This window comes from Juglans regia, chromosome 10, assembly GCF_001411555.2.
Source record: "Juglans regia cultivar Chandler chromosome 10, Walnut 2.0, whole genome shotgun sequence".
Classification (NCBI taxonomy): Eukaryota; Viridiplantae; Streptophyta; class Magnoliopsida; order Fagales; family Juglandaceae; genus Juglans; species Juglans regia.
Window position 1 is genome coordinate 15,394,830 of NC_049910.1, and position 72,089 is coordinate 15,466,918.

Here is a 72,089-nt window from a genome sequence, read left to right on the forward strand (position 1 = left end):
CGAAAGAAGCGAGCCTTATTTGGACTAAGGTCATGGTTATGGGTATTATTCACTGTTGTCAACCGGAACTTTCCATCAACTTTTAAGGCATTAATCTTTGCCTTACATTCTGTCTTTCCTATTGGACGTGGTCTAGCGACATTCAATGTCCTATTCCGAGCCTTCCCACCACGGGCACAACCAAGAGTGACATATCAGACAGTTCCATCATCTCCTTTATCAGTCCTTCTTATCATTACCCCAAACTCATTTTTCTTACCATACTGCTTATAATAGACCATTAATTCTTCAAAAGTATTAAACTCCATTCCCGAACTTGGCTCTTGAATCGGATCACCACCAACTTCATCCGACAAATGTGGTGTCCCGGCAATCCCATCCTCAGTTTCTTCTGAATTTAGTCTATCTTCTTTGCTTTCTTCAACTCTTTCAGAGGTACATGGAATATCAGTTTCTCTATATTTAGGTGGTTCCTCTATATCAACTCTTTCACTCGTGGCGGAATATGTAGTCATGAGAGGAGTCGGGTCACTAACATTCTGCCATGTGAAATTGACAAATCAATGACATTAAACTAAAAAAAAGGGCCAACTTATACAAACAAAAAAATAATAAGCCAATTTAATCACCACTTGAATGTTTCTTGGATATTGCCCGCCATCAGGATATGGCGGAAAAGACATTGCCCACGCAGGAAGTGGTCCGTAGTAATCGGGACTGGTGTAATCTACAAAGTACCGGTTACTTGATGGTATATCCGAACATAATTACACAAGTTATTTATGTATTTTGAAAATAAATATAAACTCAACACAGAAATAAAGCAACATTGTAAAAAATATAACATACAGCGGTTGGGGGATTTGAGCTAGATGGTATTTGAGGAGATGGGTATTCTTCCCCTTTTCCCATGCCGAGAAGAGATGAACTGCATAATTCCACAATCAATTACTTCATAAAAAAAATACATAGCCACAAAACTTCAAAGTTTTATCTTCTCATTATCATTATGACTTGCATATATGCAGAACAGAACAAATAAAACTTCAAATTTCCGCATGCTAAGCTGGACCATCTAGACAGCTAAGCTTGCCATTATTTGCAAGTAAGCGTTTTACTCACTTATTGATGATTTCATTAGAGAAAATCAAAAGTGTCAGGCCCAAATCATTCTCTCACATACGAAAGGCACCTTGGTAGTATCAATCTTACACGCAGAGTATCTTTTGTGTGATTTTCTGGTATTTAACTGCACATACTTCCTTGCACTTCTACTCGGGAGTGAATACAATTTGAACTTGGAACTCTTAACCGGACCTCGGTTAGGGAAGGTAACTCTTGTAGTCCTAGTCCCACTTAAGAATTCTCATAATCCTTTTTAGTATGAAATAATGCAAATACATCCATTCTCTAAGATTTTCTTAAAAATAATAAAAAAAGGGATTTTGCAAGAGGAGAAAGCAAATTGCAATTAGGCTTGTATTCTTGTCCATTGTGGTCAAATATAGAAATATTTAGAGGATTGCATTAATGTAGTCTAATACTAAAGTTAGCGACATTCAATGTCTTATTAGGAATTTGCCCAAACAATATATGCTAATAACAAATTTTCACTGTGCATAAGAAGGTAATTACAGTAGAGGTGTGCATTATGACTTGCATGCATAAGAGGTGTGCCATGTTTTTGGGTGAGTGTTGCAAGTGTTAGGGCATGGGCTCGAGTCTTGTGATGAAATATTAAGCTTCAATCATGTGAAATTGACATATTTTCCATCCAACCAATCAAAAACAATTGAGATATTTTTCTGATTATTGAATTAGATAATTAAAAATGATTTCTTTTAACAATCCCAAAAGCAAACATGCATTAGCAATTCTTACAAAACCATATTGCAAATTAAAGCTTCAAAATACAGGTCCCTTGAAATTCTCCACTCTTGCAAATTCTACCATATTTCATCAACATGGCCAAGCTGGCCAATACAATATGAGCTAAGGACCAATAATCATGTTCTAGGCAAAAGGAAGAAGTTAATGGTTGTGCGTCCATAAGCGTGGCATAACAACAAACACATCTACTACAAAAAAAAAACAATGAATATGAAAACCACCAACAGGAATGTGACAAAAAAATTTATAACAAAGAAAACATTACATTCAATCTCCGTAGGTGTTCTATTTATTTATGATAAAGAAGAAAGAAGAAGATCGGCTGCTATTCAGACTAGCATTTCTTGAGACAGAGCAAGCCCATATCCACTGTGCATCATTGGGTGTCGTTTCTTCAGACACCCAAGAGGAATACCAGTACCAGTAGACGGTGATGGAGCCGGTGATGCCAAAGATGAAGAAAAAAAAAAAAAACCATAAACCAGAGGTCCAACACCACGAAGAAGACGAACCTGCTTTTCTTTTTCTCAAAGCCCAAAATGGTTTCTGGGTCCGACGGCACTCACTTGAACGCGATGAAGATCGACAAACGGATTTTTCTTTTCAGTGCAAAATGGTTTCGGAACAATCTGGAGAACGATGAACCCACAACATTTGGCTCGGCAAAAATGGTTTCTGAAATCAAATTGGCACTCTCAAATTGCCAGCACCCTTTTCTTTTTTTTTTCTTTTTTCTTTTTTAATATAATAATCGCAGACGTGGCATTAGCCACATCAGCGATTCCGCTGTAGCACCCGTCTTATTCCGCAACGGGTACCCGAAGACGGGTACCTGTAGCAGAACTGAAATAAGACAAGGATATTTACAATCATAAATGGAACATCGTGTAATCATTTTAAAAAAATAAAAAAATATAAAATTTACATAAAAAATTTAATTTTTTAATAATACATCATATCTTTTTAAAGATATTTATACACGTCGTCGGTAGAGTTACTCTTAAAGATATTTATACACTTCACAGTACGTCGTCGGTAGAGTTACTCTTAAAAGAGAGAGAGGTACATGAAAACGGCAAGAGTCTCCCGCTGAAAATTCTAGGCAAGAAGGTAGATCGATCTCGGACAAAAACTAGGCCAAACCATCTCATTTTCTCTATCCCTTCCGCGATCTCTACGTATCTCATTACCAAATGGCGGACCTGGTGAACAAGGCCAAGAACTTCGCGGCAGAGAAGTTGGTCAACATCAAGAAGCCAGAGGCCAGCATCACCGACGTTGATTTCAAGCACCTTAGCCATGATTCTGTCGAGTACCTCACTAAGGTCTCCGTCGACAACCCCTACAGCCATGACCTCCCCATCTGCGAGATCTCTTACACCCTCAAGAGTGCTGGCAGGTTTGATTATCTCCTCATCATCATTATCATCCCTTTTTAAACCATTGATCTATTCGTTTTATTTCTTTTTACTTTCTGGTACTCCGATTCAGTATTAATGGTGTTTTTCAAGAGATCAAACATTAACTCCTGCGAGCGCGTTCATGCCATTTGAGTTTTGGCCCGTTTGGATGGAGGAACCGCTATCCAAACGGGGCCTTGATCTGAAACGAGTAGTACCTCTGTTTTAAGTAGAGTTCTTTGGGGTTGATTTTGGATTTAGTCTAATGGATTTAATATTAATCAAAGTGAACGAAATCTTACTGCAAAACTCATATACAGATGAACTTTTCGTGCCATCTGCGAGGGCGCTTATGCCATGGTTCAGTTTTGATCTGAAACGAGTCCTGCTTTGAGTGGGATTTTTCCCCTTGCTTTTCATTTGCTTGAATTTCACATAAAGTTTCACGTGAGCATTTTTACGTCAACCCAACTTCGATATATATGATCTTGATTTACGATCTGTTTCTCAATATAATAATGATGTTTGTTTTTTCATAAATATACGATCTAATGAATTCAATACAAGCTTAGAAAAAAAAAAAGAAAAGAATTCAGTACAAGCAAAATCATGAACAAAACTTTGCTGCAAGACACACACTTGATGAAACATTCTTGGCATCTTTTTACGTGTTTGTGGTGGTGGATCAGGGTGATTGCATCGGGGAAGATGCCGGACCCAGGGTCCCTGAAGGCTAGCGACACGACGTTGCTGGAGGTTCCGGTGAGGGTGCCGCACAGCATATTGGTGAGCTTGGCAAGGGACGTTGGTGCAGATGGGGACATAAGCTATGAGTTGGAAGTGGGTCTCACCCTCGATCTTCCCATCATTGGAAACTTCACCATTCCTCTCTCTACCAAGGGAGAGATCAAGCTCCCCACCATCTCTGACATCTTCTAAGTCTCCCGTTTAAGTTTCATATGTATTTCTCTTACCAGCTTGGTTTTGGTCTAGCCTCTGGATGTAATGGTAGTGGAATATAAAACTTCAGTCTAATGGTTCCCCCCCCTATATTTCAGTTGAATATCCTAATGAACTAAGTAATCCATAAATTCCTTTTCAATTTTGTCTCATTTTTATGTATGGGGATATAATCATGACCAAAATCTCAAATGGTTTACATTAAATAGATATCGTCCATTTCAAATGAAATGAAGAGGATTTTCGAGCATAAAAAACCTCACTAGAGGTTCATTAGCTCTCTTGGTAAAATCCTAGTGGGGGATATAGGATAAGAAATGGATCAGTTTAGCTCTCTTATGGAAAGAATACGAAACTTTGAATATCCAAAATTTTTCCACACGGCACATTCATTCATGGATAGAGGATAGAGGGGGACAATGGGGATAGATGTGAACTTCTATGGGAATCTCGTTGTTCGATAACAACTAGAAGGTTGAAACATTATGAGATGTCTTAACCATACTAAACCAAAGATGTTGCTATGTCTTGGAGATTTTAACAAGATATTGTATTGTTATGAGAAAATCGGTGGGGCAACATGAGGTAATAAAAGACAAATGCAAGAGTTCATAGATGTGTCAGATGAATGTAATACGAGTGACTTCGACAGCAAAGGATCAAAGCATACACGTGGCATAAGATTAATAATAAAAAGCATGCACCACATAGCAAAAATAGTGAGTGGAGTCAATGGTTTGGCAATGGAGAGATGACTGCCAACTCTTCCGATCATTATCTTCTCTTACTTACCCCTAATAATAGAGATTTTGATCAAAGGTTGCCAAGCAAATATTCAGATATGTGTGAATTTGGTTTATATAGAAAGAATGTTGGGGAAGTGATTACAAATGAATAGAAACAAACTAGAATAAACTAAATGGTTGTCAAAAACAACTCGAGGCATGGAACAAAAATAATAAGGAGATTTCTAAATAATATAAATTCATTAATTATTTTACAAAAAAATATATTTAAAACATATTTAGTGAAATTGTTTTAAAAACTAGAAAATGACACGTGACATCTTTGATGGGGGGGGCTATGTGTTCTTGTTAACGGTGATGGGCAAATATAGTAATAGAAATGACTATTGTTAAAAATTCTAAATCACAAGAGAGATATTGCTAAAAAACGCATAGGATCCTATCACTACAAGATCAATAGCTATCTTCAACCACTGACATAACACCATGGGGACGGCTTTTAGATGAAAATGTTGTAATATTCCATATTAACTGCAGCAATTTCCATGTAATTCATAATCTCTTTTGCAGCAATGTAAATGTAGACCTCTGAAATACCACTAATAGAACATATCAATTACAATGACAGCTTCTCAAAGTAAACCCTTCAATACAAAATACAAACCTCTGAAATACAATTGGTACATCATATAAAGTACAAAATGCCGCTGGTCTAGACCCTTCAAACCAAAATACATAGCAAAGACCTTGTAAGATAGCATCACACGAGGTCAGCATTCAATAGATCAAAAACTTGCATGAAATTGATTACATTTTCCTTACAACCTACCACTCCATTGTCGTTTACCCCCGAAAGGTGTAGGCTGGCCATTTGTAATCAACAAAAGAAAATGGCAAACATCTTCCAAAATAATGCAGAACCTCCATTGTTGCAGGGCATAGTATGAGACATTCTGTAGTAAAATTTAATTGATTAGTCTCTTTTCATCTCTTCATCTTCAGAAGCAGGAAAGATAAACCACTCCTCTTTTATTTTTTTGTTAAGTTTGGTAAAAGAATAAAAGGGTTTTTGTATTATTTGATAACAGATATGAACTTTAAATTTATTGACCTATAGAAACTGTTAAATGTAAACAAGAAAACATGCCCACAATAAAACCAAGAATATTACCTGAAGAGTACATTTTTGTTCTCCCGACTACATGAAGAAACACTTTCAAACCTCCAGATAATTTAATAACATGTAAGCGACATACCTATCATAAAGCACAATGTTAAGAAGTATATATACATATATCAGTAACAAGCCACAAAAGTAAACTTTTCTTTGCAAGAGAATGATTTATCATGCTTTGGAAATTTCATAGATCAGGTATAAATTACTCAAAGAATCTGCTCCCAACATAAATCATTCGATAATATAACTGGCAGCCCACTCAACAATAGGCAATACACCAGCAGACTCTTTATCTATATCCACCAACGAAAGGCAGCCTACTCTCTATCGGCAATGCAATTAAGGAAAGTCGTTACCATCTTCGAAATTAATATATATTGTATCAAGCGAACACCCATTCGTTATACGAAATATGGAACTAAAGATATTGAGTTTTCATGAAAGAAAAGGACAACATACTTGAGCGGTTGCAGTGGAAATTCATGTTTGAAAATATCTCGTAACCACAATGTTATAAATTCAAACATCTAATAAGGGGCACATGCTCAAGTATGCATAATACAAGCTAAAATACTTGGGATATTTTGAGAGTGTGGTGTACAACCTAGATGCATAATCAACTTGAAGTTGTATTAAAAATAAAGAAAGTGTAATGATACCAAAAACATCCTCGGTCTCTGCATCAGTGTCTTCATTTGGGTCTTCATCCGTGGAAGCAATGGACATGGTATCAGAGTTTTCATCTGCAGAATCCTCCAATATGTCGTTGATAAATTCTTGGTCGTCAAGAAAGTCATTATTTCCTACGATTAATTTAGCAGCAGTAATGGTTTGTGGAAGAACATTTGGCCTTAGATATGAGGACTGAAGACCATTCTGGTCAAACTCAAAATCTCTGTAAACGTCAGACTGGTGTTCTTCTTGATATACATCACCCTCGCTAGATAATCTCCTTCATCATTTAATTCCAACTGGGGAACGTCATAGACCTTCCTATATGTGATCTTCTGCATGACACCAAGACTAACATAAGTTTGTATCTCTTATGTAAAAAACTTGTGACACTTGGCATGCCAGTACAAAAGGATCATCCCTATACCAAGTTCGAGATATATTGACAATTGTAACATGCTCACTAACATGTATCCCTCGAATGGTATCACCAGCATCAAATCAATCGCAATTAAACAACTTGACACATTGTCATCCCATATACCGCAACTCCAATATGTTATTGAGAACACATAAATATACCATAGTTGATTGGTGTTTACTTGTAACTAGCACACCACTATTTTGTGTCCTACGGTTTATACCATTCATTATACAACCAGCATATCATGCTACCCAAGGGTCAAGACCACAATCTAGTGCATAAAGATCATCAGATACTTTGTTAGAGTCTCCAACATTCCTATATGTGATCTTCTGCACGACGTGCCAAGACCCACATAAGTTTGTGTCTCTTATGTAAAAAACTTGTGACACTTGGCATGCCAGTACAAAGGGATCATCCCTATACCAAGTTCGGGACATATTGACAATTGTAACATGCTCACTAACATGTATCCCTCGAATGGTATCGCCAACATCAAATCAATCGCAATTAAACAACTAGACACGTTGCCATCCCATATACCGCAACTCCAATATGTCATTGAGAACACATAGAAATATACCATAGTTGATTGGAGTTTACTTGTAACTAGCACACCACTATTTTGTGTCCTACGATTTATTTCACGATGCTTTGTATGAAACCTTATACCATTCATTATACAACCAGCATATGATGCCACCCAAGGGTCAGGACCACAAGCTATTGCATAAAGATCATTAGATACTTCGTCAGAGTCCCTAGCACGAAGCGCTTGAATTTAAAATATTAACTAGAAGAGAATATGAAAAAATGCAAATGAGTATGGGATGAATTGAGAAAAATAATGTCGAGTAGATATAATAAAATCTTACACGTTTTCTGAACCACGAAGAAAATTCAGCTTCATGCCTCCTTTCAATGTTAGTTATGCTCTGGTCCTTCAGAATATTGTAGTGCTCCCTAGAGGAAAAATATTAAAATATTTTTGTTAAAAGCCATTTAATCATAATGACTATGCATTCCAAATGACATAAGAAATTGATGAGTATGGTTACAGGTTTTTACTCCAAGTATTGCTCAATTTCTGCGAAATTATTGAGGATGCACCATCTGGCAGTCTTAAATAATTTCTTCTCTAATTGTGTAGGAATTGAAGTCCCAAGTGGGCATACTTTTTGTGAAAAAACTAACAAGATAGGTATTTCGGCTGTTTGCACACCAATATCAATATTTCGATCCTGTCTCATGAACCTAGTTGGTACATCATGCAGATACATCGAGACAAATGTCCATCATTTTACATGAATATATGCCTTCGCAATGGAACCTTCTGGGCGGTCTTTGTTTTTTACATACCTCTAAATCTACCCAAATAATTGGTGGTCCCTAGACTCGACCACAAGTGCATGGGTCGTGACAAGTAGAACAGGGCAAAAAGAATATTGTTTCCACAAGGAGGAGATTCAAGTACCCATTTATAAAATTTCCTATATTATTTAGATGATCCCAAATTGTGTGACTGACTGCAAATTCTTAACCTGAATTCCTCCAATGAGTTTAAACCTGGTTGCTTGCATTAATGTTTTGCTAATTACAATAACTCATTTTTTTATTTTATTTTATTTTATGTGATATCCTCTTTCAATGTATAACACCTATACTTATATTAATCCTATGTCTACTGTCGTGATGAAATTAAAATAAATTCATTATGCTCTGTGGCATTCTTGAATGTAGGTCACAAGGGTGTGTATTTATTTCTAAACTACACCACCAATGTTTGATGAATTCATGAACTAATATTGAACTTCAACTTTCGTTACTTCAATCAACATTTTAAGCATGCAATTCATAGCCATTAAATTGCAAAAATGAAAAATGAAAATGAAATAATCCAATCGTAATTAACAAAGGGTATTCAATACAACTATACTCAAATCATATCCAAAATTCAATGACTATATCCTAGCCATAGAATAGGAAAACTAGCAAATCATAACTAATAAAACAAACAAATTATTTCTCAAACATAAATTTGAATTTAACATCCTTAATAACAATTCAACAACTAAAAATTAGAGAAAGAAAAAAGAACTCTGTAATTGCAGAAATCGTGAGCTTCATTCTTCCTCTCCCAGTTACAGCTCTTCCTTCAATCCTTTTTTTTTTCATTAATTCCTCTGGTTTTTAACGTCAACTTCGGCTTTTTCATTCAGTTTCAACATCTTTGAAAAGTAATATCTGTGGGCTATCCAATCAATTCAAAATCGATTATCCTTTCAAATTTTTTTTTTAAAAAATTCTCCCATATCTACTTTTGAAATCCGGAATTCTTGGCTGATTTTATTACCCAAATTCTAGCTAAATTTAGAGCATCAAAATGACACAGTTTGGAGTTGGGTTTGTCATGAAAGTTTTAGATCTCGTTCCCAGCTTTCCAACACACCTAAACTTGCTTTATTCTGACATCTAGAACTCTAGATACAGGCTGAAAACTGAAGCAGGGTCTAGGCTGCAGTAAACTTCTGGATAGATTCAAACTTCTCCGTTTGTGCTAAGTTTTGAACTTCAAAATGGCAGAACTGGATTTTGGTTTTACTAGACCAGTCCAACTATGAATTATGCCTCTTCACATCAACCAAATTTCAACCAAATTCAATAATTAAACACCTGTAAAATACCAAGAATTCCAAAGAATTAAATAAATGTAAAAGACCTAAAATTCTAGATGAACGAGCTAAGAAACATACAAAACACTCCAAATCAAAATAATTAGGACTAAGAAAATGTGTGAAATAAATTTCCACATTAAATACCCCAAACTTAAATGTTTGCTTGTCCCCAAGTAAAAGGAAAACCTTAAAAACAAAGAACAATAATCATAGTTAGGCTCAACTCACCACACCCAAAGTACCTATCATGCAAATATCAAATCTTCAACTTAGTACATAAACAATAGCAAATAAGAAAAACTAAGTATACTCACATTCTCCAGTTCAAATATCCATTAATAATTCCAAACTCGATCATATTTATCACGTAACCAACACAATTGAATCATGTAACAACTCAACCTGCAATCACCCATTCTCACTACTTCAAACAAGTTAGCAAACTAGATATATATATATATTATTATTTTTATTATTTTTTTCCATTAATATTTATTCTTTGTTTTTAAGTTGTCTCTCGCCTTTTGACTCGAATACAAGTATTTGTGATGGATGCACCCAGTTACTCAACAAGTCACACACTTAAAGTGCTTTGGCATACTCATATTTTAAGTTGCCGTTTGACGTAAAAGTAAACATTGGTAATGAATACCCCTAGTTACTAAGCAACTTAAAACATTGGAGTAGATAGAACTTCGTACACATTTATTTATTCAACTGTCTAATTATTATCACTCTATTTACTTAAACCATGTTTAGGACTAGATTAGAGGGGATAATCACAAGAAAAGCATCACACTCATCATTTATGCATAGTCACAAAACTCACACAAATTTGCAAGGAAATTTGTACTTCAATAATCCTAAAGAAAACAAGTATGCTTAATCTTGGTTTATAAGATATCACTTGTCCTAAATAAAAAATGCAATGCTTAACACAATAAAGAACCCAAAAGTGTAATGTTGATCCTAAATAAGTCTCACACAAGTGCAAATGCAGGTTCATTTCTTCAAATCTTTCACATAAAAATTTGGTTTGGAAGACATGGATATCTTCACCAATTAACTTGCATGAATGTGAACAAACCCGAATTTCGAAGAAAAAAAAATTCTTTCCCAAATAAACATAGCCAGCACCAGCATTCAGCATAATCAAATATCCACTCCCCCAAACTTAATTTTCAAATTGTCCTCAATGTGAAAGGAAAGAAAAATGTAAGACTAATACTCTCCTTTTAGCAAGGCTGAACACAACGAATGTCCGATTGAATTGAACATGAACTAGCTTCTTGCTTGATTTTTCCGAACCTACACAACAAAACCAAAAGAAGGGGTGTCACAACCTTCATTATTCAAAAAACAAACTTAAATAAAAACAACAACTAAAATAAAAGAAGCATTTGTTTATAGTCATTAGCTTGACTTCTACACCATTAACCATAGATAGGATTCTTCAAAGAGTAAGTAACTCCTTTAGGAACCACATTACCAGCAAAATAAGGTTTTAAACGCTGCCCATTAACCTTGAATGCACTAGTGACCTCACTATGCACCTCAACAGCATCATATGGATACACTTTTGTTACCGTGAATGGCCAGACCACCTAGGCCAAAGCTTGCCTAGGAATAGCTTAAGTCTTGAGTTGAAAAGTAACACCTAGTGCCCAATTTCAAAATTTTTAACCTGAAGATGCTTGTCATGCCAATGCTTGGTCTTTTCCTTATAAATCCAAGCATTTTCATAAGCATCCAACCTAAACTCCTCCAACTCACTCAACTGTAACAATTTCTTTTCTCTTGCAGGTTTCAAGTCCATGTTCAACTCCTTAAATGCCCAATAGGCCATTGTTCCAATTCAACCAGTAAGTGACAAGACTTTCCAAAGACAAGTTTGTAAGGAGACATCCCCAAGGTGACATGAAAGCTGTCCTATAGGCCCAAAGTGCATCATCTAACTTATTTGCCCAATCTTTCCTTGAACTGCTCACAGTTTTCTCCAAAATTTGCTTCAATTTCCTATTTGCAAGTTCCACTTGCCCATTTGTTTGGGGATGATAGGCAAGTGCTACCTTATGAGTAACCCTATATTTCTTCAACAAAGTCTCAAATGACTGGTTACAAAAATGGGAGCCTTTATCACTAATAATGGTTCTCGGCACACCAAATGTTGAAAAAATATTTTTCTTCACAAATCTCATCATCAACCGAGAATCATTAGTCTGAGTTGCAGTAGCTTGAACCCATTTAGACACATAATCCACTGCTACCAAAATGTACTGATTGTTGAAGGAAAAAGGAAATGGGCCCATGAAATCAATTCCCTACAAATCAAACAGTTCAACCTCCAGGATATTGGTCAAGGGCATCTCATTCATTTTCGAAATGTTGCCAACCCTCTGACATCTATCACACATGCTCACATACTGTCAAGCATCTTGATACATAGTCGGCCAGTAAAAACCAAACTGCCATACCATTGCAACCGTCTTGGAGGTACTGAAATGTCCACCACACTCCAAGGAATGGCAACGGTCAAGGATATCCTGCCTCTCATCTTAGGGGACACATCTTCTAGTCATCCCATATGCACAATATTTATAGAGTAGCGGTTCTTCCCAAAAATAATACTTCACATCCCACAAAAAATTTTTCTTCTGATGATAGCTCAAATCAAGGGGAACAATGCCACTCACCAAATAGTTCACCAAGTTAGTATACCAGGGGATGACTGAAACTACCAACAACTGCTCATCTGGAAAGCTTTCATTAATGGGTACCTCATTTGCTCTTGATTGCCCCTCTAATCTAGACAAGTGATATGCCACCGCATTCTCCATGCCTCTCTTGTCTCGAATCTCAAGATCAAATTCTTGAAGCAACAGTACCCACCGAATCAAGCGCGGTTTGTCATCTTTCTTTTTCAGCACATACTTGATTGATGAATGGTCCGTACATACAATCACCTTGGAACCTACAAGATAAGATCAAAACTTGTCAAAAGTAAACACAACATCAAGCAATTCTTTTTCAGTAGTTGCATAATTCAATTGTGCATTATTTAAAACTCTACTATCATAATATATAACATGCAACTTCCTATCTTTTCTCTAGCAGAGAACAACAACCAAAGCGAAATCACTAGCATCACAAATTAGCTCAAAAGGCAAACTCCAATTTGGGACTGCCATAATTGGTGTTGATACCAACTCTTGCTTCAACCTGTTAAAAACATTCAAACAGTCATTATCAAAATCAAATACAACATCCTTATTCAATAGATTACAAAGAGGTTTAGAAGTTTTAGAAAAGTCCTTAATAAAACGTCGATAAAATCCTGCGTGACCAAGGAAACTTCTAACTCCCTTAACATTGGTAGGTGATGACAATTTTTCAATAATTCCTATTTTTGCTCTGTCCATCTCAATACCTCTTACTGAAATTTTGTGGCCTAAAATAATACCTTCCTGCACCATAAAATGACATTTTTCCCAATTCAAGACTAAATTGGTTTCCTCACACTGCTGCAAAACTCGAGACAAGTTATCTAAACAACTATCAAAAGAAGATCCAAAAATAGAAAAATCATCCATGAAAACCTCCGTGATTTTTTCAACAGAATTAGAGAAAATAACCATCATGCAACGTTGGAATATAGCAGGTGCATTACACAAACCAAAAGGCATCTTATGGAATGCAAAAGTACCATAAGGACAAGTGAAGGTGGTATTTTCTTGGTCTTCGGAGGATATAAGAATCTGGTTATATCCTTAATAACCATCTAGAAAATAGTAATATGCATACCCAACAAGTCTCTCAAGCACCTGATTAAGAAAAGGTAAAGGAAAGGTATCCTTACGGGTAACACTATTAAGTTTCCTATTATCTATGCAGACTCTCCACCCAGTTACTGTCCTAGTGGGAATTAATTCATTATTTTCATTATGCACCACAATCATCCCACCCTTTTTAGGTACTATCTGCACTGGATTAATCCATGAACTATCAGATATAGGATAAATAATCCCTACATCTATCCATTTAAGAACTTTAGCCCTAACTACTTCTTTCATGTTAGGATTTAACCGTCTCTGATTTTCAACAACAGATTTATGGTTATCCTCCATGAAAATTCTATGCATACACAATGAAGGGCTAATTCCTTTAAGGTCTAATATAGTCCATCCTATGGCTTTTTTATTATTTATTATTTATTTTATTTTTTTTCCTCAATCTCAAAATACGCATCAATTTTTCAAGTTGATCATCAGACAAAGAAGCACTCACAATCATAGGCAAAGTATTATTCTCACTTAAAAAGGCATACATGAGATGTGAGGGTAAAGACTTCAACTCCAGAACTGGTACTTGCACATTAGAAGGGGGAGGGAGTGGCTTACCTTTGCCTAGATCGTCAAAATGAATACCTCTATGCTTCCACTTGGGACATGTAGCCTCTAATGCACACGCCATTTCTACAATCTTCAAATTATCATCCTTACTTGTCCCTGCACTCACTAAACAAGTCTCGAGAGGTTCTTTAGTATTTTCAGCTCTAAAAGCCTCTCTGGTCGACTCATCTACAACATTAACTCAAAAAACATGATAATTAAAAGAAGAATATTTAGTAGCTTCAAATAAATTAAACCCTACCTCTTCTTCACCAACCTTCAAAGTCAGCCTACCATTCTTAACATCTATGATAGCTCCAGCTGTAGTTAGAAAAGGTTGGCCTAAAATGATAGGGATCTCAGTGTCTTCTTCCATCTCCAAGACAATAAAATCAACTGGAATGATATACTTCTTTACCTTAATCAGCACATTCTCAAGAACACCCAAAGGATATTTCACCAATTAGTCAGCTAGCTGCAAAGAGACAATAGTAGGCTTCAACTCCTTTAATCTAAGCTTCCTAGACACAGATAAAGGCATTAGTGAAACACTAGCACCTAAATCACATAAAACTTTAGAAAAATTAACATCATCTATAGTACAAGGGATAGAAAAACTCTCTGGATCTCTTAGTTTTGATGGAAGCTTATTATGGATAATGACACTGCATTCCTTTATCAAGACAATGGTCTCAAAATCCTCCAATTTTCTCTTCTTAGACATGATCTCCTTTAGGAACTTTGTATAGGCAGGAATTCGTGCTAAGGCATCTGCATTATATTCCGCATACAAATCTCTCGATACATTTTTCACACTTGACATCAACTCCTCAGCACGAAACTCATCATGAACTTTCTTCAAGTGGAAAGTAAGAAGTCCTAACTTGTTTCGTGGATCAAGCACAATTGCAATTAACATGAACAAGTTCAGCTTGTCTAATGACCCCCAATACTTATCATATTTTGTTTTCATATTTATGGCCATACTCCTCAAGCAATTATTAGGACTCTCGCTCAACTCCATCAACTCATTTTGGAGATCACAAATTTTCAAAAAACTGGTGTTGGCTGTCACATATAAAGACCCAAAAAATCTGTTAGTGGCATCATAAAACATTCCAAAAAACTTAACAACAACCCGCACTGTCTCCCACTCCCTAGCTTTAGGAGGCTCCATGTGCCCAGACCCAGGGCCATCATCAAAGTAAAAGAGGTAATTATAATTCTCACTCTCCATCAGCCTAAAAGCCTTCTCAAACTTCTCAGCCGCCTCTAACATCATATAAGTTGAGTTCCATCATGTCTGTACATTAAGACACAATATTTTCTTACAATCAATTTTTTCTTTTTCTGCACATTTCTTAAACTTGTCTAATCTTGCGAGAGATGAACGCATATATCTAACTGCGTTTCTAACCATTGTGATGGCTTCATTGCACTCCTTCAAACCCTAATTCACAATAAGATTCAATATATGAGCACAACATCTCATGTGCATATACTTACCCTCCAACAAATTACCACTCAAAAACTGTTTCAAATATGAAATTGCAGTATCATTTGAACTTGCATTATCAATAGTCACAGTAAATATTTTATCAATGTCCCAATCAAGCAAGCATGTCTCAACATATCTCCCAACAGTTTTCCCTCGATGATTAGGGATTAAACAAAAGTCAATGATTTTTTTTTTCTGCAATTTCCAATCTGTATCAAAGAAGTGTGCAGTTAGACACATATAATTCAAATTCTGTACTGATGTCCATGTATCAGTCGTCAACGAAATCCTCATGCCACCATTTTTTAACACTTTTTTAAGTTTTCCCTTTTCACATTCATACAATTTTATACAATCTCTTGTAACTGTGACACGACATGACACTTTAAACCGAGGTTCAAGACACAACACACTTTCCTAAATCCTTGTCTTTCAACAACTCTTAATGGCAACTCATCGATAATTACCATCTCTGCAATTGCCAACCTCACAACATCTTCACTATATTTGTGCGTTACAAGACTCCTTAACATACCATAACTCTCTCCAACCCCCTCCTCAAGTGTTGCCTCACATGTTTAATTTTTTTGGTACCTATACAAAAGCCCACGTTTATGAGAATTTTTAGGACATGAAGGTAAATGGTTTTGCATTGTTGAAGTCCCATTTCTCTTTGAGTGGCAAGCATATGTCTTGTCACAATAATTACATTTAGCCTTCAGATCATCTATAGGACAACCCTCCACCTTCGTAAAATGGTCCCAAACAATCGATGTATCCTTCCATTTTCGTTTCTTAGGTAATGGACAAGTGGTACTAGTAGGGGCACTAGGGGGCTTTGATGACTGGGTCTCCCTCAAATCATCTCTCAAGTTAATGGTTGGACTTGATACATCAACATCAATCGGAGACGACGAAGAATCCATCTAATTTATAAAACAAAACATAAATGTTACACGTTGTCATGTATATTATAAAACAAAACAGTGATTAGTATTACACAGCAGCTAATTAACAACATGACAAACATCACAAGTCTAAAACTCTAATCTAAGTTTAGTTCACTTATCTTTCCTAAATGTGGTGTTTTGGCATAAATTTCCAATCACAGCCCACAACTTCAAAGACTGCTAAGAAAATAATTTCAAAGACAGTCCTGAATATTTATGCAAGCCACAAGTCTATCACACACACACAAATTATCACACACGACACAATGTCACAAACCACAATATTTAGGACAATAAACATTGCTCATTTCAGCATAAACCAGTAAACCACAATATTTTTATTTTTTACTGTAATAACCATTGCTCATTAGTCATCACAAACGACACAAACCAGTAACCACAATATTTTTACTAAACAAGGCAAAAATAGAGATCTGAGATACATTGCAAAAAATTTCGGCATTTCCTCTTCCTCCCAAAAAATTTCTCTGATAAATTAACAACTAACAAAGAAATGGAACCCAACAAAAATGAAATACAAAGAAAAACTTACAGTGGGAATGTGGGCCGTGTGGTTCGTCGGCGATGAGAGAGAAGAGTCTGAGAGGGTCAGAGGGAGAGGGAGTCTGAGAAGGCGAAGAATGTGTGGAAAGTGGAAGGGAAGGAAGGAGAACCAGGGGGGGTTCAAAACTCCTAACCCGACCCAAAATCGACGCCGTTTGGTTTAAAACAAATGGCATCATTTTCGTTCTTATTTTTTTTAATGGGTTAAGAACCATGAAACGATGTGAAACGGCGTCGTTTTGTATAAGAAATATATTAAAAAAATATACTTATATACGTCGGTCAGTTCTTCGGTTTAGACTGGGCCTGAATCGTAGACCAAATCGGCCGACATCGATTTTGTTAAATTGCTACTGTTGGCCGATTGGTTCTCTGCTGGTTTTGGCTGGTTTATGTACACCCCTAAGGTAAACTGCCCTATCCACGAGAATTGATGGAATTGGCTAACTGCCCCAATTGCACCTCTACATTTCTGTTAGAACTCGTCAACTAGTCAACTTTTGCTTCCTGTCTCTCAAATCTCTCTAAACTGGCATTGGTTAACTTCTCAATAGATATCTCTCAAGGCTGTTTACTTTCTTGTCGGGATGGTCTTGGTTGTAAACCAGGAGGATGGAAAGGTCTAGAATTGGTACTTTGGTTACCTTGATTTTTCTATGAAAAGTTGGGATGAATCCTCTAGCTTGGGTTGTATGTGTTGGAATAAGGGTTGTTCTGCTGCTACTGCCTGTTAAAATTAGACACAAATTGGGCTTGCTCTACCTGCATACAATTAAAACTCATGTGAGCTCCTCCACAACAATCACAACTCAATACAGGACTAGAAATAGAATTCACATTACCCAGCTTACCGAACATTTTTACTAGAGAATCAACCTTGGCATTCAACATGTTTTGCCATCTACGTCATACATACCTGAAACTTTCTTAAGCATACCTCTTTCATTAGATCATTGATAATTGTTAGAGGCCATTTCTTCTAACAACTCATATGCCTCTTCTGTTGACTTATTAAATTACCTCCTGCAGCTGCGTCTATGGTAATCCTGGCTGAATGTGTTAATCCATTATATAAAGTCTGTACAATTAGCCAATCAAGAAGACCATGATGTGGACACTTCCTCTACAATTCTTTAAACCTCTCCTACACTTTATAGATATTCATAATGAAACTGAACAAAACTGGTAATATCATTTCTAAGTTTGGCAGTCTTAGTCTTACCTGGGGGAAAATACTTACCCAGAAAAGATTGTGACAAGGCATTCTAGGTGGTGAAAGAGTTAGGCGCTTTGGAATTCAACCAGGCCTTGGCTTTATCATTCAGAGGAAATGGAAAAGGTCAGAGCCGAATAGCATCAACACTAACTCCATTCATCTTAATTGTATCACAAATATCTAAGAAATTGGCAAGGTATGCATGTGGATCCTCAGCAGGTCCTCCACCAAACTGCTCTTGCTGCACCATTGAGCTGAGACCAGGCTTAATCTCAAAGTTATTAGCATTGATTGTAGGTCTCACAATGCTGGGTTGAGCACCATTGACATTCTGCACGGCATAATCACGCAACACCCTCTGATTCTGGTTATCTGCCATGGCTACTGCTTGTTCTTGCTCTAGCTCTAATCTTTGTTTTCTTCTTAGTGCACTTAGGGTTCTCTCAATTTATGGATCAAAAAGCTAAATTAGCTCACAGTTACGTGGCATACACTAAATGCAGAAGACGTAAATTGACAAAAAAAAAACACAAAACAACCTAAAAACCCTAGAAAAAGATGGAATTTCGCCTCGAGAGAGTGGGGCTAGTCTAAATGAATAAATGAATAACAAAACAAAACAATACACTCTAAATTAATATTGGAATTTATTTATATTAATATTGATAACAATCCTCTCCAATAACGATGCCAAAAACTTGGTGGTCCTTAAACTCTACCACAAGTGCATGGGTCGTGACAAGTAGAATAGGCTAAAAAAATATCGTTTTCACAAAGAGGAGATTCAAGTACCAATTTATAAAATTTTCTATATTATTTAGACAATCTCAAATTGATGTGACTAACTGCAAATTCTTAATCGGAAAAATCAAATATGAAACGTTCATAGGGCTTGGATTTTATCAATTGAATTCATTCAATGAGTTTAAACCTGGTTGCTTGCATTAATGTTTTGCTAATTACAATGACCAATTTTTTTTTTTTTTTGTTTTTTATGTGATATCCTCTTTCAAGTTATAACACCTATACCTATATTAATCCTATGTCTACTATCATGATCACATAAATTAATATAAATTCATTATGTTTTGTGAAATTCTTGAATATAGGTCACAAGGGTGTGTATTTATTTCTAAACAGTACTGCCAAGGTTTGATGAATTCACGAACTAATATTGAACTTCAATTTTCATTACTCCAATCAAAATCTTAAGCATGCAATTCATAGCCAGTAAATTGCAAGAATGAAAACCGAAATCATCCAATTGTAATTAACAAAGGGTATTCAATACAATCATACTCAAATCATATCCAAAATTCAATGACTACATCCAAGCCCTAGAATAAGAAAACTAGCAAATCATAACTAATCAAACAATCCAAATATTTTTCAAACATAAATTTGAATTCAACATTCTTAATAACAATTCAGAAACTAAAAATTAGAGAAAGAAAAAAGAACTATATAATTGCAGAAATCGTGAGCTTCGTTCTTCCTCTGCGAATTATAACTCCTCCTTCAATACCTTTTTTTCATTAATTCCTCTGGTTTTTAACGTCAACTTCAGCTTCTTTTTTTCTTTTTCTTTTTTTCAATTTCAGCATCTTTGACAAGTAATATCTGTAGGCCATCCAATCAATTCAAAAGCGATTCTCCATTCAGTTTTTTTTTTTTTCAAAAAATTCCCCCATATCTGCTTCTGAAATCCGAAATTCTTGGCTGATTTTATTACCCGACTTCTAGCTGGATTTAGAGAATCAAAATGACACATTTTGGAGTTGTGCCCTTCATGAAAGTTTTAGAACCCATTTGGATTCAGAGATGAGTTGAGATAGTTTTAGATGAGTTGAATAAAATATTGTTAGAATATTAGTTTTTAATATTATTATTGTTTTGGAATTTTTTAATATTTTGTGTGGAAATTTGAAAAAGTTGTGATGATGAGATGAGTTGAGTTTCCAATCCAAACCGGGACTTAGATCTCATTCTCAGCTTTCCAACTCACTTGGGCTTGCTTTATTCTGACGTCTAAAACTCTAGATGCAGACTGAAAACCAAAATAGGGTCTAGGCTGCAGTAAACTTCTAGACAGATTCGAACTTCTCCGTTTTTGCTAAGTTTTGAACTTCAAAACGGCAGAACTAGGTTTTGTTTTGACTAGACCAGCCCAACTAGGTTTTGCTCTCTTGGCCTAGCCCGAATTCTGCCTCTTCACATCAGCCCAATTTCAACCTAATTCAATAATTAAACATGTGCAGAATACCAAGAATTTTTAAGAATTAAATAAATGTAAAAGACACTTAAAATTCTAGATGAACGAGCTAAGAAACATACAAAACACTCTAAATCAAAACAATTTGGACTAAGAAAATTTGTGAAATAAATTCCCACATCAATAACTCTCGAACAGATACATCCACCTGCATTGAACTGGTCCTGCAAGCAACAACTCATGAGGCAAATGGACAACTAGGTAGACCTTTATGTCAAAGAAGTTTGGTGGAAACATATTTCCATCTTGCAAAGAATGAGGACAATGTCAGTCTCAAGATGCTTCACTATTACACGTTTGTGGACATAATTCTCTAAGAAAGTGAAAAGTTCTATTAATGCCAAACGTATATCATGTCTTAAGTACCCACCAATTGCTGCTGGCAGCAGCCATTGCATGAATATGTGGGCATCATGATTTTTCATACTAGATATTTTACAATTACTAACATTAACACATCTAGAAATATTAGATGCAAAACCATCAGGGAGTTTAACTCCATTCAACCATACACAAATATCTTTTTGTTCATCTCCATGTAGCATGAAATAGGCATGAGGGATTACAACTTTATCCTCATCTTCTTTCAAATGTAATTCTTTTCTTATACCAAGTTCACCCAAGTCCTGTCTGACATTGATATTATCTTTTATTTTACTTTGAGTATTCATCAATGTACCTAACACATTGTCAAAAATGTTCTTTTCAATGTGCATCACGTCAAGATTATGCCTAAGTTTCAGAGATGCCCAATATGGCAGTTCAAAAAACATAGTCCGTTTTGTCTAATTTACTCCTCAGGGGTGCGTTTTCTCCTTTTAGAACCTTTGCCAAAATGCAACTGAGCCATGTTATTTAATTGATGCATTATATTTTCTCCAAACAGGTGTATAGGTGGCATTCGGTGATCTTCTTTGCCATTAAAAATCATCTTCTTTGTTCTCCAGATGTTACCTGAAGGTACGAAGCAGCGATGACCCATGTAACAATTCTTCCGACCATGTTGCAACCACAGGCTATCCATATCCAAGTTGCAACAAAGACATGCCAGCTTTCCCTTAGTGCTCCACCCAGAAAGATTATCGTATGTAGGAAAATCATTAATAGTACACAGTAAAGCTGCATGTAATTAGAATCGTTGGCCAACCATTACATCATACATATCTACCCCATTTTCCCACAGATCAATTAGGTGGCATCAATTTCATTCCCAGGTGATTTAGGCCCATGAATTAGTGTAGACAGAATGAAGAACGAGTCTTTCATACATAACCATGGAGGCAAGTTATATGGAACCAGAGTTGCTGGCCATATGCTGTATAGTTTACACATATTATTGAATGGGTTGAATCCATCACTAGCAAGACCGAGCTTGGCATTATGAGCTTTTTCAGCAAACCAACGATGCTTTCTATCAAATGTGGTCCACAACTCAGAGTCCCCAGGATGCCTCAAAGTGTTTTCATCCCCCACCCTTTGTGGTCGATGCCACCTCATGGATATAACAGTTTTCTTGGACATAAATAGTCTCTACAACCTTGGTTTAAGTGGGAAATACTGCATTACCTTTTGGGGTACTGGTTGTTGCTGAGGTGCGGTAGACAACCACTTGGATGCCTTGCACTTCGGGCACTTGCTTGTTGGAATTTTCCTTCCAATATAATATGCACTCATTTGGACATGCATGTATTTTTAAGTATCTAAATTCGAGGCCTCGCTCTAACGATCGTGCCTTATCGAAAGAGTCTGGCAAGAGTGATTCGAGAAAAGTAATTTTCAATAGTTTAAGCAGCATGTCAAAGGATTTTACACTCCACCCGCCAACTATTTTGATGTGGAGCAACTTCACAATGAATGATAGTTTAGAAAATATTGTGCATCCATCGTAAAGTGGACGATGAGCATCTTCCAACAGTTTCTGAAAACTAGTTGGTTTGGGTTCAACAGAAGAGGGACCCACTATATGTGCAGCCATGTCTTCATCAACATTGACAATGGTAGTAGCACGAATGTCACTTAACATATCGTCTATGTCATCGATGTAAGAATCGTCAACATTATTATTATCATTTTTATCATCGCTATTGATGTTCAGAGGTTATTTCTTCTCATGAAAGATCCAATCAGTGTAATCTTGATCTATCCCAGTAATAAATAGATGTCGTTCGACCTCACTTATAGGTAGGAACAAATTGTTACAACATCTACGACATGGACGCTTGATACGATTGTTTCCGTGAATATGAGCTCGAGCCATTGTGAGAACTGCCTAACTCTTTCGGCATATTCCCTTGACCTAAACCTATTGGTGAGATGCATCCAACTTTTGTCTACCTGTAAAAAATGAGTCATGATTAGAAATTGGAATGTCATCTAGTACTAACTTGTAAAAAAATTTCAGAAATCTAATTCCAACTATGTACCATGTTTCTTAACCTCACTTTCTAGTTCTTGATCATTAAGGAGGCTTACAGCTGAATAAGGAAGTTGTGTTCTGAGGCTTCCCGCCTAGCTTGGTTCTAATGGAAGTTTCTGACACAATCTGTGTATCGTAGGACTACTCAAAAAAGCATCGAGAGATTTTGACCCCACTAAGAGTAAGAATACTACAAGGAAAAAATAAAAAAAAATATGTTAATATGGTATTACTGACTTCACTAGAAGTATTAAAGAAGGTTACACTTTAGCCTGAAATTATGCACGTCTAGTGCAAGTGATCTTTCAGCCTAGATCATGTACATGAGGTAACTTTTGCTAACCAAAACTTTGAACATTGACGGATAGTCAATTTCAAGTTAAATGTTGTGTTTGTTATTTTAAAGTTATATTTTTAACTTTATATACTAGCCAAAGAGGTAAAATATGTTTTATTAACAAACACCATTTATACTATCTTTTGTCTAAGAATAGTCCATGCCAAATAGTGTATAAGGATGTGGTAAATTGGAATTTGGTACCAAGTTTCTAGCTTCATTGAGTAGATAAACAACATCAATTTGGGTTGAGATTGGTGAATGAAGTCCAGATATCAGTTTGTAAAAACAATTTTCTAGAATTTCCCATGACTCTTCAGACTATATTGCTGAAGTTGGAAAATGAACACAAGGTTCTTGTGGAGCAATGGACATGATCTATTACTCATTCAATACAAGAGAACTCATATTATTAATGTTGTCAATGTATAGAAAGTGGACAAGTTCTCCATCAAATTCACTATATGAGTCGAATTCTATCCTATACAATGTGCCCCTAGATGACTATGTATAAACATTCAACAATCATTAACTGGGCATAATGACCAAGTACTGAACAATAGCTCTAAAGATTGCATAAAATACAGATTTGAAAGTCTCATTATGTAAGAAAAAGAATAATAAATAGCCTTTTGTGATTGAGAATCAAAGCGTACTTTTATAATGCCATGGGAGATGCCAATATAATACTCCAACACACGTGTGTGTGTGTATATATATATATATATATTGACTATTAACAACGATAGTAATAATAAGAAAGTACAGTAAAATTCTCCATTACAGCCAACAAAATTAATGTAAACTCTTATTTGGCATAGAACAGCAAAGGTGAACAACTCACATTTGGGGTAGTTCTTACTGTAGACACATCCCATATCCCTATTGTAGATGGACTAGCGTAGCCAGTGTAACGTTCAGGATTTAGTTGAAGATAGACACACAAAATTCCTCATTTCGCACACATCGACTCTGGAATGGATCAATAGGGTAGATTATTATGACACGACTATAAACTTGGATGCTAGGAAATCAGTTACAAACCAACAAAACAACGATAGCCAAGAGTAAAATAAAAACTTAGATAAAAGTAAAAAGGGCAGCCCAACTGTTTGTAATCTACTTACTAAAACAGAAAAGCCAAAATGCATCCAACTAACTTCATCATTTCTACAACTTGCAGGGTTGTTTGACATGCATTTCCATGGCAGGAACCACATTGGCAGCTAACTTAGCTCAACTAACCAGCGATGCAAGACCAGCACATTGCACACGAGCCACCTCTGGAACAAGTATGAGAGTTTGAAAACCATACAAGTGGTAGTATAAGGTTACATCTTCGATCCTTCATCTACAAATCAAGATATTTTAATTGTCAAGATGGTCCAAGGGAGAATTTCCCAACTTATTATGAACCAAAAATGGGAAAAGCAAAGATGTGATTTAATCACAGAGTGCAAATAAAGCTAGGGAGATCAATTCTAGCAATCAAACTAAACCAACCAAAGTAGAAATAGAGGCTAAATTCACAGAGTACATGTCGATTCACGAATTCATTACTCATGCACCATTAATCACCAAAAAAGAAGAGAACTGAAGTTGATCGCATGGGCCTACCTGTAATCATTTCAATAGGCTTGTGATCAACAATCCTCCAAACCATTAATGAGGACGTGCCATGTCTGTGATCCTTCTTCTCAAAATAAAATCAACTATGGAATGATTTGGAGAAAATATTGGAATGATGTGAAGAGATGGAATGAACCAATCGAAATGATGTGAAGAAATTGGAAAGGATAGACTCTTTTGGTACAATAGATTTGAGGCTAAGAAAAAATTTGGGAAAAAAATTTGGGGGATTCGCTGCTGGCAACTGGCCCAACCAAAGGCCACCTGCCCAAGCTCGTGTGTACACTATCACCCTTAGAGAGATTAGCGAGGAAATCTCCGGTGATGAAGAAGCATGAGTCATTACTGGTTTTTTTTTCCTTAAGTGCCCCTCTTTAGTAGGTAGTTGCTTGTTATAACTGTATGTAGTTAATGATTACGCATTGGGTAAAGTCGCGCTATACGAGTATACAATCTATGCTTTGTTTGACTTCGGCGCTACTAGGCCTTTTGTGTCTACGACATTTATACGCATGTGTAACTTGCCGACCCAAATGTTACCTCAAGCTATAGTAGTGTCATTTCCCGATGGATGCTCGATCGCTTGTAACCGCGTGATGAGAAGTTGGCCTCTGAAATTAGAAGGAGTACTGATGGAAGCCAACTTGACCGTCTTCGACGTATTAGGATTCGATGTTATTCTAGGACTGGACTGGTTGTCAAAGCATCTTGCTAGGATAGATTGTAGGAATAAAGAGATCACCTTTGAATCACCCGTAGATAGGTAGATCTGTTAAACATGAGGGTTAGTAAAAGTTACCCCCTTGTTAATTTCGGCTTTGCAAGCTAGGAGGTGCATCGCCGATGTTGCCATTACCTATTTAGCCTTTTTACTAGACAAAAGTAGTAGTAGTAGTAGTAGTAAGGAGATTCAGGAGATACCTATAGTTGAAGAGTATTTAGAGGTTTTCACAGACGATTTACCTGGATTCCCCTAATAGAGAGATAGAATTCGTTTTAGAATTAGAACCTGCTACTACCCCTATCCATAAGGCACCCTATCGTATGGCCTCTTTAGAGCTGAAGGAGTTGAAGGAGCAGATAGAAGAACTATTGATGAAGGGATTCATTCGACCTAGTTCATCACCTTGGGGTGTGTCTGTCCTATTTGTGAAGAAGAATGATGGATCTTTAAGGATGTGCATTGATTATAGGGAATTAAACAAAGTAACGGTGAAAAAGAAGTACCTGTTACCATGAACTGATGACCTATTAGATCAATTACAAGGAGCATCTGTGTTCTCAAAGATAGACTTAAGGTCGAGTATCATCAACTTAAGATTAAGGATTAGGATATTCCTAAAACAACATTTTGGATTAGTTAAGGGCACTATGAATTTTTGGTTATGCGTTTTGGATTGACGAATGCCCTTGCCGTATTTATGGATATGATGAACCGAGAATTCAGACCCTAACTAGATGGCTTTGTAGTCATATTCATTGATGATATATTGATCTAATCTAGAAGCGAAAGAGAGCATAGGCAGTGTCTCCATTTGGCTTTGGAAAGGCTAAGAGAAGACAAGTTGTATGCCAAGTTCAGTAGGTGTGAATTTTGGCTTAAGGTGGTGATATTTTTAGGGCATGTGATCTCTAGTGAAGGAGTGTCAGTAGATCCTAATAAGGTGGAAGCTGTGGTAGATTGGAAACGTCTGACTAGTGTGTATGAGATTAGGAGCTTCCTAGGTTTAGCTGGACATTATCAGCGTTTCATTCAAGGGTTTTCTAAGTTATCAGGACCTCTTACTGCCCTGACTAGGAAGAACGTTAAGTACGTTTAGTTGGAGGAATGTGAGCATAGCTTTGTGGAGCTGAAGGAAAGGCTCATGACCACATTAGTACTAGCTTTACCTGAACCCACATGTTATATAGTAATGCATCTAAGTTAGGACTTGGATGCGTACTTATGCAAGATGAGCGAGTGGTCGCCTATGCCTCACGACAACTAAAGAATCACGAGCAAAATTACCCCACTCATGACTTGGAGCTAGTTGCTAGAATCTTTGCCTTGAAGATTTGGAGGCTTTATTTGTATGGAGCAATGTGTAAGGTCTACCTGGATCATAAGAGTCTTGTTTAGTGAGCAAAACTTGAATATGAGGTAGAGGAGGTGGTTAGAAACTATTAGCGACTATCAGTGTGAGATCAAGTATCACCCTGGTAAGGCTAACGTAGTAGCTGATGCTTTAAGTCGGAAGTCTTGTAGTGATCTGGAAGAAGGATCACTTCAGCACAACATGAGGAACTTGCTGATTAAGGATTTTCCTTAGGACATATCTCTCGCTGCAATACAAGAAATTGTACCTTCTATGTGGGATGAAGTAAGGAAGCACCAGATGGAAGATCCTAAGTGGGCAGAAGTTAGGCATAAAGTAGAAAGGAATGAATGGCCAAAAGGTTTTGCCCTTAGGGAAGATGGGTTGCTAGATTATCGTAACAGAAAGGTAATTCCAGTAGACCAAGAGATTAAGGATCGGATTTTAAGAGCCCATCAGACCCCGTATACGGCTCATCCCGGAAGTACATGGATGTATCAACATTTGAAGCAACATTTATGGTGGGAAGGTTTGAAAAAGGACGTAGTTGATTTTGTTAATAAATGCTCTGTTTGTAGAATAGTCAAAGCTGAGCATAAGAGACTTGCTTGTTAATTGTAGGCACTTCTGATCCCAGAATGGAAATGAGAGGATATATCTATGGACTTCGTTGCTGGATTTCCAAGGACCTTGGCAGGAAATAATTCCATTTGGGTTATAGTCGATCGCCTGACTAAGAGTGCTCGTTTTCTGCCGATAAAGAATACCAACACGTTAGAACGACTAACTCGGTTGTTTGTATCGGAAATAGTGTGTTTGCATGGAGTACCAAAAACGATAGTATCATATAGAGATTCTCGTTTTACCTCTCGTTTTTTACAGAGTCTTCAAGACGCACTGGGCACTAAGTTGAAGTTCAGTAGTGCTTATCACCCTCAGACTGATGGACAATTTGAGCGAACTATACAAACTTTGGAAGACATGTTGAGGGCGTGTGTTCTGTAGGAGAAGGGCAATTGGGAAAAGCTCTTGCCATTGATCGAGTTTGCGTACAATAATGGCTTTCAGGCCACTATTCAAATGGCACCTTACGAAGCTTTGTATGGAAGGAAATGTAGGTCTCCTTTATTTTGGGACGAAGTAGGAGAATGAAAGATTCTTGGTGTAGAGATTTTCCAAGAAATGAAGAACTAGATTCTAGTAATAAGGGAAAAGATGAAAGCTGCCCATGATAGGCAGAAGAGCTATGCGGAACGTAGACGTAGGAGCCTTGAGTTTGAAGTTGGCGATTAGGTGTATCTCAAGGTATCGCCCATGAAAGGAGTTGTTTGGTTTGGTAAGAAAGTGAAGCTAAGTTCGCCTATGTTATATTAGAAAAAATAGGAGCGGTAGATTATAGGCTAGATCTTCATGCGGAATTATGAGGAATTCATAACGTATTTCACAACTCTTCTCTTAAGAAGAGTTTTGAGAAACTGACGACTGTGATTGTGGATAAGAAGGAGATTTCGCTACAACCCGACTTGACCTACGAAGAAATTCCTATTCAGATCATCGATTGGAAAGATAAGGAACTTCAAAATAGGAAAATTCCGTTAGTTAAGGTTCTTTGGAGAAATCATGATATTGAGGAAGCTACATGGGAAAATGAGGAGGACATGAGAAACAAATACCCTTACTTGTTTGGCATGTGAATTGCATTGCATTGCATCATTCGCATCCATTCATGCACGCATGGCATCCATATCATTTTCAGCCTATGACCCACAATTTCTCTCATCATTTACTGCTACACCATGGCCGAACGAGACAGAGTCGCAAGACGAGCATATATGACCCCCAGTAGACTCTGAAGGCTTATGGCTGAGAGGCGACGTAGACAACTAGAGCACATGAGAGAGACACTGGAGAGATTGGAGTATCATAGAACTCACATTCTTAATCATGACAGGAAAGGCAACATTCGTTCTAGGAGAGCCCTACCCCACGAGGAGTGGCAGCCCCTCGATCCCATTAGATATATGGATGTGTCGACCGTAGCTTGGTTTAGGAGACACCTTAGAATTTCCCCTCTAGCTGTGCTAGATCAGCCAGAGTGGAGTCATGCTACTGAGCAGCTTCAGGCTGAGCAGGAGCCACCAGTTCCTGAGCCTCTAGTTGGTGACTCTTCTGACCTTTCCGACTCTTCGGTGGATCGTATACGATTCCTCGAAGAGGGTGAGCCCTGGTTAGAGAGTGACGAGGTTCGCCAGTGGAGGTTTCATGAAGAGCATGTCAATGCTTTTTATGATTCAGATGATGACGAGTACTATTATCATTCCCAGGACGAGGTGTCTGATGAGGATCCTGATAGACCCCCATTAGGCCACACGTCTTAGTACACTTGGTGAGTCTTGTTTGAGTTTGTGTTTGATGCTTGTTCGTTTTGTTTTACTAAGACTCTGATTTCAAGGACGAAATCTTGTTTTAAGGGGGGAGGATGTAACACCCCACTTCCTTACCCCATTAGGTTAACTCTTAGGTTAACCCTAGACTTTAGAAGGGTAGCTCGCTTACTTAGAAGAATATTGACTTTCGTTAGGCAAGCGTAGTTCGATCTTTCTTCGAGCTTTGATTCTAATTTTCCTTCTTTGATCATCCATTTCTAGCATTTAGCCATACTTGCATTTTTATTAAGCCTTAGTACATGTCATTTTGTGTGGTGACATATCAAACCCTAAAACTGTTTCACTTGGCAACCCTATGTATTTTATGGACCAAAATAACCTTAGCCCAGATTATTTTCAAGGATGATTCTATCTTTAGTTCCATGAATTATCTGTGAAAAATCCTTACGGTTGATTGTGGAAAAACCCTAGCCGAAACCCTAAATATTTTCAAAATGCCAGTTTTTCCCTTGGGAATTTCAACCCTTTTGTATTTTATTTTTCTATTTATTTTACTTTCTTTTTCTATTCTAGGCCACATCTCAACCACCCAATCACCACCGTTTGAGCCACCAAAGAGGGCACTTGATTACACTTTGCCTAGCCACTAGAAACCAAGGGAGTAAGACAAGAGAATAAGAAAAAATTGCTAACCCTTGCCCAAACCCTAACTGCCGGTCATTTAGGGCTTAAACCCTAGTATTAATTACACCACATTTTCTCTCTCCACCACCCACACGGCAACTCTCTCTCTCTCTTTCTCTTCCCCTTTGGTTGATTCTCTTACAACCTAGACACTATCATGCTAACCTACATGGAGGAGCTAAGCTTGAGAGGCATCATGAGCCACCACCCAAACCGCCCAATGAGGAGGCACCCATGCCCAATGCCACCTTCAATTCTTGGGCTATATAATCCCCTCTTCACCTCACTTCTTCCTCACTTCACTTCACTTCCTCCCTTCTCTCTAAGTGTTCTTGAGAGTTCTTAGAGTTTGAGTGGGAAGCTTTAAGGGCTCCAATCTTTGTGAGTATTCTCTCTCTTGATCTTGGTTTCTTGTTATTTTTATATTTAAGGTGTTAGTAGTCATTTTAGTATGAGGATCCTTAGTAGCCGAATTGCATATTTAGGATAGGGTTTAGATTAAATGCATTGTTGAGGAAATTAGCTATGGCATGATTAATTATGGTATGGTTTGATCATAGGATTTTTATGAAGGTTTAGATTAAGATGAAAAACATGCCATGACTAGTTTTAAGTTCTATCTTGTTTTGATCATCAAAGCATTATATGGTTCGACTTTTAATCATGCTTCATTTGAGGAAATTAGCTTATTTTACTTAGGCTTGAAATGCGAGCACTTAGAAAGCCTTCTGATTGGGATAAAAAGAAAGCATGATAATTAGCAAGTTAGTGATAGGATCATACCATGCATCATTGAGGTTTAGTTAGCATTTGTGGATTTCATTTAGGCATGAGCTTGCTCAAAGTTAGGTTTTTAGCATGTCATTGAGGATTTTAGTGAGCATGCTCCTTTTAGGTTTTTTGCTTCACATGCATTCATAAGAATCATTAGTGAGTTTATTTAGGCATCGACTAGAGTGCACGCCATGCATTTCATGAGATAGGTTATCGAAGTTTCAAAGGTTTAGATAGCATGCATCACTTAGACGTCTAAGGGCATTTTCACAATTTTTCTTTTCATGTCACTATTTATTTTCCTTAAGTTAGTTAGATTCTAACTTAGCATAATTTATTTCATAGCCAGTACTTCACTTACAGCTCCAGTAGTCTGTAAGTTGGCCTCTAACTTACTCATTGATTGATTATTTATGAATTATTGATAAATGTCATTTTTATAACTGTCATTTTTACGTGAACTGTCATATCCTTGTTTGCATTCAAACATCATTTTTGTGCCACTCATATGCATTTCATGAAAATCATTTTTTTTCGAAAGCGTTTGCATGAAAATTATTTTATCACGACCCCAAAGGCTAGGATGAGAAAGTATCCTAGTGGAACTCCTCTGTCCACTCTGGAGTGATTAAATATGAAGTGGTAACCTCTAGATTGACGAAAAATAGTTAACAGACTTCGAATGGGTTCTTTTTAAAAAAGGTCGGAGCGAAATCATACATTACGACACCTAATACTGGTGGGTGTACATGTTATGATCTTTATCATGTTATGTTATGTTATATTACCAATTGAGAACAAGTCTATAGATAATGTAGTTTCAACGTAAGTTATACTACGATCACCGGTAGGTACTCATAGTGCATATGGGAAACTGTGACGATACCATACGTTATGTTAATTCCATAATTTTATAAGGAAAGGCTAAGTTTTTATGACAAAAGTGAAGTTATGTTCTCTATAAGAAAATGTGCATAAAAAATCTATTTTTCTTGAAAAACATGAATGGGAGACAAAATACAATTTTTCTGCATTTGCATGCATTTCATGTTTATCATTCTTCATGCATAGTCTATCTTTGTGCACGTTGGTTGTCTAACTTAATGAAATTTCAAGTAAATCTCATCCCTTATAGATCCACTATGAAATGATAGAAATTGTAGATACAAATGGACCCAATGGACCATTGGATCAAGAGGATTGAGGAGGAACCAGACGTCGATAAGAGACTTGATCTTTTTCTGATATTTCTAAGCGTAATCCTTCGTGCTATAGAACGCATGAAACAACTGGTTTAGATCCTTGTGGAGAACTTGATATTTTGTACTAAGATTAAGCTACCTGATGTTTTGAAACTAATGATTCAATCTATATTATTGGGATGATTTAGTTATTTTGGCATAAGTTCATTATCACCCTTACTTTCTGCTGCGATCATTGCTTACTGCTAGTTGCATTTCTAGGATGGCATTGCATATTAGCTATTACATACGGGGGTATGTAATCTTGTGTTGCATGCCCTGACGTTCTAAATCTCTGTTACATCCCAAGCGGAGGTTGAGGGTGTCACACCAAATCGGTGGGTTTGGTTCGGTCCGGTATCGATTTCATTTTTCTCAAAACTGGTCAAAATCGGTCCAGTTTCGGTTTTCCTTTTTCTAACATTGAACCTGACCAGTTCATATATATATATATATTTTAATTTTTTATATTGTAGAAAATATTTTTAATATTATATATAATTATATAGAAAATAATTTTGTATTATATGATAAATTACTAATTAATATAATATTAAATTTTAAAATCCTATATAAATAACTATATATTATCATTGTAGTCTACTGTATTAATAGTTATACTAATACCATATTACTATATATTATAATATACTATAATATATCACTATAGTCTACAATACAATTATAATATATATTATAATATACTAAAGTATATTTTATCTATATTATTATATACTATAATATATATACTATGTTATATATATATATATTATATAATATACTGAAAAAATCAGAAAAACCAGACTGAACCGGACTTGAACTAGTAAAATCAGAAATATCGATTTAGGGGTGTGACAAGTGTGGTATCGGTTCTTCAAATCTCAAAACCGGTATATAACATTTTGGTTCTAAAATATGTCCAAAACCGGACCGGACCGAACTGGACCTGTTACACCCCTAGTTGTGAGAGGAATGCCCATGGCAGCAGCCCATTCCCACTCACTATTTGTACTTTTTTGTGACCTAATCACAATCCATCAAGGTGTCACTCAGCCCATACTTCACTTTTCATAAATTTATTAGGCATGCAAGTCATCCTGTCACTCATTTCACCCATTTTCATTTTCGTTCTTGGAGATAACACTTAGAAACTCACTCGGGCAGTTTTTTGAACCTTTTTGCATGCTATGTTTGAAACTTTTGTAGGTATTTTCTCACTATGATTCCTCATAAAATTTGTTCAACTTTGAGTCTAGTTTCCGTGGGTAACTTTCTTATTTGATTTTATAGTCATTTGATCAATCAAAAGTTATTTTGACCATGGAAATGTCAATTTGGGCGATAATCTTGATAGTGTGTTGTATTTTAGAGTTTTTGACCATCCTAATGGATAGATCTTGGTCCGCAACGTTTATGGAGTGTTTTCAACATGTTTATATGAATTTTTGTTAGAGACTCATTGCATGATTAAAGTTTTTGATGAAATATTTTTTTAGATCTAAAAGGTTAGAAACTTGAAGAGGAAATATAGTTTCTGTTTTAAGAAAGTTTGGATCTTCTGTGGTTTATTCTTACTCCAATGACTTTGATAAATTTATTTGATGATACTACACCTTTGATCTGCATGTTAGGATGTTAGTTTGAAGAGTTTTGGTGTTAGTTTCAATGATATGAATTTTTATGCAAGGGAATACTCGGTTAAGTCAAAAGTTTGATGTTTTCGACTAGATCCATGTTTTGGTTTATTTTTAGCCATGTGATTTTAAGTTTAATATTTGGATCTACTTTAGGAAACATTTTTAAACCATATGATGTTTTGGTTTGAAGCACTCATCATGGTATGCCTCGGATCCAGTGTTTGATCGAAGCAAAGTTGAGAAAAATTCTATTTTTTACTAAGTGTTGGAGTAGAGTACTTTAAGTGAGGTTTTGTGATTTTTGGTGACTTCAATGTGTTGATTAAAAGCATGTTAGTTCTTAGGAATGTGTTATGAACATGTTAGAAGAAAGTTTTGAATTTTTGGAGCTATTGGAGATGTTTTGAAAAAGGTCAAAACCTTGTGATTCAAGGGTTTGTATTTTATTTAAAAAGTTTGGATCTTTTTACTAAAACGTTTTGTGTTTATGAGAAGTAGATTTTTCTTAGATGTTTAAAGCATTTTTTTAAGCTTAATATAGGAGGATCTTTATTGCAATATTTCGGTTTGATCATGAGTTTTAAAGTTGGATGAAATTGCAACAAAAATTAAGAGATATATGGCCTTTGGAAGTTTCGGCCCTATGATGTTCTGATAGTAGTGTTTGGTTTTAATTTTTTCTAAGTTGATATTTGAGTTTAGGACAAAGATTTTGGTGATTTTTGGAGTTAAGATGTGAAATCCTTAAGTTAGAGGTAAAATTGTCATTTTTTTTGCATGTAGAGAGTCAAATGGTAATTTTACTCGAAATTAGCATTTTTCATGTTTCTAAGTCATTAGTGATAAAGTTTCTAACATTTAGAATTCCTACTTATAGTTTCTTGTATTTTGTGCTTTACCTTGTAAAACGAAACGATCACATTAAGTTAGATCTTAATTTACTATCATATTGTTGTACATGTGTGATGGGTAAGAGAACTACCATTTATGTCTTTCTGTTATCCAATATGTCATGTTATGCCATCTCACCTTATGTATGTCTGTTACATATTACATTCTGTCATGAAATACTTATCTATTATACAATTTATTATGTCTCGTAATGCTATCTGTCACACGTATGTCATGTCACGTAATGCTTTCTGTCACATGTATGTCATGTCACGTAATGCTATCTGCTACACGTATGTCATGTCATGTAATGCTATCTATTACACTATGTCATGTCAATAAATATTTTCTGTTATATGTTATGTTATGTTACAAATTTTTTATGTTACATGTTATGCCATGATACGAAATATTATCTGTTTCATGTTTAACCATGCTACAAAATATTTTGTCTTATAGTATGTCATGTCTTTAATCTCACGTTCATGTCATGTTACGTTACGTCAGGACTCTGTCCTTTCGTTTCACGTCACGTTTTGTCTCAAGTACAGTTTGTGTATCTCGAGAACAGCCTTTCAGGTCATGTAAAGTCTATTTACGTCTATCATGACTCTAAGTGCTAGGATGGGATAATATCTTAATGTAATTCCTTTGTTCATACTGGAGTGTCAAAACTAGTGTGAAATTCTCTGGATCGACAAGGTAAAGATCAACAGGTTTCGAATGTGGCCTAATTAACTAGTCACCGGAGCAAAGTCAAGCACTAACGCCGATGGTGCCACCTACATTTCAATTTCACGTTGTACATACTCGTGCGGGTGCAGATACTTGACACAAGATACGTACAGTACGTGTGTCCACAGCAGGTGCAGATACTTGTGAACTAGCACGTACAATACGTGTGTCCACAGTAGGTGCAGATACCTGTGAACTGGCAAGTATGTTAATGCACTCACAGCTGGTGCATATACTCAAGGGGACCCATGTAGCACCTATATAATCACTTTTGTTTATCATGCTTATTGAACAAAATTTCAAGTTCATGTATTTCACGTTCACGTTCATGCTATGTTCAGTTCATGTCTTTCAAGTTCATGTTATTCAATTCATGTTCATCTATTTCACGTTCAGTCATATTTCAAATTCAAGTTCAATCATGTTTTAAGTTCACGTTCAGTCATGTTTCAGTTCAAGCTCATGTTATCTAGATTAAGTTCATGTCATGCTAAATTTTAAGTTCAGTTCACGTTTTAGTTCAAGTCATGTAAGTTTATGCCATATTACACGTCAAGTTATTTTATGCTTGCTTATGACTTTGATTATGCATTCATGTCTTTACTGCATGTATGCATCATTAACCTGTGTGGAAGTATTCTGTTAACTTTCTAAGATTTGTATTCAAATCTCACCGTGTTAGTTTCAACTACCATTCCTCCCGAATGGTAGAAGATGTGTCAAGACTAGGAGTGGGAACAGAGCCTGGCAGACTCGAGGAGGTTGAATAGGTGGCGCCGACGTGACACAGAGCTTATGACCTCCTTAGTTAGATTTTTGGACAGTATTATGGCATCGTTGGTCGAGTTACGTGAGTTGCTCGATAAACTAGCCCAGTAATTATATTTTTAGTGATGTAATTATGGAGCTCGGTCTCCCATGCTTTTGGGATTACAATCTTTTGATACCCGTACTGTAATCATGGATGTTTATATTTTCAGTATGCATGGATTATGTTTTAAGTAATTGAGATATCTTTAGTTTGGTGTATTGTATTGCTCAAAAGGAAAAAAAAAAAAATTATCCGCTACGAATATTACATATTGTTAGATGCATGTTAGGTGCATTCTATCTTTATTTGTCATGAACGGGGTGCAGGTAAGCTTGTGTTGCATGTCTCGATGCTTCATATGTTCGTCCAATCCCAAGTGAAATCTGTGGACGTCACACTTTGAGGGTTGCATCTTTGCTATTCTAAATTGTACCTGAATACATATCATATATCCCTATTTATAGGGGAATGATGATAGAGAAATAATGAAAATATAATAAAATCAATGACACCAATTGATACTGATTGGTTTATACAATAAACTAAATATAGTAGATAATAAATCATATTACCATACGTACAAGAATATTATGAATATGTTATAAGTATGGCAATATTGTAACAACTTTATAGAATATTTTAGGCGTGTAGTCGGTTTCATCAAACAGCTAAAATACTTTTAAGTTAGTAGAGCTTTTAGCAAAGCTCAATATACAAAAGCTAGATAGCCAAATCCCCTATCACCCATAGCAATCCTTGAGAAGTTTGATCAGGATTTTGAAAAATACGGGACTCGGGTTGAAGTAGTAGATAATGACAATGATCTGGATATCAGTTCTAGAGCTGACATGTGGTGTTTGTAGGTTCATTTATTACTGTTATTGATATTGAAGAAACAAACAGTAATTACAACAAATTTTATGGAACAAAACCATACCGAACGTTATCAGCAATGGACAATGGCAAACTATTGCATTGTTTTTGCTCTAAAGTTTTACTGAACAGGCCAGTACTTTAGCTATCATGTTTTATTGTTTTTTCGTTGCTTTGTTATTTACTTCTCCAATGATCTATCTTATTTCAAAATTTCAAGTGTTATTCTTGTCCTTGATCTTATGATCGTATTTTTATTTGAAAAAATCTATTTAAGAGATTTGCTATATGTAAGCCGAAGTGTTAACGCAACGTTTATAGTCAGACTCATTTTAACATTAAAAAATCTATTCAACACACATTTTCTTTAATACACCCAACACAGCGTTGATGTGGAAACTTCTCGGATCATTTATGCTAAAAAATCATTGGTGTTTTAGTTTTTTTAAAATTAAAATAGCTAGGTTTCATTGTAAGCAGTGTGTTAACACAATAGAAAAGCCAGGTTCGATTGCTCCCTCCTATACATCCATTTTATTCAACAAGAAATAATATTAGTATTAATATTAATAGGTTCAAAAGCTTTAGAGGACTGCTATAGTTACAAAAAGATTACATAAAAATAATTTCACAAACTGACGTGGTTTCATGTAATCTGTTCGATCTACTTTATAATAGAAGTAACTTTATAATTTGACAAACCACATAAAATCACTTCAATTTGTGAGATTACTTTTATGTAATTTATCTGTGGCTAAAGTATATCTCAAAGCTTTAACACCATGTTGTCTTGCTCGTTAACACCATGTTGATGCTTGTTTGGATTGTTGGCCACCGGCCGGTTTGTTAAAGAGACTACATCAGGAGTACTTGTAGGCTTCTTGTACTTGTGGAAGTATTTTTAAATCCTATTTTTCAATTGTGTGGCTTTTTGAGCCATTCCCTTGAATTACATCTAAACTATCAATGCCATATACAAGTATATATTGTTTTCTTCTGCTGTGAAATTATCACGCCTTTGAGAATTGAGATTTCCTACTAGTACTGCATCATATTTGTGTTTGGAGTTGTGTATCACAGGTATCGGTAATTTCATCGCTAACCCCATGCATGTTCGTTCTCTTGCAAGAGAGTGGCAAAGAAGGATCGGCACCCATCTATATATGCATTAATCCTCAAATAAATAGTAACAGAACAAATCGTTATCGAAAAGGAAATAGAAATTAACTATAACAAAGAGCAGTTAGTGTAGATCGACAATAATATAACAAATTGCAGGTGAAATAGCATGGTAAAAGCCCGAAGTCTCCTACTTAATGCTCAGTGCTCTGACATATCAAGGAGTCTCACTGGGAGGTGAGGAGAGTCTTTGGCTTCCAAAAAGTTTCAGTCTTCTGGACACGGTCCAGAGAGTTTCTTTTTTTGTTAGTTCATTATGGATGAGGTACTGCAGAAGAAATGGGAAGGTCTCTCTCTAACAGAACAAGAGTATGACACCATGAGAGTGGGGAGTGAAGTGCTGGAGCCACTAAAAGCAAAAGGTAAAAGATGTTTACTCATAATGATCAATGCAGACAGAGTGGTAAACCGTCAGGCTTTCAGGACTACCATGTCCAAGGTTTGGAGATCTGAGGGGTGGTTTCAGTTCAAAGACGTGGGAGAAAATAGGATGCTTGTAGAATTCCAGCACGAACGGGATAAAGACAAGGTTCTACAGGGGAGGCCATGGTCCTTCGACAGAAACCTCATTTGCATACAAGAGCTTGACGGGCAAGTCCCATTAAAAGAGATAACTTTCAATAGAGAGCTCTTCTGGGTACAGGCCCACGACTTGCCTCTGGCATGCATGACTAGAGAGATTGGAATGAAGCCGTTTTCTGGGATGGAGAAAGTAGAAGAGGTTGAAACCGATGAAGCAGGATGCGGATGGGGAAGCACATTAAGAGCCAGAGTAGAGGTTGACATATCAAAGCCTTTAATTCGAGGGAGGTTTATAGAGTTGGAAGGGATGCAGCTGTGGCTCCCTTTCAAATATGAAAGGCTACCAGCTTTTTGTTTTGAATGTGGAACCATCAAACATTCCAGGCTTTGCCCTGGGGCTAGTCGGATGGTTAACAAGGACGCAGGCCACCAATATGGCCCTTGGCTTAGGGCTGTCCCCCCTAGAGCAGGGGCTGCTGATACACAGCGGTATGGTGGCAACATGGTTCAACCTCCTCACCATGGAAACCAGGAAGGAAGCTTGGGGAGGTCTCCAAACACTCACGATCAAGGAGGTAGGCCTGTTGACCATAAAAAGGCTATGACAGGGACAGCACAAAAAGATGTGGAAGACCAAAGTATAAAGGTGGAAAATCCTACTGTTAAGGAAACGAAGGCCCCCCACGTGCCTCAAGATCTTCCTGACGGGGTTGATGGGATTTTGCCATTCCAGGAAGAGCAACCCGTAGAGAATGGGGCCCAGGTGTAAAAAGAAAAAGTGAAGGAAGGTTTGTGTTTCCCCAAGCAAAATAGAGAGGCTGGCGAGGCATCCATTCCTGCTGACTATTCCCTGGCCAACCATATTAGCTCACTAGACAACTTCTTGGACCAACAGATCAAAGAGCTGGCAGAAGCCAGAAATAGAGCCACTTGGAAGAGGAGGGCTCGGGATAAGTCTTACTCCACGGCTGAACTAGTCCCCTCAACTAATACATATCAGCATGGAGTAAAAAGAAGCTTGCAAACGAGCTGGGAATCTGAGACCAGTGAGATTAACAATAAGAAACAAAGGACAAGTGTGACCAACAAGGAACAGGATGATGATCAATTGGTGGTGGCTGCTAGACAGCACCACCAACACCAATGATGTGCTTAAGTTGGAACTGCCGAGGGCTTGGGAACCCTCGGACAGTTCGAGAGCTTCATAGGATTGTGAAGTGTAAGAACCCATCTCTCATATTCTTGATAGAAACCAAGTGTGGGAGAGAAACAGTGGAGAAAGCAAGGAACAGATTGGGGTTTGATAGTAGCTTCGTGGTAGACAACAGAGGACTTAGTGGAGGAGTGGCTTTTATATGGAAAGATGATCTTGATGTCACACTGGATACTTATTCTCAGAACCATATTTCCTTATTAATTAAAGATGGTATAGCGAAAATGAAATGGTTACTAACGGGTTTCTATGGCTCCCTGTGTACAAGTGGTAGAAAGCATAGTTGGAGGCTTCTGAGAGCCTTAAAGCCAGTGTCCCCAATAGCTTGGTTGTGCATCGGGGACTTCAATGAAATCATGCTAGCCAATGAAAAATGGGGAGCTGCTGACAGACCTTATGGTCAGATGGAGGATTTCTGTGAAGCTCTTAATGACTGTGGTCTGAGTGACTTAGGGTATAAGGGGGACAAGTTTACCTGGAGCAACAGGAGGGAAGGTGTCCAATTTACTAAAGAAAGACTGGATAGAGCTCTTGGAAATGCACACTGGTTTGAAGTCTGGAAAGCATACTCAGTGGGGGTGGAACCTGTTCATTCCTCAGACCATAGACCAATTCTGGTCTCGTGGAACACTAAGGACACTATGCTTTTCAAAAGGGATAGACCATTCAGGTATGAGGCAAAATGGGCAGTTAGGGAGGGCTGTGATGAGGTGATTGCAGAGTCCTGGAGGAGACCTCAGTTGTTCACTAACAAGATGGACAGGATAGTGGCTTCATTAGATAACTGAAAAGTGGGACTGGCAAAATGGAGCAAATTGGTGTTTGGAAATTCAAAGAGGAGGTTAAACAGCAAACTTAAGCAGCTAGATACTTTGCAGAGCGCCAATACTGGGAACCTTGGGGAGGAATTGCGTAGAATCCAAGGGGATATCGATCAATTATTGAAAGAAGAAGATACCTCTTGGAAGCAGAGAGCAAAACCGAAGTGGCTAAAGGATGGTGACAGAAACTCCAAGTTTTTCCATCAGTGTGCTAACCAAAGGAGGAAGACTAATACAATTACATGCTTGAAGGATAATAAGGGAAAGGAAGCTAGCTCTCAAGAAGAAATAGCTGCCCAATTCCAGGTTTTCTTCAAAAGCTTATTTTCTACTTCCTGTCCAGTAGGTATTGAGGAGTGCATTGGAGGTGTTGAGGCCAGGATCAACAGTGATATGGTCTCCCATTTGTCAAAAAGGTTCACTGAAAAGGAAGTTGAAGAGGCCATATTCCAAATGTCCCCAATTAGCTCCCCGGGACCCGATGGATTCCCACCAATCTTTTACAAGCAACATTGGATATCAGTAGGAAAGGAGGTATGCGAGGCTGCACTGTTTGTTCTCAACTCAGGAGGTAGTCTTCAGAATCTGAATGATACTTATATTGTGTTGATACCAAAAGTAAAAGAGCCTAAACTGGTTACTGATTTTAGACCCATAAGCTTGTGCAATGTCATGTACAAAATCATATCCAAAACAATGGCAAACAGACTCAAATTAATACTGCCTGAGATAATTTCCCCTACTCAATCAGCTTTTATTCCAGGTAGATTAATTTCTGATAATGTTATTGTGGCTTTTGAGGCCCTTCACACCATGAATAATAGGCTACAAGGGAAGATAGGACACATGGCTCTAAAACTCGATATGAGCAAAGCTTACGATCGAATTGAATGGCCCTTCATCCAAGCAGTGCTGTCCAAGATGGGTTTTCCAGAAAAGTGGATCAAAATGATCATGAACTGTGTTGAAACTGTTTCTTATTCTTTATTGGTGAATGGTTCTCCACAACAGTCTTTCTCCCCATCGAGAGGGATTAGACAGGGAGATCCTTTGTCCCCATACCTTTTCATTCTTTGTGCAGAGGTGCTAAGCAACTTGTTAAATCTAGCAGAAGCTCGAGGTGTTATTTCTGGCATACCAATTGCCAAGGGTCAGCTGCACATTAATCACTTGTTTTTTGCTGATGACAGTTTACTTTTTTGCAAGTCAAACGCCATTGAGATGTGCAGGTTGCTAGACATCCTATCCATATATGAGAAGGCCTCAGGTCAGAGGTTAAATAAAGAAAAGACCTCCATTCATTTCAGCAGAAACACACCTCAACTGGCTCAATCCTTAATCCTTCAGATTGCTGGAGTGAGGTCTAGCACCTCCTATGAGCAATACCTCGGTCTACCAGCTTTAATGGGCAGATCAAGAGTAGGATCATTTAATAGCATACTTGACAGGATGAAGAGAAGAATTGGCAACTTTAAAGTTAAAACATTGTCTCAAGCAGGCAAAGAAATCTTGTTGAAGGCAGTAGTGCAAGCTCTCCCTACCTACTGCATGGGAGTTTTCAAGCTTCCTGGAGCACTCATCAAAAAAATGAATTCCATTATGCACAATTTCTGGTGGGGGCAACAAGACAAGGAGAGGAAGGTGCATTGGGTTTCATGGAATATAATGGGAAGGACTAAATCTGAGGGGGGCTTGGGTTTCAGAGACATTGAAAGTGTCAACCTTGCCATGCTTGCTAAACAAGCCTGGCGGATCATTCAACACCCACTATCCCTAGTTTCTAGGGTATTAAAACTGAAATACTTCCCTCACTCTACCTTCGGGGAAGCAAAAGTTGGACACAGACCCTCATACATCTGGAGGAGTGTTCTAGCTACTAAGTCTCTGATTGAAAAGGGCTCAATTTGGAGGGTGGGAAATGGTTGCAACATTAAAATATGGGTGGATAAGTGGCTTCCTCAGACTGCCTCAGGTAAAGTGGAAAGTGCAAGACAGGATAGTGATATCCAAGCTCGGGTCAGCAGCTTGATTGATCCAGATACTAAAACCTGGAACCTGCCTCAGATTGAAGAGGTGTTAGGAGAAGAGGAAGCTAAGCTCATTATTCAGATCCCTCTGAATGCTTCACACATCCTTGATAAACTTATATGGAGGAGTGCTACAGATGGTCTATTCACAGTTCGAAGGGCATACCATCTCCACAAGGAACTTCGGGCTCAAGCTCAGGGTCAATCTTCTAATAGAGAGCAGCTCTCAGAGGAATGGAAGGTCTTATGGAAGCTTAATGTGCTACCAGCTACCAAGAACTTTCTCTGGAAAGCATGCAGGAATGGCCTCCCCACTTTAAGCAACTTGTACAAAAAGAGAATTACTGAGAAGCCTTGGTGCCCAATATGTCTCAATGAGGAGGAAACTGTTTTTCATATGGCTTGGAACTGCCCAGCAACTCAGGACGTATGGGGCCAGTGCTCAAGGATCCTTCAAAAGAGATTCTTCCCCCTCATGTCATTTAGAGAGTTATGGAACCTTATATGTCAAGTTGCTGATATGAAGGTACTAGAAGAATTTGCTACTGTGTCGAGGCTTATATGGAATAGAAGGAACAAGTTCATTTTCCAACAAGTTTTCTTACATCCTAATGAAGTGATTAGACAAGCCTCAGAAGCCTTGATCGAGATGGAAACCTGCAGGATCACAAGAAGCATTCAACCAAAAGAAGACCAAAAGGAAAGGTGGACTCCCCCCCCTGAATTTTTGTTCAAAATGAACTGGGATGCTTCGGTAGACAAATTTAGAGGCAGAATTGGAATAGGGGTTATCATTAGAGACCACAAAGGGCTTATGATTGCTGCATTGAGAATGAGCAGACCCCTGTATCCAGATCCTACACTAGCCGAAGCTTGTGGGGCGTATGAGGCAACAAAGTTTGGTCTACAGCTTAGGCTCTCCAAGGTCGTTTTAGAGGGTGATTCCCAACAGATTGTGTCGGCTCTTTTGACAAAGGACAAGAATGATTCTCATAGGGATATGGTTACACTAGAAACACAAAAACTTCTCTCTCTATATGAGGTCTGGTCTGTTAAGCATGTGGTTAGAAAAGCCAATAGAGTGGCTCATGTGTTAGCTAGAAAGGCTCTATTTTCTTCTGAAGCTATTGTAGACATTGAAGATCCTCCCTTATGTATTTCGGATCTCTTGCTTAATGAATGAATGAGCTATATGCTCCTTTAAAAAAAAAAAAAAAAAAGCCCGAAGTCTCCTAGGATAATGCAATAAGACCGGCCAGTTACCTCGTTTGGAAGTTGAGATGTGATGGGATAAGATGAAAAATATGTGAATAATAGTGAATCAATTTGTGAATAGTAATAAAATAGTTTGAGTTAAAATATTTTATGAGATTTTGAAAAATGAGAGAGAAAAAGTTTAACAAAATATTATAAAATAAAAATATTATTAAAATATTATTTTTATTTTGGGATTTAAAAAAATTAATTATTTTTTGTGTTTTGTTAGAAGTTTGAAAAAGTTGTAATAATTAGATAATAGTTTGATGAAAATTTGAAACTTAAGTGTCTGTATTTAAATAATATTTAGATGTTAAGATGTCATGAAAGGGATCGAGACCATCTCAACATTTAAAGAGGACCTTAGTCAATAAAGAGAAACATTATCAACTCATCTCATCTCATCTCACCTATTATTAGAGGTTTAACCGGTCCGGTCCGGTCCGGTTTTGAATAAAATTTAGGACTGAACCGGTATGTACCGGTTTTGTATTTTTCAAAACCGATTACGCATCGATTACCCTCTTAAACCAGTACTTTCGATTTTACCGGTTTCCGGTCAGATTTTTTGATTTTTTTAAAATGTAAATTTCATAATTTGTCATTAAAAATTTGTTTATAAAAAAAAAAATTGATTTAAAAAAAATTGTTTTATACTTTTATTTATATATTAGACTATATAATAGTATTAATATTAGACTATTGGTATAATTATAAGTTATATATTAGTATTAGTTATAAACTTTTAGTGATTTAGTATTAACATTTTATATAATAATTTATAAATTATAATAAGAAATTATTTCATATATGAATATATATGTTATATATAAAATTTCACATAAAAATTTATAATTATATATTATATATAGAACTTAAATATATTAATATTTAATATATATAAAATATTTTGTATAAAACTTATATATAAAAATATTATTTTTTATTATTTTTAATCAACCGGTCCGGTCCGGTCCAAAAAATCCCGGAATTGGAATCGAACCGGAACCGGCCGGTTTTTACATTTTAAAAACCGGTTCCAGACCGGACCGGTTCAAAACCGGTAAAACCAGTCCGGTTTGGTCCGGTCCGGTTCGATTTTCCGGTTTTTCGGTTTCAATTTACACCCCTACTTATTATTACAACTTTATCAAATTTTCATATAAAATATAATAAATAATTTAATTTTTTTTAATTTTAAAACAATAATAATATTAAAAAATAATATTCTAATAATATTTTATTCACCTCATCTAAAATTATATCATCTCATCTCATCTCACTATTCAAATAAGTCGTTAATCTTTCTATCAACCACTATTCATTACTCCACATTCCATATTCTTTAAAAAAAGAAAGAAAAAACTATCAAATATGAGGGTGTGAGAGTAAATAGTAGCTGATATATAATAAAATCCGTCAACAAAAGAGAGGCGTGCAGTTTTAAAACATCAATTGGATACGTAACCGTATATCATTATATGGCCCTATTTTATGACATGAAAAACCCCATAATCAAACACAGATTTACAGAAAACAGAGTATACCCTTGTTTAAATAAAAAATGAGCACGACCAACACACAAACTAGACCAGGTCTATTCATCCGTACCCATACAAGAAAAAACACTGAATATTCAAATTCACTACACTTTTTCAACTAATTTAAGTTGCTATCAATCCATAACGTTCACAGCACTCCAAGTTTTATTGCATAAATCTCAACATTTCTTTAACCTCCTGTCAAACCATAGTCTTCTTGGTCCACATCTAACTCCATGAACGTTATGCATCCCCCCCATCATCAAGCAAACAATCTGATCCATGATAATTATACTCTTATTGGGAAGTGATGTCTAAAGATTGTTTGTGCAGCTTGTTACAGCCTAAAGGTCTGCTATTCTTGGTTTTGTTTTCTCAAGGAATCTTCCTGCTACTCTGAGCAGCAGCAGTGTGCTCTTCGAGGGTGGTTTGCTAGCTATCAGCACCTTGAGATTGAAGACCTGATGAAGTCAAGGAGCATCCAAATGCACCAAGCACTGAAGAAGGACAAGAAGATTCCCATTTTATCACGACTTGGAGACATCTTGAGGTGTCCTTTTTTAGACTTTAGTGGTTATAAAAACCTTAATAAAACGACAAATTAAAATATTAAATTAAAATGCATCGATTTCATAGTTCATATATATATTAGTAATAGCTAGGTCTCGTGTCTGGAAAAATACTTCACGTCTGCTCGATCCCCACAAGAAAGGAAATGGAAAACGGGTCGACTGAGAGATGGCGTGTTAGGGTGAACGAAAGGCTGAACAAGACGTCGGAAACCACCATACGAGGCACTCTCGCCAAGATAATCAGAAATCTTAACAAAGATGATCCAAGGCCAACTGTGCCTCTCGGCCATGGCGACCCCTCCAAGTTTCCCTGCTTCCGAACTACCCCCGTAGCTGAAGATGCCATTGTCGATGCCGTCCGATCTGCTAAGTTTAACTCTTATATACCCAGTGTTGGAATTCTGCCGGCAAGGAGGTAAAGTTCTATGGTATCGACAGTCTTCTATTTATGGCTTTCGGTAGATTCATAAATGTTCTATTTGTCTAAAGATACTAGGTTGGAAGAGACTACAAGTTATGATGAAGGCTAGCCAAATAAAGGAAAATAAAGCGTGCGTTTGGTTGATAGCCTCGACTTAGATGAATTTAATTCAGACTAATTTTAATCTGAATTTAATATTTAAATACTAAATTTTTAAATTATTAAATTTATCTCAGTTTAAAATTTATTTACATGTGAGATTTATAATATTTTTCAATTTAAGACTTATTTACACACGAGATCTATAACTTTTTTAATATTTTATAAATATATTTAAATTCATCTTAATAATTAAATACATTTAAATTCATTTTAGGTAGACTCAACAAAACTTACTCAACCATCTCAACTTACTATGATTTATAAATAATTTAATTCAATTCAACTTAACTCAACATTTAAACGTAACTTAGTATGATCATTTTATATTATCTTATTATTATTTATAAATCATTTTTTATTATTTTTTTAGATAATGAGATTACCTCGTTGTTATTGGCAATTGACAGATTTTCTTGCCTGTTAGAAAGAACAAATATTAGGGAAAAAAAAAACTCAACTCCTCGTTCCACTACATTTTATTTATTATTTTTTTTTTCCAGATAAAAGAATAATGAGAAGAATAATTCTTCTACAAAACTACCATACAAACTAACTAATGCTAAGAGCCTATTGTCCAAGGGTTATGAAACACATAACGTTTATTTGTAAATAATCAAATCAAATATTAGTCTCATTTGAATAGTGAAATAAAATAAGATGATTTTATATAAAATTTAAAAGTTAAATAAAATATTATTAGAATATTATTTTTTAATATTATTATTATTTTGAGATTTGAAAAAATTAAATTATTTATTATATTTTGTGTGAGAATTTGAAAAAGTTATAATAATGAGATAAGATGAAATAATACAGTTGATATATCAAACGGGGCCTTATAACTGGTTTGGATTCAGAGATAAGAGCACTCACAATGGATTCTTTATCTTATCCTTTAAAATATATCACTAAAATTCACTTTTTCTATTTTAGATACTGACTTTTACAATATGTCATCTATTAGTTTATCTATTTTTTCTCTATATCATTTAAATATTCTTTTTTTATTCCTTTTAAATATTTCATTTCTACCAATAAATTTACAATATCCATATATTCTTTTAGATAAAAAATATTTATAATCGTGAATTGTGTAACCGCCATGTAATCGCTTTGAAAAAAATGAATAAAATATGAGAGCCACATAAAAAAAATTAATTTTTTAATAGTAAACCCCACTCTTTTTCAAAGCGATTACGCGGTATTTACATATTTTTACGATTGTATATAGAATTACTCTTTTAGATAAAATATATTTATATAAAATAATTCAGTTCTACACACGTAAAACAAAAATATATAAGCCAAATAAAAATTAAAAATTAAATCAAATATGAAAAAATTGGTTTAAAAATAATTTCAAGATATTTTTTAGAAGAAAATGAAATATATGTGTTTTAAATGATGAACAATAAAAAAAATTTGCTTATATGATAAAAATCAAAGTAAATAAAAATGAGGGAGTAAATGAAATATCAATAATAAAAAAAATTTATAGGATGAACAGTATCCGCTATATGTGGGGGGTACTGTAGCTAAATGTATTTTACAATTCATTTTACATAATTGGATGAAGCTTTTTTTTAGAACAATTCATCAAATTATTTATATTTTTTGTAAAACATAAAGTTATTGGGAATGTTCTAAAATGTGATGGTTTTAGATAAATGATAAAAGTTAAAAAATTATTAATTTTTAATATTATTATTGAATTGAAATTTGAAAAAATTAAATTAATTATTATATTTTGTATAAAAATTTGATAAAATTATAATTTTGATGGTTGAACTCTAACGTGTCAGGGCTATAGCAGATTATCTGTCTCGTGATCTTCCATACGCATTGTCAGCAGATGATGTTTATCTCGCACTGGGATGCAATCAAGCAATTGAACTAATACTGACAGTTCTAGCCAGCCGGGGTGCCAACATTCTGCTTCCAAGACCCGGTTTCCCACACTATGAGGCTCGTGCGGAATATCTGCAACTCGAAGTCCGTCATTTTGATCTTAATCCAGAAAAGGGTTGGGAGGTTGATCTTGAGAGTGTTGAAGCCCTTGCTGATGAGAATACCGCTGCCATTGTCATCATAAACCCCGGCAATCCTTGTGGAAGTGTCTATACGCACCAACATTTGAAGAAGGTAGGTTATACCTTCGTTTACTGTAATCCCTTCATCGTTTTAACCGATCTCTTTTCCATGAATAGAGTCAAATTACTTCTGAGAATATGGGAAGGGAGCACTTTTGGTTAGGATTTGGATCCAACCATGTGCTGCCGCTTAAGGATTCCGTAGTTTTTTAATTATTACTAAAATCCTGAAATAAAAGTTTGAACCAAAACTAGTTCTAGTTTATTTTCGTACGAAATGAGATAAAATGTGATGAATTGAAATTAAAGTTGAATAAAATATTGTTAGAATATATTTTTTGAATATTATTTTTTGAAAAAGTTAAATTTTTATTTTATTTTATACGAGAATTTAAAAAAGTTGTAATGATTAGATGAAATGAAATGAGACGAATTGAGATGAGTTGAAATACTAATTAAATTTTAAATCACCTCCGATGACTACTTTAGCCGTTTCTCGGGGTGTAGACCGGCCACCGGTCAGTGGCGGCTGCCACATTGAGAGGTGGCTGAAAATCATACAACACCAGATCTGGAACTGGATTTGCCAGAATTGGCCGGAACCAGTGCCGGCTTCAACGGAACAAGCCGGATAAGGCGCAGATTTGGCAGAGTCTGTCAATGCCAGTTCTTGAAAAACTCAGCTGGTTCAAGCAGAATTCAGCGCGGGATATAGTTGGTCTCGGCCGGTAGCCAAATCTGGTGCGAAGCATCCCGGGAGGGGTGGATGCGGCACTCTGCCCGAATCTGTCATTAGTCATCCGCTGCCAGGAAGGCGCCCGAAGCTACCAACTTTGGCCACCGGATGGCACAGTCCGCTGCCTCCCTGCCGCCGAATCTGCCACCACCGTCATCTGGCACTGGGAAGGCATTAAATTTGGTATATCCGTCATGTCCCCGGGGTTGGAGGTGGTTGCCGGCCGTCACCATCGGCAGCTGAGCAGCCACCAGTTTTTTTTAAATTAAATTTAAATAGTTTAAATTTTAGTGAGTGTAATCTATTGTGATGTGTCTATTTTATTATTTGTTAAAAAACTGAACTATCACGTTTTTATTGGAGGGTGTTACACCACCTCCTGTTGAAGTTAAATTCATGTGGGAATGCATTAAGCTCATAAGGGAAATGAACTATAAATTTTGTAATAGATAAACAATGGCTGATTTAACAGTTTGGAGCTAATGATTAATACCTTCTTCATAATAGACATGAGTTTTCTTAAGTTGTACGTTTTTTGTTGTTGAAATTACAATTAGTGATGGTCATTTTTCTGAATATTAGATTGCAGAGACAGCAAGAAAGCTGGGTATTCTGGTGATTGCAGATGAAGTTTATCACCACCTCACATTTGGAACAAACCCATTTGTGCCAATGGGTGCATTTGGATCAATAGTGCCTGTCATCACTCTGGGGTCTATATCAAAGAGATGGCTAGTACCAGGTTGGCGACTTGGTTGGCTAGTGACATGTGATCCTAATGGCATCCTTCGAAAATTGGGGGTCATCTCTCTCTCTCTCTCTCTCCACTTGATAACGTATCTACCTCATATTAGTATATTACACTTCTATTGGATGATAATAACACAGCATAGATAGGATATTCACACCTTTTAATTTTCCTCACAGGTTGTAGAATGCATTGTGGGTTGTATAGAGATGACATCTGATCCGACAACATTTATTCAGGTTTGTAAAGGGTGCGTTTTTTTAAGAAAGCATATTGTAATGAATGAACACATCAGTTTTTCATCTTGCAAACATTTTTAGAGCTTAATATATACTTTTGTTTTTAATTCCTGTTCATGTAAATTTACCTGAAAGATAAATATAGAAGAATTTCTTTAGATAGCAGATTAGATAAATAATGATATTGAAAGCTCCTATTACCTCTAAACCCAACCAGGAGTTTACTCTATACGTAGGGTTTAGGCTAAATGGCTCTTCGGCTGGAAGGATGGGTGGATTCTACCACTATGTGGCTACATACAAGAATTTGTTTCAAGAATTATCTGGTCATCATCAATGTGCACTTTTTCTTTGACATAATAACAGGGCAATACTATAGTCATTTGTGTTTTTCTCTGCCTTCTCTTGCTTGAAATGTAACAACGGTTGTTTATGTATCAGGGTGCGATTCCACATATCCTTGAAAAATCCGGGGAGGAATTCTTTTCAAAAACTATTGACACCCTTAGGGTTGCTGCATGCACATGTTATGATAGAATTAAGGAAATCCCTTGCATTATTTGCCCAAACAAACCAGAGGGATCCATGTTTGTGATGGTAAGGACATCAAATGTCTGGCATATTTGTGGTACAACATAATAAAATTTGAAGATGTTGATTATAGATTTTGTCACAGGTGAAGTTAAATATCTCATCATTGGAAGACATTAATGATGATGTGGAGTTTTGTCTCAAGCTGGCTAAAGAGGAATCAGTTATTGTTTTACCAGGTATGCAAGGTCTTTCTGTGACGCCCCTAGATGTGTCACACAAGAGCTCCTTCATATTTTCACTCCATTTGATCAACCCACCACAACACCTTCACTAGGTGAACTTGGGGATTGAAATAATGATGATGATGATAATACTAAACAACTGAGTCTTTACAAAACTAAACCAAAGCAAAATGCACCATTTTGTGTCTAAATGAATACCAACTACAAAACACACACACACCCTCTCCTCTACGGGAATAAAAAACACAGGTATGGTAAGTTGAACTTTATTCCACCCAGTCAAACAATTAAGGGCTTCAAAGTGTGTATGTTTCCTCTACTTCAGTGATAAAAACTGTTCTCTATCTTCTTTCATGGCTAGTTCCTGTTAGCGCTACCATCTCTCTCTTTTCACTTGCTTCAATTGGTGACTAAACTAGCCCTATAATGCAACTGCAAGTTGACTAACATGAAAAAGGTTGTAAGTACTAGCTATTGATGTTATTTCTTACTTATATTAAAAAAAGTACTAGCTATTGATGTAAAGAGCCAAGAAAAAGTCCATGCCCTATCTAGAGTCCTTCTGAATAATTTATAAAGGTGAGTTCCACATAGTAAGGAACTAATATCGGATTTGACACTCAATGCTTTTTTATCATAGATCTCTTCCCACCCAATGTTGAACTTATTGGGTAATCATGGTCTCCCCCACTTTAATTTCTAATGTCCTTGTTAAGGCCACCTTGCATCGAGTATGCAGTGCCACATGGTTTACTAATGTAGGACCAATACCATTTGTAACAATTTAAGGAAACATCCAAGCCACTTCTAGGTTATAATTTGAGCTCCTTGGAATCATAATAATGTCCAATTCCACCTGCTAAGAAACCAATGTGGAACTTGATACTCAATGCATTTGTATGAGACTCATTCACCTTTATCAAAGATTTCCCATCTAATGGGTGACTTAAGAGGGTCATCACATCCAAGTCACATTTGGGGCAAATTGGAATCATTATAAAGCCTAGTTTAGCTATCAATGAACTGATGTGAGACTTGACAGAGTGAAAGGTACTTCAATAAATTAGTCAAAAGAACAAAACCCTCTTTTTACAGACTCTTTCAAGGTTCATCCAATTCCAATCTTGTAAACAATGCAGGGGAAAATCTGTTGTGATTCTATCGTAGTTTTGATATTATGTATGGGTTGTTTGTTAAGTAGGTAAGATAAAGCCCAGTGACGCAAAGAGATACTTTAATAGATTGGTTCAAGCACAACCCTTTTTGGCAATTGGCTGATGCATACATAGAAGGTTGAATTCTGCTGTTGTTGAGCCTGATTTGTATGCTTTCAACATTTTGATTACATTTTATTGCAATTTAAGTACTAGGGATTTGGGGAAATTATGGAGTGGGGGGCTTTGAGCTGGATGGTGGCAAATAGTACTTTGTTTAAAGGGTGATTGTGTATTTCACAATTGTTTGATAAATTAAGTTAAAAAAATGGGCATGGAGAGAGTCTGATTATATATGGGACTCTTCTTAATGGGCTTTGTAAAAAGATTGGTGATGCTTTGGATTTGCAAAGGAGGATGGTGAAGGCAAAGTGTGAGTTGAATGTGGTCACTTTCAGCATGATTGTTGATGCTAATTGCAAAGATTGGCTGATGAATTAGGTGATGAAAATGTTCTTGGAGATGATTTGTTAGGGTATTTATTTAAACCATGTTGTTCACAGTTCTATGATTGGTGGATTGTGCAGTTTAGGTTGATTTAAAAAAGTTGTGTTGTTTGATGAAATGGCCAGTATCAGGACTTCTTTGTCTTTTGGACCCGATTGGTGGGTCCAAAACATTGATCATTCATGAGTTCCATAAGAAGATGGATTTCAGTGACTGAAAAGAGAGAGTAAAGTGGGTGTAGCTGCTTGGGCGTTGTAGACACAGTAGGGGATGGTGAGAGGTTTAGCTTTTCTAATTCATGCATATTTAAACGGTACATTTGGAATGATTTAGATGTGGTAGTGCAAGTAAGGTGTGTTTACTGTTTACTCAATTTTTCACGTAGGAAGAAACTTCCTTCTGGTACGCTTTTCTAGTAGCAGGCTGGGTAAGTTGAAACCAAAACTTCGGACTAGAGTGATCTGATAATGAGTTAAAGTTCGGTCAGATATGTGAAAGTTGGACGCTACAGTAGGAAGTCGGGAGTTAGGGAAATCAAATTTAAGGTTGTATTTGGGTGTAGAGAATATAGGAGATTATCTAAGATATTTTCGTAGGAATGAGAATACACATCCCAAACACAACTTATTTAATCTCAATTAATGGGACCTACCAATTTTTCAACTTCCCATAATAAGTTAAACATATCTCAATTTATTTCATACATCCAAACTCATTACTATTCACCTTTTCAATAGGGCCCACATTCTTACATAAAACTCACTCAAACATCTTAATTCATTTCTATTTATAGATATTCTGAAATACTCTAAACATCCAAACGGAGTAATATTATGGTGATTAAACATAATTTATTATTTTTGCGAATTATGTATCTTATTATGAATATAAACAATACTGTGTGGTGGCTAGAACTTGCAGAGTGGAATCAAGGTTCTTAAAATCTTCGTTCACTTTCACAAAATTTTTCATCTCATCTAATTGTTATAACTGTTTCAAATTCTTACATAAAATAAAATAAACAATTTAACTTTTTTAAATAAAAATAATAATATTAAAAAAATATATTCTAATAATATTTTATTCAAATTTCAACTTTTATCACGATTCGTCTCATCAAAACAAACGAGGTAATTATCATTTAAAGTTTTTGGCATAACAGTAGAATATTCACCTGCACATATAAATCAGATACATAATCAATTCAGCTAGTAAAATCTGAGCATCATCTCTTTTATTATAGATACGAGTGAAAATATGGAGAGAAGAAACTTATGCAAAGTAATATTTTGTGGGGGAATGCTTTGGTTACTAATAATATTAGTTTGACACTAATAATTTGTGACTAATTTATTTTCTTCAGGGACCGCTGTTGGAATGAGAAATTGGCTGCGCGTAACTTTCGCAATTGATCTTTCAACTCTTGAAGACGGACTCGAGAGAATTAAAGGCTTCTGTCAAAGGCATGCCAAGAAAAAATAATATCGATTCTAAGTTACAAGATTGAGCGGTGGTGATCAACAACTATGCGTTGGATCTCATGTTCAAGCAGGTTTCTCGTAGTGCTTTCCATGAATTTCAAGAAAAATAATTGTGATGGGATTTGTTAATAAAATTCTCTCTGATGCTTTGCTACTCAAGCAAGACATAACAGAGGGAGGACGATGATTGGCAACTTCTTGTTGCATGATCTTGTGTTGTTATTGTTATGTTGGTCAACATCTCGTTGTATGATCCATACTCTTCTGCAATACATAAAAAATAAGATTTCAGTCAATCTTTTTGTTGAATTGAGTGAGTTCTCGATTGAGAATCCATCTCATTTCATCTCATCACATTCGAACGTATTATTCAAATACACTTTTTAATTTAAAGTCTTCAATTTTTTCATCTAATCATTATCTATACTTTTTCAAATTTTTAAACAAAACATAAAAAATAATTTCACTTCTTCAAATTTCAAAATATAAATAATATTAAAAAATTATATTAGAACAATATTTTAACTTTCTAATATTTTTATTTAATATTTTTATTTTTTATTTTTTAAAACTCAATAAAATATTTTAACTTAAATTATTTCGTTACTTTTCATAAACCATTTTAGACTTTTCTTCCATGTACGTTTGGAGTGACCGTCAAAGCTACATATTTATAAATATTCAGTAGTTATGCATGCATCATACAAAATATACTCGCCTATGATTACATTTCGTCTTCATTTAAATACAGAAACGATATTATCTCATCTCATTTCATCATTATAATTTTTTTAAATTTTCACATAAAATATAATAAACAATTTAACTTTTTCAAATCTCAAAATAATAATAACGTTAAAAAATAATATTTTATTTAATTTTCATTTAAAACCATCGTCTTCATTAAATTTTTGTAATTTTATTCCGGGAATACAATTAATGCTCTAATATCTCTTGTAAGTACTAAACTTCATGGCTATGGAGTTATATGTTTTAGAAAGCTTATATGATTGTGTGTGAACATGCCAGTTTGTAGTTTTGTAAAAATATAAGTTCTGTGCTTAAAAAAGATTTATTGTAATTTATTGTATACTTGTAACAATGCCACGTAAAATGTGTAAAATATTTCACGGTTAGGCTTACACTAGCAATTTTTTTTTTAAGGGTGGCCAACTTTTCTACTGTATGATACGTTTACGTAAAATAAAAAAATGACGTATAATCTTAATTTCATGAAAAATTATAAAAACATAATTATATATAAAACTAGATCTCAATAATTTGCTAAATATATGTAGAAATAAAATTCTAAAAACACAACTGAATATTTGTTTCAGGTTTCTGAGGACAATATTTCATGCAATGATATTCATCCATTATTATTTTAGTAATAAAATATTTAGAATTTTGTTTCCTCATAGAAGCTATCAAGTGATCGTTTAGACCTAAGACCATATTTGATTATAGTATATAAGCTAATTTATCAAGTCTCGTGTAAAATTTAGATGTTTTTGTATCGCATTAAGCATAAAATGCTACAATTAAGACCTTAACTATTTTTTTTTTCTTTTCAATGAAATTTAGAAAATAAAACCTCTCAACTATTTTTACATAGATCATCAACCTTAAATGATGTTTATTGTATTTTCACTTTGAATTCCATATTAAGAAGCATAATCTTGTATAATAAAAAATTTTGGGATCCATATCAATATGTTTATTATTTCTCCTAAGCTTAGATTTAATTTAATTTTGATGGAGCCACATTGTAACACCCCGCTCCCCTAGGGTTAAGAACGATGTCATTTTTAGAAATCTTAGTATGAAAATCATAATAAATAAAATTGTTTTCTTTAAAAGTATTAACCTTAAATTTTTTAGAAATATTTTTAAAGTCCTACTATTGACATTGACTTTAAAAATATTTTCTTTTATTCTAAAAAAAATATCAAGTATAAAGATTCCTTATAATAAATTAAATCGTTCAAAATACTAAAAATATAAAAGAAACTATGCGGAATCACTTATTAAAATTTCTCGAACTTTGTTACTAACAAAATCATAACTTAAAAGTTTTGTGCATGATCTAGGCCTATGCCACTCTTCTCTAGGCCAAGTCTCATTCTGCAGCTTTATCTTTATAAATATTCTCATCTGGAGTGATTTAAAAACATAAAATAAATTAAAATGAGTTGAAGACTAAATAAGAAACTTATCATAACGTAAACAGACTAAACGTAAGGTTTTTCATAAAATATTTCATGCTTAGAATTTAAAATCATGATCTACGTATTCTTAAGACATGCATGGCTTGTCTTGAATTATTTGACTTATCATACTCATCATACTGGCCAAGACATTTAACCATGTGTGCAAGATTGTGCACCGGACCCACATCTTGTGGCCACAAGGGGAACCATTGATTTGATATAATAATAATATACTATGGTGGACCATGCTTGAGTCCATGACTTGCACATCCACCCTAACTACATCGGTACCATGCATCTGAATGACTATCTGATTAATATTAATACTTGTCTTATGAAAGCTTACGTGTCTTACAACATGGGATGCATGACATACATAATACATACATAATTATAATATGCAAAATAAAATATGATCATAAATTATGATGAATGACATGTTTGTAAATATGACATGCGTGTTACATAAATATTGGCTTCAAAAGAATTGACTTTAATAATAATATATATAACTAGCTAACGTATGATAATCATAATTTATGATCAAGCTATTTATATCGTAATGCTAATTCCAAAATCTCGCATCTAAATCATAAGGTGAAATCATACCCAAAATGTTGATTTCCTGCCATGACTTAGAAGTAAACTAGGGCAATAATGTAATAAGATCTTCAATTAGGTAGTGGGTTATGCTTTACGGAATAGGGGCTAGATGGCATTTTTTTAAACCATCTTTCTAAGTTTGAATGTGCTTTATGGGAGTCTGCAATAATATTCCTTTACAAATCTGACATGCTTTAGGGAGGCTACCCGACAATTGGGTAGGGAAAAGCTACTTGTCTTCTAGTGTAGGTTTTTGGTGGTAAGTCTGATGTTAAAACAATTAAAGAAATAAAAGTTATTGAGAGATACAGAGAGAGAATAACATGAGAGAGAGAAGGAAGGAGAAACCGAGAAAGACGGAAAAGAGCTGTGAGAGCTGAGTTTGATGGCTTGGGAAGGATCGATTTGAGCAATAGTTTTTAACTAACATGAAGCAAAACGGTGCGTAAAGAAGTTAAGTGAAGCTATGCATTTTGGAGAGCAACGACTTTTGACTGAAAGGAGATCAAAACGGTGCATGGTGAGCTTAAGTGAAGATGTGCGTTTTGAAGACAAGACAACATGTAATGCCCCGTCTTGTGGTGGAATTTTTTATAAAATAATTTTAGAAAAAATGACGGGAATTACCTTCATTTCTTTATAAAATGTTTTGAAGACAAGACAATATGTAAAACGTGTCCCCCGTCAATGCCTTCATTTCTTCAAGAGTGCGATGCATTCATGCATTCATACATTATTTCTTATCACTTTCATTGGCCGTTACATATTGTTACGTCCCGTGTGTTGAGGTTAGCGGTCTTCCTTTGGACCCGAACTCCAACCCGTTTCAGTCAGAAGGAAGCACTGGGTGCACTACCAGTACTACTTACCCGGCATTGCAATCTGCTCATTCATTGGTACCATTTCCATTCATTCATGTGGTCATTACGTATTTCATACATTAAACGTTCAGTCCATTCTTTCAGTTAAGTCATTTTAGTCCTTTCATTCAGTCCAGTCCTTTCATTTCAGTTCTTTTCATTTAGCCGTTCATTCATAGAAAATGTCATTTAACAGCATGGTCTTAAACATTATCCTTCATGGCATCCATAAAGAATCAATTCATAGGGACATTTTAACATCAGTTCATAGGGACATTTTAAAACACGTTCTTTGCGTCAATCAAAGCATCAATTAAAGCTCAAGGCACAAGCCTCGACATTTCTTTTCTTAGAAAATACATACAATAGGTACAACGTATAGTCATCCATCCACACGCGTACAATTAATACTTTGGGTGCATAAACAGGGGCTGCCAAGGAGGGGCCGTACATACTTATACATTTGAACACTTATACTTAGCATGTTTTTCGTAAAACATCTTTCGTGTCGTAAAGAAAAAGCGTTTCGTTTTCGTTTCTTGTATTTTAGAAAACTCTAGAAGAGTATGAACGTAATATTTACCTGGACTCCATGCTACTTTTATATCATGCAGTCCATTCATGTGTGTGTCAGATGGCAACCTACATGCATACACATAACCTTGACGTCATTCTCTATCTAATGCATAAGCAACTTAAAACTAGAAATAGAACTACACTTCACTTGAAACAATCTCCTTCTATCCCGTGCTCTTACGTGCCCTTTACTATGCTAAAATCTTCAGGATCTACTTACGATCACTACATCCTCCAAACTCAAGGTCTTGCCTCAAGTGCTCATCCACTAAACTGAACCCATGATTCACTTTATGATTAAGACACTAGGACCTTCGTCTTATTCTTCTTGTTGACCACATTCACACATCCCAATCCTAGACAATACGCCCGTCACTGCCTCCATGCATCTTAGCTCACACTAATCTTCATTCCCATCCATGCAAGCCACACCGCTTTAAGCCAACTCTGAGGCTTAAGCACCATTTAACTATGCTTAGAATAGATCACCCATTACATATGGTGAATCCGTCCGGTACACATGTGTCTCACCAGATTACACATGTATCTTACCCATTTATCACCTAAGACCAACATATAACATGTTGATCACATGCTTGAAGGGACAAGCGCCATACTCCGATACCAATCTTCTCTTAACCGGGCTAGCATGACTTTTCATGCTACCCGTCTCTTTTGACAGTTCATCCCAACACTTAACACGACAAGACTTTGTTCACACTAAGCTTTACGTCATGTCATATAGCTCGAGATTACTCTCAAGTTACACCGTGACCTTGTCACGTCACCTGACATTCTGCTATGCCATCTCTACGCCAACTCTACGCTAACTCTTAACTCATCGTGAATACGGTTTCTCATGTACTCCTATCACATCATGACATCTCGTCACGATCCCTGCTATGCCATTCCTACGCTAACTCCTCACCTATCATAAGCACAACTGCTGATAACCATGTCACTTTGTGACATTCGCCAGTCATGCTTCCGCTGCGCACTCTTATACTTGTTCTTCTACTTCACCCATACTCCCAGCCATGAGTCAACTATACGGTGAAACCCGTCACCTTAGACTACAGGCTACACCATAACTACTTTGGAATACTGTTCCACAGTTCCCGACACTACTCATCACGATCTACGCCCATTAACCACACAATCATCATTATCTCTACGACACGCCACACAGTGTGTCGCTGCACCTTTTGGAGTACACTCCACGTGTACTCCATCTCACACGCTACGCCACATCACCACTATGGCGTACACACCATATGGTGCATCACTCCATCACATGGAGTACATTCCACATGTACTCCCTTCATACACGCTACACCACATAGAGTACACTCAGTGTGTATTCTTCCCATCCCACAATACGCCAGAAGGGTATATTTTATATATACTCTCCTTATCCTACACTACGCCATGAGAGTACACACTCTCTTCCCAATCCACATGAAGCCACACCACCATTACATCACATATTCCACAACCACACTACACAGTACAATCCACAACACTTCACAACACACTTCCCAACTATGCCCAACACTTCACTACACAGAATGCCCAATACGTCATTACATAGAATGCCCAACACTTCATTACATAGCACATCACAATACATCGAACTCCACAATACTAACAGCACAGTCCACAACCTAATAAGCTAATTAACATCTAACATAAATAACGAGGGATAGAGGGTTATACCATCGATGGGGTTGACTCGTGCGTTGTTCGCTAATCGTCACAGTTGATGATGTCGGAAGGGTCGTACGTGATGGCTAACCCAAGTACGGTGGCTATTTGGGCGTTTGGATAGCTAAGTGTGGTCTTGGAATGGTTCATGGTGGCCTCGTGGTGGCGATGAGGGGCGGTACATAGCGTATCTAGCCGTGTACAATGGTAGTTAGCCACGTACAGTGGTTGTCTTGGCCATTGGAGGTGGCTAAAGGTGCGGGTCTAAGCGTAGGAGGGTCGGGTCGTGGTCCTGGAGTGGTGGTCTCATGGTGGTTCCAAGGTGGCACACGTCGAAGACACGGTGGCTCATAGAGGAGCTAAGGCCGTGGGTCTCGACATGGGAATTCAGAGGGAGGCTCGGCTGGTCATGGCTGGCCATGGAGGAGCTGAGGGAGGTGCAGTGGAACTTGTGGTGGTGAGGTAGAGGTGGCACGACAACCTATGGCGGCAGATCTAAGCCAACGGGTGGAGAGGAGCCGTGGGAGAGTGAGAGAGAGTGGCATGCATGAGGGGTAGATCAGGGCTATAGGTGGTTGGGGTAGGCTGATGGTGGTCAGAGGAAGCTCCGGTGGTGGTGCGGTAGCCTGGGTAGCCGCGCAAGGGTGATAAACCTGCGCGTGAGGGGGAAAACGCCCGTGTGTGTGAGGGAGGCTATGGGTCTCGGGCCAAGGGGAGGAGGAAGAAGGAGGGAAGGGGAAGCTCAAGGAGGCGCTTGGTGGCCGCGCACGGAAGAGATATGGGTTTTTACCCATTTTAGCCAACTTACCGTGGGGAGAGAGAGAGGGCTACGCATGGGGCTTGGCTCCGGTGGTGGTGGTGGTGAGGCCAGAGGGCTATGGAAGAATCGGGCGAGAGGGGGGAGGCGTACGTCGTACGCGTGAGGGAGAGGGAGGAGAGAGAGAGGGGAGGGAAAGTGAGGGAGAAAGAGAGGGGGTTGGGCATTTAATCCAGTCACTTCGTCTTGAGATCTACAAAACGATCTAACGATGGGTTTTAAATACTGATTTGAAAATGCGTAAACATTAACTTAATTAAAAGCACTAAGAGGAATTAAAGTAGAATATTATTTAAACTAAATTTTAGTTTATAAAAGAATATTCCTTCATCATTAATAAAATGATGAAGTCTTATTTAATATCTTTAAAAGGATAAAATCATTTAATTTAATTAGAGTTTTAAACATAATTTAAATCTCATAATATTTTGTATAACTGGAATCATTTTAATAAATGATATTAAAATAATTTCCGACAATTATATATTTTTGGAGCTCTTAAAAAATATTATATTTGTCTTATTTAAAATCAAGCTTAGTTTAATAACATTGGAAATACTCCATATAAATATTTTCAGTGCATTTAAGACACTAGGCGTACTTTAAAAATCACATAGTATCTTTGAAAACACGCCATCGGGGTTCGGCACGCATGACGAGGCTCACAATCGTTAGAGAGAACGGGAGGACTGTTACATAATTTCCATCCTCGAAATTTGCTTACATCAGAAAAAATGAGCATACGTAAGAAGGAAGGAGCGGGGTGTTACAGGCAGAGGTTCTGGCTGCTACTGCGGTAGAAGACAAATGGGTCGTTTGTCTGAGCAAGTAAGAGAGTCAAGTTGCAAAAGTTTTGTAATTGATGAATACTTGTAATTGATTTTCAAATAACAAGATTGACTTTCCTGGGTTTGGCTGCCTCGTAGGGTTTTACCTTTAAAAAGTTCTTTAAAGGGTTTCTTTTCGATACCAATCTTAGTGTTATGCAATTTATTTATTTTATGTTATTGTTTAATTATTAAATTAATTGCATGCTTAAATAAAACCAATTTGTTGAGTGAATTGGTAGATATTTCCGCTGCATTACAGGGATACTTGGATAATTTCATTAATGCTTGTTGGGGAACTGTCGCACACATTGTTTTCCTTGTCTTCCATTTTTTTACTAATATTAGTGTTAACAATGCTGCTTCTTGGTGAATCTGCTGTTGTATATGCACTTACTAGAGTGAACATTTATGCTGCTAGTTTTCTCATACCACTAGGGGGTATTTTGGTACACAATAACTGGAAGACTAAAAGCAACCTTCCTGGCAAGCTATATACATTCTCTTATAGTGAATATTATTTTAGTCATCTTTGCTTACTCGGTTTACACGACAAGCAGTGAGCTTGATAGCCCCACTGTAATATGCAAACATCTAGTTAAGGTAGCAAGCAAATCAAGCACATGTGAGGAGCCAGTTTTCCAATATGGGCAATCTTGTGGCCCTGTTAGTGGGAATTACAAAGGGTCTTTGTTGATGTCGTGTTTTGCGGGCCTGGGCAACTTCACACCCCCGGTATACGAGCGATCACCTGCACAGTACATACGTGCAGGGGGGGACCTCGGGGTCCGTTGATCCTCCTATGCTTAAGTCAGTATGGTGAAGAAGATGATGAAACAAAAGCAAAATAATAACGCGTAACGATAGTGATAGATTTTTTTGATTACCTTATTTGCTGTTAGTTGGCCCATATTTATAGTTACCGACCAGGCCCCCACCATAGTGGGGTGTTGCATAGCAGGGGATAATACGCTCTGTGCAATTAATTCATCGAGCAGCCTCTATGTCGTCATCTTGCCGAGCAGCGAAGGTCTCAGGCTTACTGTACACTGCTCTGACTCTGCTATGGGCCGCATTGAATGCATCATGGTCTTCGTTCAGGGCCGCATTGAATGCATCATGGTCTTCGTTCAGGGCCGCATTGAATGCAGCGCGACCTCTGTTATGGGTCGCATTAAATGCAACATGGTCTCCGTTCTAGGCTGCATTGAATGCAGCGCGGCCTCTGTTCTGGGTCGCATTAAATATAACGTGGGCTTTGTTCTGGGTCGCATTAAATGAGGCATGCTTTTCATCCTATGTCCCTTCCATCTGGTGATATACGTCGTGTCGTTCCCTCCCCAGTTTTTATTCGTATCTTCCATCCCATCAGCATAGCCCAACCCGAGCCTCCTAGCCACGCCCTGATCTGGGCCTTTACCTCACCGGCCCAGATTAGATGATACGATTGAGCCTAATTCTCGACCCGACTCCTCCCCCATACCCTTACTGCAACTCGGGCCCAATATAAATAATTTTCTCCCTTCACAGTACCCCGCGAATTTTCAGCATACTTGTGGGCTGGAAATTAAAAAATTTCCTTCTTTCTTACCGTAATCATCAATTCTGGTTCATTAATGAATGTGGCTTTCGTGGCTTACCCACATCACCCGGTATTGGTTTGTTCTGCGCATGCGTGCAGTAGGCAAACGTCACGCCGTCTCCTCACCATTGAGGTGCCTCTTCGAATCCTGTGATGTCGCTCGAAAAGACACCTTTGTTGTCCCCATTTATATCTGTTTTCCGTCTCTTCTTTTCCTTCTCCTCTGCTACTTTCATCTTGATCTTCCCATTTGCTTGATTTCTCATCCCTTCTTCCAGTTTCTCCCGTTTGCTCTCGTTATGACTAAGTCAAGTACCAACGAAGCCCGCTTCAACTACTTTGCAGGGCATTGATGGACATCAACCATGACTAAAACTGAACTCTGTGAGTTTTGCAGGGAGTTTCCCCTTCCTGATGGGACCATTGTTGAAGTCCCCTCATCTCGCGTCACCATGGTGGACGTGCAAGGCCTAGCGACAGCAGTGGAGCTTTATCCCCATATGTTTTCTATTGGGCTGCGTTTTCCATTCTGTCGTCCAGTGCGCGATGTTCTAGACTTCTTGAAGCTTGCCCCAGCGCAACTCTACCCTAATGCCTGGCATTTACTCCTGGCTAGTTGCGTGGCCTTTCGGGTTGTTCTGAGCGGCTCGGAAGATTATCCCGACCTAACCGCCCGTGAGTTTCTGAGCGTGTACCGAATCAATCGGCTTGACAGGAACTGTTGTAGCTTCCAATCTTATTCCGTCGAAAGATGCTTCACCACTTTGGAGAGGCGCTATTCTTTAATAAAGGAATGGCATCGGCGATTCTTCTTTGTAAGGGGCACTGGTTGGGAATGCCCCGAGGGGGAGAGGGAATATATTGAGTTCCCGATCCGATCCGTTTGGGATAAGGTCCTGACCACTATGTTTCTCGCAATTACACTATCGGAGAGGGAGGAATTTAGAATAGCCTCGGTAGTATCTTGGGTATTGGCTCATCCTAACCTAGCCGAGACCCACGCATTACTAAACGACAATTCATTCATCGTTATCTCATTCTCTCGCCCCGTAACCATATGTTGGGTCAGGACTTCTATCGAGTTCACCTTCACCAACGAGGGAGAAAAGTCGCGCAACTTCCTCTACCGAAGGTAGCCGCTCCAAGCGTTCCCACACGAAGGAGGAGATATCTGCCCGCACCAATTCATTCCTTCCGAGGAGACCCCAACCACCTTGCCGAGTACCACCAAACCAGATGCCGCTCGTAAGGGGGGGAAGGACTCTTAACGAGTTGCCCCTGAAGGTGATTCTGGCCGAGCTGTTCCCAGGGATAGCTCTTACTGAGTTGTCCCCAGGGATAACTCCCGCCGAGCCATTCCCAAGAATAGCTCCCACCGAGCCGTTCCCAAGGATAGCTCACATCGAGCTGTTCCCAAGGATAGCTCCTGCCGAGCCATTCAAGATATTGGCCCTTCTGGAGGTATACCATCGTGAATTTTCAAGTTCTTTCCTTTTGTTTAAATCTGTTTGAATCGTGGGTAATGGCGTTCACCCTTCTGAAATAGGTCTTGCAGAGGAAGGAGGTGCAGAAGCTGTCGTTGCCTCTCTCTTTGCTTCGGCTTTTGAAGGCCCAGAGTCTTGGGGATCGGCGCAGGCACTGGGAGTCTTTACTTCTTTTTAGGAGGCTCTTCTCGAGGAGGAAGACCCCCTACACCGGCGGCCAACCCCTTTTAAGGAGATGCTTGCTGAGTCTGAGGCGTCTTTTGAAGGGGATTTTCCTTATCCCCCCGTTCCAGTTTCAAAGCCCTCTGGTCTAGTTCACTCTGGTGGCTCCCCGACCCACATTCCTGCCATTCTACCTTCGGATGTGGAGGTTCCTTTCGGTGAGGGGCTAGATTCCCTAGAGGCTATGGACCCGCTCCCCGAGGGGGTTGTGAAACCCACTCGTACTGAGATCCCAGCATCCTTACCAGTATTGGTGCCAATTGCCGAGCCAGGCTCCTCAACGACCCCAGAACAAACTCTTCCTTCGGCGAAGGTTGCTCAGGTATCTGTTCTCCCTTCTCTGTTTTTCTTCTTTTACTCGTGACTTGTTGGCTTACCTTATGCTGAGCCGGATGTTTGACTCAGGAATTCCAGGTTCCTTAGGCTGAGCCCTCTCCTCTACAACAAGGCGTCGTGACAGTGGAGGCGAAGGACGATCCTTCCCCGAGCTGCAGCCCCCTCCACTCAGGTGCCATTCATGGTGAGAGCTCGGCCCAAGCTGAGGGTCTCCCACGCTCTCAATTTGTCCTTCCGCAGGATCCTCCCATTGAGGTTTCTTCTCTAAATGAGGGAGAAAATACCCCACCTCCCACACACATAGAGGTTACTCTGCCGTTGATGCATGCCAAGCCATCTTCTTCTTCTGAGCCAAGGACATCACAGGGTCTCGGGCCTGGCCATGCGAAGGCCCGGGCAGCTTCTTTCGAATCACACGCCCAGAGGTTCAAGCCCCTTTTTGCCAATGTAAGTGTTCTTCCCACATAGTCATTTCTCTTTTTGTTCTTCCTTCCCTTTTTTGCTAATGAATTGGGCCGATGTTGATTTCCCAAGCTCCCGAGCAGTTTGCCGATCTGGTTTCCAAAGAGCAAGAGGCTCTGGAAGAGGATTTCAAGACTCAGAGGGCGTTGAACAAGTTGCTAAATCTCTGCGGGTTGAAGTTGTTGAGCGAGAAACGGGCTTTAGAAGTGGAGAATGAGTCCCTGAGAGAGAGCAATGCGCTCCTTGAGAAGATTCTCGACCAGAGGAAGCTGAATAAGGAGATGGGAGAGTTGATGAAGATTATGGGCCTGGAGCTCGAGCTTAAGGGCAAGGAACTCCAACTAAAGGGCTTGGAGATAGACATGCTCCAAGCTAAAATGGCCTCAGCGGTCGCAGATCTGAAGTCCGCATAGAAAGATCTCGAGGACCTTTGAGTCCGATCTGGTACCCTTTTGGCTGAGAGGGAAAATGCTCGTATCGAGATTCAGAGGCTAAAGCGTGAGCTAGAGTCTGCTTGGGAAGCTCTGGATAGGAGTGTTGGGGTTGCCGAAGCCTTGGCGGATGAGGAAATATGCACGACCGAGCTAGAGCGCTAGCTGGAGTTCGCTCAGGAAGCGTTAAGGCAAAGTGAGGGAACAATTGAGACACTGGCGGCTGAGAAGAAGCGTGCTACCCAGATTTGGGTTCGCATGTTCCATCGGTACATGGGAATAGCCAAATCTGGAAATGCAACCAAGGCTTTAGCCTGTACCTCCATTTCCCGCATGGAGTCCTCTTTAAAGGCAGCTCAGGACCGTGCAGACCAGCTAGAATCCCAACTTAGGAGGGCCCCTACCCTTCGTAACCAGGCCTGGATCAACGAGTATAGGGAAGGCCTTGAGCGTCTTTAGGGAATGCTCTTTCAGAACCTCGAGACCGATCTAAGCACTTTGAATCTTTGAGGGATTGCACCGAATGTGAAGGCCTACGAGAAGATGCTGACATGGGGCGTAAAGGAGATGCCCTTGACTTTTCACGGCGCCCCCCCTTAATTCCCAATTTTTGTTGTGTTTTTTTTTTTTTTTGTAAATCCGCCTATAGTAATGATAATGATCCCTTTATCCTGGCTCGCACCTGTGATTTATTTTTGCTTCGCTTATTACAATTCATTGGTTTCATCCCATTGAACCAAATGGCGAGCAAGGCTCTCCTACGTAGGCAAGTACCCCGCAGGGTGGTCGCCGAGCTGTGGTCCTTAGCAGCGATCTTTATTTTTGCTAAGTTTCCATATTTGCACGGAGTCGTAGCAATGGCGCAGGTGCCACCTCACTGTTTTTAACCCCGTACAGGACCTTTGGCATAGTTTTGTCTAACACCCCCCCCCTCCGCGCGGCAGCCTTTGTCACCTACCGAGCAGATACCCTTGCGAAGTTGCTCACTTGGAGGGCACTTCCACATATTGGCCTAAATTTCCGTTGTGTTTTCACGTAAGTGCGGGTGCAGGACGTCAATTCGCATTCTGTGGTTCTTTAAATGTAAACCCTACCCGGGAATTCTATCGTGTAACAACCATATTTGTCCAAGTGTTTACCAAGTCATACGGTATCATACTCACGCATGTGGGCGTCTTGATTTATTGTCAATTTCATGTTTATCTTGGAGCTACTTTTTACTAACACCTCTTCCTTCCTCGTTTGATTTGAATGTCGTTCCACTTCTGTCAGCGTAGTCATGCCAACTGTTATTATCATGCTCGTGACTTAAGTTTTACATTTAACCTTTTCCTTAACCGCCCTTTAAACCCCGTTTTATGCGCCGACTAGGGTTTCCCACAATCAATCCTCCTTATTAACTGCACCCTGGACTCTATGTAACATGCCTATTGGGACTTCCCGTAATCAATCTCCTTATTAACTGCACCCTGGACTCTGTGTAACATGCCTGTTGGGACTTCCCGAAATCAATCTCCTCATTAACTGCACCTTGGACTCTGTGTAACATGCCTGTAATCAATCTCCTCATTAACTACACTCTGGACTTTGTGTAACACGCCTGTTGGGACTTCCCGTAATCAATCTCCTCATTAACTGCATTATCATGAGGGACGCGTGGACAACCTGGGAGGCCCCACGGACATGTGGGAGCCCAGGGAGCTCTTAGGAGTCGCGAAGCCCTGGGGGCGCTCAAAGTCATTCCCACCTATAAAAAGGGGCTTTTCCGTCTTCCACTGGAATGTATCCAAGCCCGCCCACTCTATTCTTTCCCAACTTTGCCAACCTCCCATGGCCTCTTTCTTCCCTCCTGTAGTTTATGGGGGGCGACGCCTTCTGTCCTAGTGCTCAGGATGGCGTTGGTTATGGCGATTCGGATGTTGCAAACAAAACAAACTTCACACATCTCTTGTCCTTGCCCTTTTGCTTATGACACCTCACTTGTTCTTGCCCCCTTGCTTACAGGGATCAACCTCCGTGTGCATTGAACCAAAACCTGCATCCCACAGGTTTTGTATGGTGCTCAATCAAGGTGATGGCGCGGCACCCACGGCTGAAGAGGGCAGGAATAGACAGTTCAGCGGAGCAATTAAATCTTAGAAGTTGCTTCCCCACCGACCTTCTGTTACCCGAGACACTGCCACCTCTCGGCTCATCCCTGAATCCCAGTTCTCCTCTCGGAGATCCTTGATAGGGTGCTACCGGACCTCTCTCCCACAGAAAGAAAGATATGTGTCGTTGAATCTACAGGGAGCCCATCTTCCCTGGGGGAGGTTTTAGTCATTTTCCCTACTCCGCCTGGTCAGGGCGGAGTTGGGGTTTCCACTCAACGCCTTTATGCCTGATGGAGAAAGGGCGCCCATCTTTCCTTACTGCTGCCGTTTTGCTTTTGTGGTAGTTTTTCTTTTCTTTTTTATTTTTTTTATTTTTTTATTACTGCACCTCGCTCTCGTCCCGCTCTGGTCGATGTAAGATTTTCCTAGTTGCCCTGCTTGTAACCTTGTTTGGAATATAAATAATTTTGTTTGTTTTTCTTTTGTAGACTTTTTGTACTTCACCTCGCTCTCGTCCTGCTCTCGTCGATGTAAAATTTTCCTTGTTGCCTTTTCCCACGAATTCTGGGGTTAGTTAGGTGACCGAACTAGTATCCTGCGAAAATGAGATTTTATTCATAAGACAAATTTCTGTATACCTGGCCGTTTGTCTTTGTACCTTTGCACGAAGCGCGGCAAGTCATTTAGACTACGTTGAGAATAGCTGTTAGCAGGTCAGAGCTCATGGCTTGGTTCCTGTGTTTTATACTTCGTGGATTGGCACTTATAGGTTGCCAGAGCCTGAGGGCCCTGCTCCCTCACCAACGGGTACCTTTTGTCTTTTTGCACGAAGCTCAGCAAGTCATTTAGACTGCGTTGAAAATAGCTGTTAGTAGGTCAGAGCTCATGGCTCGATTCCTATGCTTTATACTTCATGGATTGGCACTTATAGGTTGGTAGAGCCCGGGGGCCCTGCTCCCTCACCAACGCGTTCCTTTTGTCTTTTTGCACGAAGCTCGGTAAGTCATTTAGACTGCGTTGAGAATAGCTGTTAACAGGTCAGAGCTCATAGCTCGGTTCCTATGCTTCATACTTCGTGACTGATCTTGAGACCGGGCTTATCTGATTTAGGTTGTTTCATGAAGACATAATAATGCAACATTCGAAATTAGTTCGTAAAATTTCAACCAGTAATAGTCTTACATTGTTTAGCTCAGCTCAGATTTTTCATACAAAATACTTTCTTAGGTGCTCCGCGTTCTATGGGTGTGGCAACTCATTCCCTTCGTGGTCCTTCAATCGGTATGAGCTAGGCCTTCCGGTCGTTGTTACTAGGTACGACCCTTCCCACTTGGAACCCAGCTTGCCTTCATCCTAAGTTGTAACTTCTATTTGCTTTAGGACCATATCCCCTACTTTGAAGTTACGAGGTCAAACTCGTTTGTTAAAGTATAGTTCAACCCTCCGTTTGTTGGCCTTCGTTCGACTTACAGCTTCCACCCTTCTCTCTTCCAAGAAGTCCAGATTCTCTCTCAGCCGCTCCCTATTCTGATCTGGATCATATTGTTGCACCCTATACGTGGGTACAACAACTTCTGCCCGTATCACGGCTTCAGCTCCATAGACCAGGGAGAAAGGAGTTTTCCTAGTTGGGGTTCTTACTGATGTCTGATATGCCCACAGTGTGCTTAGAAGTTCTTCAACCTATTCCCCTTTCTGTTCCCCTAACTTCTTCTTTAGGATGTTAAGTAATGTTTTATTGGTTGCTTCTAATTGACCGTTGGCTTGCGGATGTCCAAGAGAAAAGTACTTAACTTTGATCCTGAGCTTCGAGCACCATTCTCGATAATGAGAACAATCAAATTGTCTCTCATTATTTGAGATGAGGCTTTGGGGGATTCTGAAACGGCAAGTTATGGATTTTCAAAGGATATTTGTTATTGCTCGAGCCGTGATTGTTGCTAGAGCTTCCGCCTCTACCCATTTGGTAAAATAGTCTACTGCTATCACGAAAAATTTTACCCCTCCTTTGCCCGCAGGGAGGGGACCAATGAGATCCAACCCCCATTGGGCGAAAGGCCATGGGGCAGTGACAGAAGTGAGTTTTTCGGGAGGGCAATGAGGTATAGGAGCGTTTTCCTGGCATTTAAGACACCTTCGGGCGAACTCGTCGGCATCCCTGTGGGCGTTAGGCCAGTAGTATCCCGCTCGAGCAATTCATAATGTCAATGCCCTCCCACTCACGTGATTCCCACAAACTCCTTCATCGATTTCTGCCAACACGTACTGAGCCTGTTTGGAAGAGATGCACCTTAATAGAGGTTTGGCGTAGCCTCTTTTGTATAGAACTCCCTCCACCAAAGTGAACCTAGCCGCTCGGTTCCTAATTTTTCGGGCTTCCTCCCGATAGTCCGGAAGGATTCCCTCTCGAAGGAATTTTAAAATATCTGTGGCCCATTCTGGGGGTTGTAGAACCTCGATAGTTGACATCTGAATTCCTACTGCCACCACCATATCAATAGTTCGAATTACCACGTGATCTGGGAGCGAGACTTCTCCTTTCCCTGAGGCCACTTTGGCTAGCCGATCTGCTTCCTTGTTTTCCCCTCTCAGAATCTAATGGACGGTAGATTACCGGAAGAGATCCTGCTCTTCTCCAACCCGTTGAAGATATTTTTTCAAATTTTCTCCCTTTGTGAGGAACTGTCCGGTTACATGCCCCACCACTATTTGAGAGTCAGCTTTCACTTCAACTTCAGTTGCACCGAGAGACCTTAATCGTTAGACATGACAAGAGCGCCTCATACTCGGCTTCATTGTTGGTGACTTTGAATCCGAGTTTGAGTGCGTAATCAAGTTTTTCTCCTGAGTCTGTTATTATGTGCACTCCCACTCCGCCCCCTGTCCGATAGGACGAGCCGTCGACATAAATCTGCCATGGCTTGCTCTGGGGCATGACGACCATTTCCTTTGGGAAGTTCGAGAATTCAGCTACGAAATCTGCTAGTACTTGTCTTTTTATTGACGTCTATGGAAGATACACGACCTCAAACTCGGTTAGCTCAATCGCCCAGTTAGTCATCTGACCCGAAGTATCTAGTTTCTGCAATATTTTTCTCAGGGGAATATCAGTTT

At 37.8% G+C, this 72,089-nt stretch overlaps 4 protein-coding genes and 1 non-coding gene across 5 annotated transcripts; all 5 read left to right on the top strand.

Moving 5' to 3' along the window:
• Positions 1-2,928: 2,928 nt before the first annotated feature.
• LOC109010584 (desiccation protectant protein Lea14 homolog) lies at positions 2,929-4,392 on the top strand. The gene is made up of 2 exons (XM_018991460.2): positions 2,929-3,289; positions 3,980-4,392. The coding sequence occupies exons 1-2, from the start codon at positions 3,084-3,086 to the stop codon at positions 4,227-4,229; spliced, it is 456 nt and encodes a 151-aa protein (XP_018847005.1). The 5' UTR covers positions 2,929-3,083; the 3' UTR covers positions 4,230-4,392.
• Positions 4,393-18,444: 14,052 nt separating this feature from the next.
• LOC118349779 lies at positions 18,445-18,549 on the top strand. Its single transcript, XR_004802694.1, has one exon. It is a non-coding gene; the product is annotated as a small nucleolar RNA R71 (small nucleolar RNA).
• A 20,208-nt stretch (positions 18,550-38,757) lies between these two features.
• Positions 38,758-40,170, top strand: LOC109015084. The gene is made up of 2 exons (XM_018997570.1): positions 38,758-39,786; positions 39,919-40,170. Exons 1-2 carry the CDS (start codon positions 38,758-38,760, stop codon positions 40,168-40,170), a joined length of 1,281 nt encoding a protein of 426 aa, XP_018853115.1.
• On the top strand, positions 40,170-44,267 carry LOC109015083. The gene is made up of 2 exons (XM_018997569.2): positions 40,170-40,946; positions 41,073-44,267. The coding sequence occupies exons 1-2, from the start codon at positions 40,170-40,172 to the stop codon at positions 44,265-44,267; spliced, it is 3,972 nt and encodes a 1,323-aa protein (XP_018853114.2).
• A 2,272-nt stretch (positions 44,268-46,539) lies between these two features.
• On the top strand, positions 46,540-55,122 carry LOC109017789 (nicotianamine aminotransferase 1-like). The gene is made up of 7 exons (XM_035694365.1): positions 46,540-46,869; positions 48,840-49,179; positions 50,446-50,664; positions 50,791-50,850; positions 51,292-51,447; positions 51,527-51,620; positions 54,651-55,122. The coding sequence occupies exons 1-7, from the start codon at positions 46,598-46,600 to the stop codon at positions 54,767-54,769; spliced, it is 1,260 nt and encodes a 419-aa protein (XP_035550258.1). The 5' UTR covers positions 46,540-46,597; the 3' UTR covers positions 54,770-55,122.
• Positions 55,123-72,089: the final 16,967 nt, after the last annotated feature.

What these genes read in the sequence shown, in the direction of transcription:
- LOC109010584 (XM_018991460.2), top strand. Translation starts at nt 3,084, where the DNA reads ATGGCGGACCTGGTGAACAAGGCCAAGAACTTCGCGGCAGAGAAGTTG. An exon ending in ACCCTCAAGAGTGCTGGCAG is followed by an intron (nt 3,290 to 3,979) that starts GTTTGATTATCT and finishes GTGGTGGATCAG; the next exon opens with GGTGATTGCATCGGGGAAGA.
- LOC109015084 (XM_018997570.1), top strand. Translation starts at nt 38,758, where the DNA reads ATGGATGAGGTACTGCAGAAGAAATGGGAAGGTCTCTCTCTAACAGAA. An exon ending in CCGTAGAGAATGGGGCCCAG is followed by an intron (nt 39,787 to 39,918) that starts GTGTAAAAAGAA and finishes TTGGACCAACAG; the next exon opens with ATCAAAGAGCTGGCAGAAGC.
- LOC109015083 (XM_018997569.2), top strand. Translation starts at nt 40,170, where the DNA reads ATGTGCTTAAGTTGGAACTGCCGAGGGCTTGGGAACCCTCGGACAGTT. An exon ending in TTAGGGAGGGCTGTGATGAG is followed by an intron (nt 40,947 to 41,072) that starts GTGATTGCAGAG and finishes GGAAATTCAAAG; the next exon opens with AGGAGGTTAAACAGCAAACT.
- LOC109017789 (XM_035694365.1), top strand. Translation starts at nt 46,598, where the DNA reads ATGGAAAACGGGTCGACTGAGAGATGGCGTGTTAGGGTGAACGAAAGG. An exon ending in AGGGATCCATGTTTGTGATG is followed by an intron (nt 51,448 to 51,526) that starts GTAAGGACATCA and finishes ATTTTGTCACAG; the next exon opens with GTGAAGTTAAATATCTCATC. An exon ending in ATCAGTTATTGTTTTACCAG is followed by an intron (nt 51,621 to 54,650) that starts GTATGCAAGGTC and finishes TATTTTCTTCAG; the next exon opens with GGACCGCTGTTGGAATGAGA.